Source organism: Macaca nemestrina, chromosome 10 (genome assembly GCF_043159975.1).
Source record: "Macaca nemestrina isolate mMacNem1 chromosome 10, mMacNem.hap1, whole genome shotgun sequence".
NCBI lineage: Eukaryota > Metazoa > Chordata > Mammalia > Primates > Cercopithecidae > Macaca > Macaca nemestrina.
In genome coordinates this window covers 88,582,304-88,654,392 of record NC_092134.1, presented here as the reverse complement: position 1 = coordinate 88,654,392, position 72,089 = coordinate 88,582,304, and the positions used below count along the sequence as shown (strand labels likewise).

At 38.3% G+C, this 72,089-nt stretch overlaps 1 protein-coding gene across 1 annotated transcript; it reads right to left on the bottom strand.

Moving 5' to 3' along the window:
* Positions 1–18,498: 18,498 nt before the first annotated feature.
* On the bottom strand, positions 18,499–66,543 carry LOC105470097 (developing brain homeobox 2). The gene is made up of 4 exons (XM_011721847.3): positions 66,076–66,543; positions 48,338–48,433; positions 34,960–35,147; positions 18,499–27,735 (listed from the first exon to the last, which is right to left on the bottom strand). Exons 1-4 carry the CDS (start codon positions 66,476–66,478, stop codon positions 27,403–27,405), a joined length of 1,020 nt encoding a protein of 339 aa, XP_011720149.3. The 5' UTR covers positions 66,479–66,543; the 3' UTR covers positions 18,499–27,402.
* Positions 66,544–72,089: the final 5,546 nt, after the last annotated feature.

Sequence of the window (72,089 nt, the reverse complement as noted above, 5' to 3'; positions counted from 1 at the left end):
ATTTAGAAGAATTTTCTTAGCATGTCTAAACCTTGGGTGTCTCATTTATAAAACTGTTATAATAACATCAACTTTTCAGTGTTGATGTGTGGATTAGAAAATGTATGTGAGCCTCTAGCACAGTGCCTGGTGCCAACTAGGGCTCAACATGTAGTAGTATCATGAGTATTTTAAGCAGAATAATATGGTATTGGTATATAGCACGGTTTGGGGATGGAATAAATGAGAGATAAACAAATTGAGATGCACATAATTAGTACTAAGAAAATATTGTCAATTGCTTCGCTACTAATAATGAATAGAATAAACTGCTGGTTTTTTCCAGGAAGATGAAAGGCCATTTCACTGGTTACCTGCTATTCCCAGTTATAAAGCCATGGTCTCTGGCTTCATGGAAACATTCTTGAACCTCTCTGTGGAACCATTTAGTTCTACTAAGACCCTAGGATATGTCTTCAATTCCTCTGTGCTATAGCAACAGTTCTTTAAGTACTTTTCTTAGCACACAAGTATAACAGACATGCAGCCAAATAAGGAGATGAAAATTGACAGATAGGTTTTATTAATGCTCACCCTGCTGTGCATGTCAGAAGGCAATAATTTTAGGCAAACATGACTCAACTCCCAGTGCCATCTCCATCTGTTGCTTCATCTCAGACTCTCATCAATTTATCAATCTAGTGTCCCAGCCTTATCCCCTACCAGGCTTCATGCCTGTTACTGTAATATTCTTGACTTTAATTCCATGATTTCTGACGTTTCCACAGGGTTTCTGATTCATTAGATATTATATGCTTCACTGCCTTGAATGAAAATGTGCTCTGTGATTCAGAACTTGAACACTCTAAACTGCTTCTCGTAAACCTAATATTTACTATCTCCATCAGGTTTCTAACATACTTGAATTGCTGGATTTCCCTTGGAAAACTGTATTAAAGTGCCCTCAACAACCCAAATGCCAGTATTCTATTTAAAAGCAAAATTCTACTACCATGTTCTGCATCACTTGGGAATTTTGCAATGTGGCTGAAATATGAAATAGATAATTAATGTACCTATCCAAGCTATACAAGTCTTATGTATTTTGCATTTTTCTATGTATTTATAATTGAATTCAAAAAGTTTGGGACTTGATAGGATGTTGTGATCAAAGTATAGTGAACAATAGAAGAGAAATTAATGTCATGGCCATTCTATTAGAACTCTTTCAATTGCTAGCGATACAACCCCATCTCAAACCAGCTTGAGCAAAATAGACTTTATTATCTTAAATAAATAAAACATTCATAGGTTTCTAGCTCAGGACATAGCAGCATCCAGGTGCTGATATATAGCTCTCACTCTCCCTTTCTTGGACAACTAGCTTTTCTAGGCATAATGAATAGCTGCACCCTACAATATCCCTCTCCATCATGCTATCTTAGCAACTCCACAGAAAGAAAGCAATGAGACGCTTTCTGAACTAAGCACTAAGACCAGGGGACTAGGGTGCTCTAATTAGTTAGACCTAAGGCATGCAACCTCTTCTGCCTCTAGGAAATGGAGTCATCCATGCTCAAATCATATAGAATGGGTTCTTCTCGGGAGTGGATGGGATTTGTCAATAGGTACGATAAGGGATACTAAGCAGACAAAATCACTGATCTTTTCCATAGATTTTCAAGAAGATGACAATGTTCTCACAGATAAATCTACAAGATACTATCAAACAAATTGTGAAATTAAATATACTCGGCCGGGCGCGGTGGCTCAAGCCTGTAATCCCAGCACTTTGGGAGGCCGAGACGGGTGGATCACGAGGTCAGGAGATTGAGACCATCCTGGCTAACACGGTGAAACCCCGTCTCTACTAAAAACTACAAAAAACTAGCCGGGCGAGGTGGCAGGTGCCTGTAGTCCCAGCTACTCGGGAGGCTGAGGCAGGAGAATGGCGTGAACCCGGAAGGCGGAGCTTGCAGTGAGCTGAGATCCATCCGGTCACTGCACTCCAGCCTGGGCAACAGAGCGAGATTCCGTCTCAAAAAAAAAAAAAAAAAATTAAATATACTCAAGTTAACATGTAGAGGACAATCTGTGTTTGTGCCATTGAAAATCAGGTAACTCTTGAAGAGAATTCCCAATAAAAACATATGGAGGAAATCAGGCTGCAATAGCTTTTGCACCCCTCATTGCTGTTCATATTATACAAATATCACCAAATTAAGCTTCCTAAAACTCTGCTCAAAAATTTTTGATAGCTACTCAATACCAACATAATAAACGATGATCTTCTTAGTCTGAAAGTAGACAGAATTTTATTCAAATTTAGTCAATAACACAGATACCTTTTGGCCTTGAAAAACTATCTAGTCTCTTTAAACTTAAGGTTACCCATTAGTAAAATTATAATAACTACTTTAGTAGCTATTAGAGAACGAAATGAGTTTATGTCAGTATCTGGCACATAGTAGATGCTCAACAAGTAGAGGGTAGGTATGTTCTTAGCACTGCTTGTTTATTTCCTCTGCAGGAACAAACTTCTTCCCATTATACCCTCATTAAATTCTCCCAACATTTTCTTCACTTAGTGTGATCTTGGTAAAGGTAGAGATTTTGTCTTTTTTCCCCCACAGATAAATCTCTAGAGCCTATAACTGTGCCCACAGAATAATAAGAACTCAATAACTATTTGTAGAATAAATTAATGGTCTGCCTTGTCTCCTACCCCAAATTATTGACTTATTGAGGAGATGATACTAGCTCAATTCATGTTTATATTACCCCAAATTCCTGGTTCAGCAACTGAAACAAATCAATTTTTATTGAATAAATTACTGAATAGATAAAACCTGAGCCATTGGCTCAGTACTACATTTTCACTTCTCAAACACAAATATAGTCATTGATGAACATTTTAAACTGCAACCGTAATCATGATTTCTAGGATTTTAAGCTCATATTCAGAGGGGAAAAATGGTACAAACAATACACCTTCATGCTCAATCAAAAACATGTGCAAACCAAAGTTAAAAGCATAAGGAGTGGCATTTATGTTGTTCAATGGCATAAAAATATAACGATTGCTCAATGACGTGGAGTGTGTTCTTTTTAAACCAGTTTACTTTCAATGTCAGAACAATAAATAGTAAATAGTATGTATTTAATAAAACATTTCTGAAGTCAGAGCACATTACTGAGTAATCAATAAAATGTGCTTTTTAATGTATAGGCAGGGCTGATATCACCAGCTTTTTAATGAATCCCCAGACCGCAGCAGGAAGTTTAATGGATTCCAAATTAGTGAGATTTTTATGAAAGTTATTAGCACACTTGTTCAACTAAGAACTTTACACCATTTCCTGGTATTTTCAACTGCTTTAATGAGGCAACAGTTACAACTTTGCCTAAATTTTATTGGCAGTATAATAGAAAAAAGTTCCACTTAGCCATCACTTAAGTCATTCTCCAAGTATTTGCATATGGGATAAGCATGACATAAAACAAGGAAGGGGTTGCTTGTTTTCACCAAATCCTGATGGGACTGCATACATGAACATGATTTGAACCCACATTAGTGAATTTCCTAATGGAAAAACATGACCTCTTACCTTTCAAACTTAAATGACCCTTTTGGGACTTTCTAAAAAGAAGGTTCACCCGACATTGCTAACATCAAATGACCTATTCAAAATAACTTCTTAATGTATTAGTATATGAATCAAAAACATCTGTATCATGTTTGACTTAAAATATCCATTTATTTGAAAATAAAAGGGAAAAATTTATAAAAATGTGTGCTTTATTTCAAAGAATCTAAACCATTAAACATATTTTTGATACCCTTCTAACATTTAATTCAGTTGATTGAAATAAGGCTTGGAGACATCTGTCTTTCTTCCTGAAATGAAACTCACTTGAGCCTTTCAGCAGGGGTGTTTTGACCTGGGATCAATGCATTCAGATAGGCCTAGGGAAGTCCCTCAAATCCGTGAAATTATGTTCAGAATTTTGTGTGTCATGCTGACATGCTGGTATCTACAACAGTGTTTCTTAACCTTGACATTACTGAAATTTGGAACCAGATGGTTCTTTGTTGTAGAGGCTGTCCTGTGCACTGTAGGATGTTTAGCAGCATCCCTGGGCTCTACCCACTAGATGCCAGTAGCATTTCCAATCATGACTATCAAAAACGTTTCCAGACATTACAAATGCTTTGGGAGAACCACTGATCTAGAGAGAGGGTCCATAGCTTTTAACAGATTCTCAAAGAGGTTAAGAGTGATTTTGTTAGTGTGTGGACAAAAAGACTTAGTCACCTACCCATTGGAACCCATAGATAAGTGTACTGGTCTGACCTTTGAGGTTTCCCCAGATTTCTTTCTTTCTTTTTTTTTTTTTAATGTTACATAGGTATACGTGTGTCATGGTGGTTTGCCGTACCTATTGACCCATCCTCTAACTTCCCTCCCCTCATCCCTCACCCCCCAACAGGCCCTGGTGTGTGCTCTTCCCCTTGTTGTGTCCATGTGTTCTTATTGCTCAACTCCCACTTATGAGTGAGAACATGCAGTATTTAGTTTTCTGTTCCTATGTTAGTTTGCTGAGGATGATGGCTTCCAGCTTCATCCATGTCCCTGCAAAGGACATGATCTCATTCCTTTTAATGACTGCATAGTATTCCATGGTGTATATGTGCCATATTTTCTTTATCCAGTCTATCATTGATGGGCATTCGAGTTGGTTCCATGTCTTTGCTATTGTAAATAGTACTGCAATAAACATACGTGTGCATGTGTCTTTATAGTAGAATGATTTATATTCTTTTGGGTATATACCCAGTAATGGGATTGCTGGGTCAAATGGTATTTCTGGTTCTAGATCCTTGAGGAATCACCCTACTGTGTTCCACAATGCTTGAACTAATTTACATTCCCCCCTACAGTGTAAAAGTGTTCCTCTTTCTCCATAGCCTTGCCAGCATCTATTGTTTCCTGACTTTTTAATAATCACCATTCTGACTGATGTGATATCGTATCTCATTGTAGTTTTTATTTGCATTTCTCTGATGGTCAGTGATGTTAAACTTTCTTTCAAGTTTGTTGGCTGCATAAATGTCTCCTTTTTTTTTTTGAGAGGGGCAATTTTTATGTTTATTTTTAAAAAGAACATAAACATCAGTTCTATGAGGAAATTGAACCAGTTTCGGTGTTTCTAGTAAATAACTACAAAAACTGTTGTGCGACTTTTGCCTTAATCCCAAGCATTCCTTTGTTTGATGGTGAGTTTTGGGTTCTCAGTCTTTTCGTTATGATATTCCTCAAATTATTTGTGATAGGCATTCACTGAGTCTACCTGCAATATTAGTTCTACCACCCATTGAATATTTTTCTAAGTGAGTGTCCTCATCCCCCAAATTTCTATCATTGGGATTGAGGTATAATTTTCTCTGAATCATGTGACTTTCCAGTTGAGAAAATGACACATACTTGGTCCAAATAAAAAGGAAATGCCTTTTTGTTCTACTTCTTGAACATTCTTCCCTTCTCCAAGCTCCTGTATGACCACTGCAGCCTCCACTTTGAATCACTAACTGCTCATAATTTGGCAATGAGTCTGAAGATCTAGACTTTTACAGATTTGATTAAGGTCTGTTGAAATGATTATTTCACAAAATATATTGCTGGATAATATATTGCTGGATAATCAGATATTACTCTTCATGTGGTTGTGATTTTATACGTTTTGCTGTGAACTTCATTCCTAACAAATAAGGCAGGAACTTCAAGTTCAATGACCATCCAGTGTACAGCAGGAAGAAAAACGGTGGATTATGTTGGCATGCAATTATGGAAATAATGGTAAGTATGAAAGTTAGTAAACTTGAAGAGAAGCTACTAAGTACTCACTTCCCCAAGTCTCAGTTCCAGGCTGGTTGAAGCAGAAAGTTTTTGAAAATCTAGACATTACATCATAATTCCCCATTCTCTCTCTCATTCTTTTTCTTTATTTTTTAAAAATTATTATCATAATTTAAGTTCTAGGGTACATGTGCACAACGTGCAGGTTTGTTACATATATATACATGTGCCATGTTGGTGTGCTGCACCCATTAACTCCTCATTTACATTAGGTATATCTCCTAATGCTATCCCTCCCCAGTACCCCCTCCCCACAATAGGACCCGGTGTGTGATGTTCCCCTTCCTGTGTCCAACTGATCTCATTGTTCAATTCCCGCCTATGAGGGAGAACATGTGGTGTTTGGTTTTCTGTTCTTGTGATAGTTTGCTGAGAATGATGGTTTCCAGCTGCATCCATGTCCCTACAAAGGACACAAACTCATCCTTTTTTATGGCTGCATAGTATTCCATGGTGTATATGTACCACATTTTCTTAATCATTGATCTGTCTAATTGGGATGTTGAAGTCTCCCATTATTATTGTATGGGAATCTAAGTGTCTGTAAGTCTCTAAGGACTTGCACTATGAATCTGTGTGCTCCTGTATTGGGTGCATATATATTTAGGATAGTTAGCTCTTCCTGTTGAATTGATCCCTTTACCATTATGTAATGGCGTTCTTTGTCTCTTTTGATCTTTGATGGTTTAAAGTCTGTTTTATCAGAGACTAGGATTGCAACCCCTGCTTTATATTGTTTTCCATTTGCTTGGTAGATCTTCCTCCATCCCTTTATTTTGAGCCTATGTGTGTCTTTGCATGTGAGATGGGTCTCCTGAATACAGCAAACTGATGGGTCTTGACTCTTTATCCAATTTGCCAGTCTGTATCTTTTAATTGGACCATTTAGTCCACTTACATTTAAGATTAATATTGTTATGTGTGAACTTCATCCTGTCATTTTGATATTAGCGGGTTATTTTGCTCATTAGTTGATGCAGTTTCTTCCTAGCATCGATGGACTTTACATTTTGGCATGTTTTTGCAATGGCTTGTACCTGTTGTTCTTTTCCATGTTTAGTGCTTCCTTCAAGATCTCTTGTAGGGCAGGCCTGGTGGTGACAAAATCTCTCAGCATTTGCTTGTCTGTAAAGGATTTTATTTCTCCTTCACTTATGAAACTTAGTTTGACTGGATATGAAATTCTGGGTTTAAAATTCTTTTCTTTAAGAATGTTGAATATTGGCCCCCACTCTCTTCTGGCTTGGAGAGTTTCTGCCGAGAGATTTGCTGTTAGTCTGATGGGCTTCCCTTTGTGGGTAACCCGACCTTTCTCTCTGGCTGCCCTTAACATTTTTTCCTTCAACTTTGGTGAATATGACAATTGTGTGTCTTAGAGTTGCACTTCTTGAGGAGTATCTTTGTGGCATTCTCTGTATTTCCGGAATTTGAATGTTGACCTGCCTTACTAGGTTGGGGAAGTTCTCCTGGAACATATCCTGCAGAGTGTTTTCCAACTTGGTTCCATTTTCCCCATCACTTTCAGGCACCCCAATCAGATGTAGATTTGGTCTTTTCACATAATCCCATATTTCTTGGAAGCTTTGTTCATTTCTTTTTACTCTTTTTTCTCTACACTTCTCTTCTTGCTTCATTTCATTCATTTGATCTTCAATCGCTGATACTCTTTCTTCCAGATGATTGAGTTGGTTACTGAAGCTTGTGCATTTGTCACGTAGTTCTCGTGTTATGGTTTTCATCTCTATCAGTTCTTTTAAGGGCTCCTGTACATTGGTTATTTTAGTTAGCCATTCGTCACATCTTTTTTCAAGGTTTTTAGTTTGTTTGCGCTGGTTACATCGTTCCTCCTTTAGCTCCGAGAAGTTTGATTGACTGAAGCCGTCTTCTCTTAACTCGTCGATGTCATTCTCCGTCCAGCTTTGTTCCATTGCTGGCGATGAGCTGCTTTCCTTTGGAGGGGGAGATGTGCTCTGGTTTTGTGAATTTCCAGCTTTTCTGCACTGCTTTTTCCCCATCTTTGTGGTTTTATCTGCCTTTGGTCTTTGATGATGGTGAAGTACTGATGGGAGTTTGGTGTGGGTGTCCTTTCTGTTTGTTAGTTTTCCTCCTAACAGTCAGGACCCTCAGCTGTAGGTCTGTTGGAGTTTGCTTGAGGTCCACTCAGACCCTGTTTGCCTGGGTATCAGCAGTGGAGGCTGCAGAAGATAGAATATTGCTGAACAGCGAGTGTTGCTGTCTGAATCTTGCTCTGGAAGCTTCGTCTCAGGGGTGTACCCCACCGTGTGAGGTGTGAGGTGTCGGTCTGCACCTAGTGGGTGATGTCTCCCAGTTAGGCTACTCAGGGGTCAGGGACCCACTTGAGCAGGCAGTCTGTCCATTCTCAGATCTCAACCTCCGTGCTGGGAGATCCACTGCTCTCTTCAAAGCTATCAGACAGGGACATTTACCTCTACCGAGGTTTCTGCTGCTTTTTGTTTAGCTATGCCCTGTCCCCAGAGTCTACAGAGGCAGGCCGGCCTCCTTGAGCTGTGGTGGGCTCTACCCAATTCAAGCTTCCTGGTGGCTTTATTTACCTACTTAAGCCTCAGCAATGGCAGGCACCCCTCCCCCAGCTTCACTGCGGCCTTACAGTTAGATCTCAGACTGCTGTGCTAGCAATGAGGGAGGCTCTGTGGGCGTGGGACCCTCCGGGCCAGGTGTGGGATATAATTTCCTGGTGCGCCATTTGCTAAGACCCTTGGTAAAGCTCAGTATTAGGGTGGGAGTTACCCGATTTTCCAGGTGTTGTGTCTCAATTTCCATTGGCTAGGAAAAGGAATTCCCTTCCCCTTTGTGCTTCCCAGGTGAGGCAATGCTTCGCGCTGCTTCAGCTCTTGCTGTTCGGGCTGCACCCATGGACCAGCACCAACTGTCTGACATGCTACAGTGAGAAGAACCCAGTACATCAGTTGAAAATGCAGAAATCACCTGTGTTCTGTGTTGCTCATGCTGGGAGGTGGAGGCTGGAGCTGTTCCTATTTGGCCATCTAGGGTGCACCCCCATAAATGTCTTCTTTTGAGAAGTGTCTGTTCATATCCTTTGCCCACTTTTTGATGGGGTTTTATTTTCTTACAAATTTAAGTTATTTGTAAATTCTGGATATTAAACCTATGTCAGATAGTTAGATTGCAAAAATTTTCTCCCATTCTGTAGTTTGCCAGTTCACTCTGATGCTGTGACAAAGCTCTTTAGTTTAATTAGATCTCATTTGTCAATTTTGGATTTGTTGCAATTGCATCGGCATTTTTGTCATGAAGTCTTTTCCCATGCCTATGTCCTGAATGGTATTCCCTAGGTTTTCTTCTAGGGTTTTTATGGTTCTGGGTTTTACATTTAAGTCTTTAATCCATCCTGAGTTAATTTTTGAAGATGTTAAGGACTACCTTTTTTTTGGTATAAAGTGTAAGGACCACATTTTTGTGAAAGGTATAAAGTAAAATGGTCCAGTTTCAGTTTTCTGCATATGGCTAGCCAGTTTTCCCAGCACCATTTACTGAGTAGGAGATACTTTGCCTATTGCCTGTTTTTGTCAGGTTTGTCAAAGATCAGATGGTTATAGATGTGTGGTGTTATCTCTCCTCCATTGGTCTATACGTCTGTTTTGGTACCAGTACCATGCTGTTTTGGTTACTTTAGTCTTGTAGTATAGTTTGAAGTCAGTTAGTACAATGCCTCCAACTTTGTTCTTTTTGCTTAGGAATATTTGGCTCTACAGGGTCTTCTTTGATTCCATATGAAATTTAAAATAGTTCTAATTCTGTGAATAATGCCAGTGGTAGTTTGATGGAAAGAGCATTGAATCTATAGATTACTGTGGGCAGTATGGCCATTTTGATGATATTGATTCCTCCTATCCATGAGGGTGAAATGTTTTTCTATTTGTTTGTGTCCTCTCTTATTTCCTTGAGCAGTGGTTTTTGATTCTTCTTGAAGAGGTCCTTCACATCCCTTGCTAGCTGTATTCCTAGGTATTTTATTCTCTTTGTGGCAATTGTGAATGGGAGTTCATTCATGATTTGGCTCTCTGCTTGTCTATTGTTGTTGTAAAAGAATGCCTGTGATTTTTGCACATCGATTTTGTCTCCTGAGACTTTACTGAAGATGCTTAGTTTAAAGAGCTTTTGGGCTGAGATGATGGGGTTTTCTAAATATAAAATCACGTTGTCTGCAAACAGAGACAATTTGACTTCCGCTCTTCCTATTTGAATACCCTTTATTTCTTTCTCTTGCCTGATTGCCCTGGCCAGAACTTCCAATACTATGTTGAATAGGAGTAGTGAGAGAGGGCATCCTTGTCTTGTAGTGGTTTTTAAAGGGAATGCTTGTAGCTTTTGCCCATTCAATATGATATTGGCTGTGAGTTTGTCATAAACAGCTCTTATTATTTTGAGATATGTTCCATAAGTACCTAGTTTATTGAGAGGGTTTTCCTATATTTCATTCAAAAATGAAACCTGCTGCTATTATTCTCATGTCTGGCAGAGTGATGTATCCCCACCACCACCACGACTGTTCTCTCTAAGCAGGGCCATCACCTGAAGATTTGTTGCCTCAAAAACATTTGTTTCAGATTTCCTGATATCTGAATGGCTTCAGAAAGTCTAAGGACTATGTTTAAAGAAGGAGAGTCTTATGAACCTCCTAGGTTTGTTGTGATCAGGAATTCCACTTTGCTCATCTTGTTTGGATTCTCCACTACCCAACCCAATGCCTAACTCACATAATCAACATGTATTTGGTTAATAAATGTGCAATTGAATTGTGAAACCCATGGCAACTGCAGCAGTTTATTTTTAATTAAAACAGCCCATAGGAATGAGGTAGTTCTGGAGTTACTACCTCCCAAAGTTCTGATTTTCTCTTTCTACTTTCTGTAAATCTTTTGTCTGAGAGATCCAACTTAGAGAGAACAGAGTCCAGTGAGTACATTCCACCATTAACTTCAAATACTGGGCAGTGGATTTTCTCTTTGCTCCATATAGGTTTGGCCCCGTATACAGGTCACAGGTATCCATGAAGATCTGTAACATTCATAGTATTCTTATGACCTCCAATGAAACCCTGGTGAAGTATGGGATAGTTCTCACGCTCCCCTTTCATTTTGCCAACAAGTTCATGAATTTTGACCTGCTTTCCTTTTTCCTTTGAAATAGCTACCACACTTATTGTATTCTATGTTATTTTCCAAACCTAATTCTGAAGTGGCATATAATCTCTCCAGCACCCTTTCATATACCCTCCGCCACCACCACCTACACACAACTTTCTTACCTACCCCACAACAACCTAAAGATGTTTTTCAATCTAAGTGTTTTGTGGGAAAACCAAAAAAGAATAATAAAAATGATGAATAAGAGGAGATATAAAGTTGTAATGTTGCTGATGTCTCACAATCTTTCTGCTAGTCTATAATTCCTCACCACTCTTTCAGATGTTAACTGGAAATTTTACTGACAATTCTCTTTAGTGCTATAGGTGGAGCTCACCAAGCTTAAGTCTTTCTTTCCTAACCCTGCTTTTGTCTGGATCTGTGGCTTCCTAATGCTGGGCCATACATGTGAAGCATCACAATCATCTGGGAGCTTGAAAAGTACAGATTCTGAGGCCCAGCCCAGACCAAATGAACAAAGTGAATCAATCTGAACATGTTATACTGCTAAATGGGGAGAGGGAAGAATGACTTTCTCCACATAGTCATTCAGGGACCCAGGCTAATAGAGGTTCTGCAATCTTCAATACAGGCTTCCAAGGTCACCAAGGTCATCTCTCTCCACTCTGTAAAAGAGAGAAGAGCATGAGGAGACAGGTGTGGGAGGTGTATGTAGCTCAGGCTTGGAAGTGACTCATGTTCCATTGGCCATAACTCAATCATATAGCACACCAAACTGCAAGGCTGACCGGGAAATGTTGCCTAGTTGTTGTTCCAGAAAGAAGAGGAGAACATGGATTTTGGTGAGCAGCTAGCATTATTTGTGAAATGATTTGAGATAACTAATATTCTTTTGGCAGGGCTAGAAAACCAGCTTTCAGCCACTAGAATTGGTCTGATGTGAAGAAGTCACTACTGCTCTGCTCGATGTTGCAGCCATCATGTGAGGGAAGTAGCCGTGTACCCACTGCCATCATCAAAAGCCAGATTCTTGCATTTCCACTATCAACAGTAAAATGGATTCTGCCCATTCCTCTGGAGACTGGAGCCACAGAAGCCTTGCAGAGCTGAATCTGATGAAGAAAGTCCAGGTCACATTGCTTTGCCCTAGCTGCAAAAGGGAAGGTTGGGAATCAAGTCTTCTGGTTATATTTTTAGAGAGGCAGGACTCATAAGACTAGACGGTGACCCAAACACATCCAGGGTATTAAAGAGCTGCTAAACATCTAGAAAAAAATGATAAAATCCACACCGCAGATAGAGCTTCAAAAGGAGGGGCCATTGGCAAGCAACCCATAAGAAATAAACCAAAATATATCAAGAATTATGATAAATATAACACAGTGATTGACAGATTGGACTACGAAAAACAAAAATTCAGCTATATGCTGTTTACCGTAAACATCCTAAGACATAAAGACATAAAAATGTTAAAAGACAATTATGGAATGTCACTCTTAAAAAAAGCCGTTGTACCAAAGGAGACTGTAAGCACAGTAGTGTCACCAAAGTGAAATTTGCCACATAGTTACAAAAGATTCAACTCACTGAAAATACATAATAAATCTAAACTTATATGTACCTAATAAAATAGCTTGAAAATACGAACAGCAAAATTTGACTGAACTACACAAGCAACTTGGAAAATCCTCTATTACAGTGAGATGCTTATCACGACATTCTCAGTAACTAAGTCAAACCCCAAATTAATATGTATATAAAGATTTGGCAAAGTCACCAACAAGCTTAATCCAATATAAGTATATATTTAAAACCTTGTTAATACCCTCCACTCTACAAGAAAACACTTCACATCAATTTGTTTACAGAAGCCTCCACTGTCTAGTTCCTGTCCTCTCTTTCAGCTGATGATTTCCTTGCTATTGCATTGAGAAATTTTAAGTATTAAGAACTTACCCAGGCTCCTTCTATCACATTTTCCCACTTGCCAACATGTGCACCCATACTCTGCCTCCCTACATGTACTGTAGATAACTACCTGTGCTCCTATGTAAAGCCAGTCCCTGTCCTTGTGCACTAGGTCCCATCATCCCTTCCAGTTTCTTTTCTCTAAGAGGCCTCCTTTCTCTTCTATATTATTCTGCTGGATCATTCCATCAGAATTACTATCAGCTTTTCCCCATCTCCTCTGCAAATATTGTTCATTTCTCTGTTACCCTTTGTAGTAAAAGTGCATGGCTATCCCCCAATACCTGTCCTCTGATACTCTCAAATCTACTCTAGTTTGGCTTTCACAGCCATTATTCCACTGAAACTGTTCTAGTCAAAGTCTTCTGCACATTGCTAGATCCAATGGTCATTTCTGAGTCCCCATCTTACAATACTATTATAAGCATTGACCCAGTTGATTACTCCCTCCACTTTTATCCACTTTCTAGGATACAAATCCCCCTTGGCTTTCTTCCCATCTCAAATGTTGGTTCTTCTCAGTCTCTTACTGGTTCTTCATCTCTTCCTGGACCTCTTGAAACTGGAGACACTTAGGGCTCAGCCATTAGTCCTTTTCTCTTCTCTTTGCATACTCACTCCCTTGGCAACCTCATACAGTCTTGGGGCTTAAATGCCTCTTATTTGTTCCAAATGTGTATCTCCAGACCAGGAATCTCTGGAAATCCAAGTTTGCATATACAACTACCTACTCAACATCTCCTTTTGAACTGCTCGTTGACATCACAAATTCAACTTGTCTAAAACTTAACTTCTAATCTCACGCCCTCTGCCCCTGAAAACCTAAGTCACCCACAAACTTCCCTGCCTCAATTATTGATGATTCTATACTTCCATGAACCCAGGCAGAAACTGTGGAGTCATCCTTGACCCCTCTGTCTCATACTACCAATATTCTGTCAGGAAATGTTTAGGTCTATCTCTAAAATATATCAAGAATTTGCCCACTTCTCCCTACCTTCACTACTGTTACCATTACCATGCAACCATCATCTCCTCAATAGATTGCCACAGTATCGTCCTAACTGGACCTCCTGCTTCCATCCTTCCCCTTTTAGTCTATTCTAAACACAATAGCCACAGTGACCCTTTGAAAATCTAAACACATCACATCACTTCACTGCTCTCCCTCTCCCTGGGAATAAAAGCCAAAGACCCTATAATGATCTGCACCTCTTATTATCTCACCTTATCTCTTACTACACTCTTTTGTTCAACCCCTGCAGTCACACTGCCTCTTTGTTGTCCTATGAACACAACACATAAACTCCCACCTATCAGTATCTGTATCTTTATGCTCTTAGACGCTCTTCAATTCTTCACACTGTTTATTACCTCTGCCTGAAATGCTCTGGACTACTGAAGTGGGTGGAATGAGGGGGTATGAGGTTAGAGTGTTCTTGGCAGAATGAAAAAACATGAGCAAAGACCTTAAAGCAATAGAGAGGGTATAAAGAGCAAAATGTGCTTTTAAAAAAAAAAAGTTTAGAGGGAAGGGATGATGGTGAATGATGAAGTTGGACTGAGAATTAAGTGGTGACCATTTCGTAAATATCCATGTAGTCTCTGTTAAAGAACTTAGACTTCATCATAAAAGCAATAGGGTATCTTCCAGTTCCTTGACGTCTTTATCTCCAGTGACATTTCTCTTAACCCTATCAGCCACCCATCGCCATGGTCCCATCCTAGACTTTAACAACACTAGACATTGCATTAATTCTGAAATATTAATTTCAAATGTTATACATTCTAACTATTAGATCACTTGCTTCTACATTCCCACAGCTAAAAACCTTCACCTTCACCAAGGCCCTCACTATACTAATCCCATCACTTTCTCACTAACAATAAGCCCCTGCCTCCCTCATCTCTTCCCTTATCCACTATACATCCCATGATCTACCACCACCATCACACTCTTTCCAAAGACCCTCAGCTCCCTTCCTCTTTTACCCCTCCACACTACTGTCCCAGCAAAACCCCAATTGTTAATCTGCCTTTCTCATATGTGTACTGACAGCTGAACATTGATAGAGAAATATCATTCATGTAAACTTACTTGTTTCACTTTAAATTAACATCACAGACCACAAATGGGTACTCAATAAGATCCAGAAATCCTACTGTTTTTCTAAGAGACTCACTCCCACACTGCCTCTTTCATTGTATCTCCTTCTTCTAACATCCCATGCCCCTCCTCAGCTTTCACCTTTACTTTTAGTTAATGACTTTGCTTCATACTTCATTGAGAAGCCATACATGGGAAGACTCATCATCTCACCCTCCACCTACCAACGAACCTGCATTTGCACTGCTCTTCTCTACAAGTCCAGGGGAGAACATGCTCACTCCTTCTAAGGAAGGTCCCTCCTCCAAACATGGCTCTTGATCCAATCCCTCTTGCTGTCACCAAGACTGGGTCATTCTCTCCCTTTCCTTCATTATCATCACTTCTTCTCAACTAAATCATTCCATTGTTATCCTAATATTCCCTACTAGCTCCCAACATAAAAGAAAAGGTCTCACTTCTCTGCATAAACCTCTCCAGGTTCCACTCTATCTCTCCACTTCCTTTCACCAAAAAACTGCTTCCAACTTTTTCTATACTCAGCCCATCCTCTTTCTTACTTTTCATTCTCTCTTCAGTCCACTCCAGTCTGGTTTTCCCTCCTGACCATTCCAATTAAGGCTGTTTCGGTCAGTTGCTATCATCCTCTCTCCTGTCAAGTTCAAATAACTTCTCCCTGTCCTTATCTTACTTCTCAGCAGCATTGCAGAAGAGACTAACTTCTTTCTTTTAAGAATCTTCTGTTTACTTCCCTGACACAGTGCATTCTTACTTTTCCTCCTACCTCGCTTGCTACTCCTGACTCTCTTTTGATATGTCTTCTGCAAACTCTCTTTGTTGGTGCTCCTCAGAATCACTCAGGAGCTCTTTTCTACTCCTTTCTATTTACACTTAAAAAAAAATCCCATCCAATAGTTTAAATTACCACCTATATTTTAATGATTCCGAAGTTGGTATCTCCAGTATGGATGTTTCTTCTCAACCCCAGATACCCACCACCAACCTTAACCAATGTCCAGTTGAAAGTTTTACCATCTGAATGAGTCTGAAATTGAATTTCCAATCCAAATCCCCCATACCTCCACCATCTCAGTAGATGCCCTTATTGCTCATCTGATTTGCCTAGCTCAAATGCCTCAGGATCTTCTTGATCCCTTTATTTCTCTTATCCGTCACATTTATTCCATCAGAAAGACCTACTGAATCTAGCTTCAAAACCTACTTCAATTATGTCCATTTCTTTCCATCTACTATGCTACCAGCTTTGTCCAGGCCACTGTCATTTCCCTCTTTGGTCTCCCTTTTCTATCTTGCCCATCATTTCCCACTCTATTCTCTACATAGCATGAAGTGATTTTTTAAATAAGATTATTCCTTCACCCATCCATGACTGCATAATTTACTTAGAATAAAATCCAATCCCCTTACTATACCTTCTGCAACTGGGCCTGACCTAGCCCTGCTCAAGTCTATATAGACTTCCTTCCCCCTTGCTGACCAACACTCATCCCCATAGGTCTTGCCTCAGTTCCTCAGATACAGCATGCTCTTCTGCTTCAAGGCATTTGCATGTGATTTTTTCTCTGCTCGGAATATTCCTCCCACCACTCTTTGCATATCTAGCTTCTTCTTGTCCTCCAGGATGGACCTGAAATGTTATCATCCAGAGCAAATTTTGCCCCAGTCCAACCTTGTTTTTTCGAGAGCTTATTATAATTTATACTTTTTTGTGGACTGAGATTGTCTGTTTACTGAAATAGAATACAAGCCCCATGGGCAATGATCACATCCAACTTGTTCACCTTCATATTCCTATAGTCTAGCACACAGCTGGGCACAGCACATACTTGGTGAATGAATTAAATAAGGAATTACTGAAATAGAAGGAGGGGAGTGATATGATGAAATCAATATTTCAAGGTAATGATTCCCAACTTGGGGCAATCCTTACTCCCCAAGGGATATTTGGCAATGTCTGAAAATATTTTTTCTTATCATGACTGCGGTAAGGGAGGATTTGCTCATGGGTAGAGGCCAAGGATGTTACTAAGGATCCAGTGAAGCACAGGACAGCCCTCCACAACAGAGAATTATCTGACCCCAAATGCTACTAAAGCCAAGGTTTAAAAACCTTGTTTTTAAAGTGAAACTCTGTCTCTTTAAACAAAAACAAAAGCAACCAACTTGCTATACCTCTCTCAGACTCGCTTTTCTTATCTGCAAATGGAGGTAATTATATCTACTTTATAGCGCTATTGTCAGGAATAAAGGAGATAATGTGTGTAAGCAGTTAGCGGGGGCGGAATGGATTGTTCCCTATGGCCTCCAGAAGAAGCCAGCCCTGCCAATGGGATCCCTGGTTCTCAGGCCTTGGACTCAGACTGAATTACATTTATATATGTTTATAGAATCATAATATGAAAATATACTCTTGACCAAGGAAAAGTGTTGTTTAAGAAGAAGTCTTCATTGTAACAGACTAGCATATTTTAACTGTTTTTCTTATTATAACCACACTGGGATAGAAATTACTATGAAGAAAAATACTAAGAAAATACACGTTTAATTTCAGATTGAAGTTTATGACTACAGGTAAAGCTTAAACAACGTTTTTTAAATTAAACTATACCTTAGATTCAGCGGAACTCTCCCATCTGCATAAGAAGGTATTCATGGCGTTGAGAACAGCAGTTACATATCAGAGTGACACTTGCATTGATAAATCATCCCTTGCTGTTGCACTCTTCAAATTAGCAAATGAAATAGCATCATCTGGCAATGGGGCAATATTTATAAATTAAGTTTATTAACACATGCATAAAAAATCCCTATTTTAGAGAAATCAGCAGAGAATTTAAATAACAGACTATTGCTAGTTGGTCTCTTCTTTAACTGGCAATGGGGAGGCCAGTTAAAATGTTGTTCCCAGGTGAGAGATGATGGCCTGGAATGACGTAGTGCATGCAGTATAGAAAGAAATGAATAAATATTTAGGATGTAGAGTCAACTGTACTTTGTGATAAACTATATGGAGGAGACAGAGAGAGACAAATAGACAGACAAAGATATTCAAGATTATTCCCAGACTTTTGATTTAGATGTCTAGATTAAGGTAGTGCATTTATTGAGTCTAAATGTATAAGTGGAGCTCATTTGGAGAGGAAAATGCAATCAATTTCGAATGAAACATGAAGTTAATAAACGACTGTGGAAGTCACAATACAAGCTCAATAAACTCTAAATTTATTGCTAAAGTTAAAAAACTCGATATAAATTTGTAGAGGTAAATCACGACAAATATTATAAAGGTAAAAACAATGTGGCATGGATAAATACCATACAGAGAGTTACTATAGATATTTCATCAAAGAGAAAAAAAGAGTAACATGAAATAACATAAAGAGGAGTAAAATTTCAGAAATGTAATGATTAAAAATACCTATAGAAAATAATTGAAAGGATTAATGTATAATTCCTTTTAGCACAAGCAAGTCAATGAAATGACCAGTTTCTACTATTTATATGAAAGGAATTTAAAGTTTTACAATATATAGAAAGAAGACAATAATACCTATTAAAACAATGGTATTAGGTCTTCTGGTTTTATTTCTTTATGACTTGAAGTTCTTTATCATGAAGAAGATTTATATATGTTTATAGAATCATAATATAAAAATATACTTTTGACCAAGGAAAAGTGTTGTTTAAAAGGAAGTCTTAACTAGCATATTTTAAAATATTATACTAATTGTGGTAGGCGGAAAACATGGCTCCCGAAAGATACCAGGTTCTAATCCCTGAAACCTGTAAATCTTACCTCATTGGGAAAAAGACTCTCTTTACAGATGTGATTAAGTTAAGGATCTTGCGATGGAAATATTATTTTAGATTATATAACAGGGTCCCAAAGGCAATCTTTTTTTTTTTTTTTTTTTTTTTGAGGCGGAGTCTTTGACACAGAAGGAAGAGAAGGAGGCCATGTCATTGCAGAGACCAATATTGGAGTGATACATCCACAAACCAAGGAATACTGGAGCCAGCAAAATCTGGAAGAGGCAAGGAATGGATTGTTCCCTACAGCCTCCAGAAGAAGCCAGGCCTGTCAATGGGATCCCTGGTTCTCAGGCCTTGGACTCAGACTGAATTACATCACTGGCTTTCCTGGTTCTCCATCTTGCAGATGGCATATTGGTCTTCATAATCATGTGAGCCAATTCCCATAATAAATCTCCTCTCATATATCTATATATCTATAGATATAGATAGATCTAATTAGCTAGCTAGATATAGACATATAGATTATATTGGTTCTGTTTCTCTGGAGAACCCTAATTCAATGAGATTTGCATTTTAGAAGAATCATTCTGACTACAGACTGGGGAAGGAGTTGGAAGGGAGCTAGAAGGAATGCAAGGAGATTTCTAGGAAACAAGAAGCAAGCAAGGGATAATGGTGATCTGGAATGCATTAGTGGCTGTGGTGACAGAAAGAAGAAAACAGATTGAAGAGATGTTAAGGGAAATGCATAGATAAAGCTAAGTAATTCATTGCATATGAGGGGAGAGAGGGAGGAAAGAGTCAAGCTGACTCCCAAGTTTCTGAATTCAGCAACTGGTTATTTTGCTATTTATTGAGAGAAGGAAATACTGGTGATGATTTAAGGTGAGAAAAGGGCTCATTTGAATTTGAGATGTCTGTGAGATATCCATGTCAAGACGTGTTCGCTGATTTTAAAAGCAATATGCATTTATAGTGCATTATTCAGAAAACAGAGTACATGGAAAATAAAGCAAACATCACTTTAACCCCACTACCCAGAAATAGCCACAGTTAATATATGGGCATACAGTCTTTTCTTTAAAGCTGTGTGCTCGTGCCTACACACACACACTCATAAACACACACATATACACATAGGCACACACAAAATATTAGGCTATTAACATTTTGTAGTCTATTTTCCCCTTAACAATGAATCATGGCCATTTATAAAGATATTATTCTTCTACATTATTATTTTCGATGGCCACATAGGATTTCATTATATAATTTGCTAAATTTGATTTAACCAAAGCCCTATTGTTACCAAATTATATTATGAGAAGATTTTTGGACAATGAAACTATGCTGTATATCATTATACATTTGTCAAAACCAATAGAATGAACACTACCAACAGTGAACACTAATTGTAAACTATGGACTTTGGGTGATAATCATGTGTCATATGGGTTTGTTGATTGTGACAAATACACCAATCTGGTTCAAGATGTTGACAGTGAGGGAGGCTGTAAGTATGCAGGGGTAAGGGATATACAAGAACTCTCTATGTCCACTCAGTTTTTCCAGGAACCTAAAATTGCTCTAAAAGAAAGTCTACTCTGTGGGGGTGTGTGTGTGTGTGTGTGTGTGTGCATAGAGAGCGAGCATCCTTGTATATAAAACTGCATATCTATTACTTTAAGATAAATTCCAGTAAATGGCGTTGTCTGTTCAAAGAATATGCTCATTTAACATGTGCTTATTGGCCAAGCACATGTTCAATGAGGCATGGTGTCTCCTGCCTGTAATCCCAGCACTTTGGGAAGACTAGGCAGGAGGGCAGAGGATCACTTGAGCCCAGGAGTTCGAGACCAGCCTGGAAAACATAGTGGTATCCCGTCTCTAAAAAATAAAAAAATTGTCCAGGCATGGTAGTGCATGCCTATAGTCCCAGCTACTCCAGAGGCTGAGGCAGGAGGATCGCTTGAGCCCGGGAGGTCAAAGCATTAGTGAGCCATAATCACACCACACTACACTCAAGCCTGGGTGACAGAGTGAGACCTTGTCTCAAAAAAAGCCACATAGGCAAACTCAGGTTGCTTGTGTTGCCAAATTGCCCTCCAGAAAGTATTTAATAACTTACATTTTTACTAAGAGAGTACAATTGAGTTGATTTTTGATCCCTGACTCAACACAGCTCATTATTGCATTTCACTCTATACTTCCATTTATGCCTTCCTCAAAATGGTAAACATTATTGATGCTTCTGTCAACAATATCCCATTTTCTTCATCACAATGTAGTACCAAGTTCACCTTGTCTTTTGATTACCAGCTAGTTCCATCTCCGAGAAAACGTATGCCATGCTAATTTGTCTTTATTTAAAATTTCAAAGAAATTCTCACATGGATCCCAGATGTTGACTACTTAATGCAAGAAAGTGTTTCCTCATTATACAAATATGGTATGTGCTCAAAATATTGGCATTGTTTAATGAATCACTTAAAATAACTACATCACAAAAAACAATGGTTCATGTGTGAGTCATAATTTAAACAATGCCAATTTTTTTATGTGTACCACATTTATATAATAGGGAAACACCTTCTTGGATTAAATGATCAACATCTGGAATACATGTGAGGGCTTTGAAAAATTAGCATTGTATTTTCTTAAATTTTCCCAGTATAGAAAGAAATCCACACTGGAGGAAACTTTCACAACAATTTATGTATCCCAGATATTCTTGCAAGTAGTGTGTTGTATGGATGGTACACAACAAGCTGAAGTCAAAGCAATATTAGTCAAATTCCATGGGAAGGACTGCCAAGGAAGTCTAAGTCTTTTGCTTTTGTTCATTCTAAGCCTTCTCCTCTGATATTGTAGACTATGATTGTAGGAGGTTGAATAGTGGTCCCCCCTGAAAAAAAAAAAAAAAAAAAAAAAAAAAAAAAAAAAAAAAAAACCTCATGTCCTGAACCCTGGAAGATGTGAATGTAAGCTTATTTGAGAAAAGGGTCTTTGCAGGTGCTATTAAGTAAGCAATCCTGAGACATGATCATCTGGATTTAGGGATGGTTCTAAATCCAATGCCAGGTATCCTTTTAAGAGAAAGGCATAGGGACATTTGGGACACAGACACATAGGGAGAACACATAGGAGAGAAAACCATATGGAGACAGAGGTAGACAATGCAGTCACGCAACCCCAGGTCAAAGAATGCCTGGAGCTGGAGCTGGACCTATCAACAACTGGAAAAAGCAGCCTTCTGGATGCATCGGAGGGAGCATGGCCCTCCTGACACCTTGATTTTAGGTGTCTTTCCTCTACCACTATGAGAGAATAAATTACTGTTGTTTGTGGTAGTTATTGCAACAGACCTAGGAAACTACAATGCCTATTCAGTAGTTGATGGGCATGGCATTCATAGTGAAAGAATTAGATATATATTATGTATTAATTATATCACTGTATTTTATTCAGATTTGGCATGCCTGGTGTTTGGCTTTTGACTAACATCAAGGAATGATGTTTCTGCTTTAGGTGTAAATAACATTAAAAGTTTCCCAGCTCCCTTTTAACGTTGGAATGTTCTGATCTTGAAAGACTCTCCCCTTCTGTTATTTAAGCAACTTGGAGAAAAAAATCCATAAATTTATAACAAGTGGGAGATTCTAGACTAAATAGGCAAACCAGATTTATCACCTCAGGCTTTGGAGTGGTGACAGATGCCAGATCCCCATTAGTTTGCTTGACTCCTGCCCACTTGGTAGACAATAATACATACTCAAAAAGCTGAATAATGTATCAGTTTGACTACAAAGCACAATAAAGCAGAGGAATATTATCCCATATTATTATGTTTGCTGCTGGCTATGGACTCAAATCCAAGTGTGTACACTCTCTTGAATTTTGAACGCATGGGATATGTTTTGATAAGCTTTATGGTGGCTTTTTGGAAGAGGCTCTCCCTTTGGTGTATTTGATACACTATATTTAACACCACTAAAAGTATATTTATTCAGTTTTCATTCTAAGTCTTATGTTTGTTGAAGTTTCATTTAGCTCAAATAAATGATAAACATCAGATTACTTTTCTTAAGGGTATTCTATGGTACAAAAGCCCATGATCATTCTTTCTATCACCTGTCATCTCCTAGCCTCACACCCTGGTCCACCTCAAGAAGTGAAAGAGCTACAAGGAGATATTACACAGCTGTCATAAACAGTTTCAAGTAATTTTTAATGACATGGGGCAATGTTCTGTGTACAAAATTGAGTAAAAAAATAGTAGAATCAACTGGATATACGCTATGGTCCAAATTTGTTTAGACACACATAGTTACATAAAAATACATTCAAAAAATGACTGAAAATGTTTCATGAAAGAGCTAAGTTGGCTATCACCAGGTGGAATTATATATGAACTTTACTTTGTTAGCTATATTTTCAAGTGTGCTTCTTTATAACCAGAAATAATAATGTAACAGAACTGAAGTAGTAGCTGGAAGCTAAAGGCCATCTTTGTTAGGCTATTGCTATGTCTTTAGGGTAGTTGCTTATTTCAGAAATTGTTTGTAATTAATTCTGCAAAATTTTCCATATGTATTCAAGAACATTCATCCTGACTTCCCCAACTTGCACTATTTGCTTTTTCTTCTCTCGTCCTACTTACCATAGGTATAGGCTGACCTGAGGCTGAGAAGGTAGAAAGAAAAATAGAAATAGGGTACGCCTTGAACAAAAGGAAGCTACTGAATTCCCTGGACTCTTTCTGGCTCCTCTTGGGTCCACTGTGGCCTGAATGGAGGAGGGACAGCACAGAAAAGCAGCAGGGTCAAGCAGCTTGCATTTTTCTGTATGGTGGATCATGGAAGAACCTTGCATTGCAAATGGAAGATGACGTGTTGGAGGATGTCAGAAGCTTATTTTTTGCCCCAAATTCACTGGATCCCATCACCAGCGGAATGGAAAATGTCACAGAATTTCTTCTTGGCAAGAAGACTAGATTAGAAGCTCCTTGAGGTCAAGAACCATGCTCTTCATCATACTTGTTTACATAGAGCTAGGATAAGGCTTCATACATAGTACCCGGTAAGTGCTTAAATTTAGAGAGAAAAAATATTTTGAGGAATTTCAGATAGCCAAAATGCAGTGTCTAACAAGCTTATGTACACAGTAGAATAGGCTTCATGGAACCATTAGTCATCAAGGGAGGGGTCATGGAGCACACTGGGGGGTATGTAGTTTTTAAGGGAATGCATCAGAAAGTGGAGTGAAGGGGGCCAGAAAGAACATCTGTGGCTTGGACAAGCATATTTAATTGTGACTTGTATTTGAAAAGTGAACAAGAGTGTGTATTAATGATTCTTGAGAGGTGGGGTGGGTGGCAGGGATTTTTGAAGCAGTATGTATGAAGTGTATGCCCAAATCCGAGCACATATCCAAAACTGGTTGGAAGGTATAGCATGTTCATGGACGTGTACTTTTAATGTTTGAGAACCAATGGACTGAATAATTGGGTTCCCCATTCAAACCACCATATTACTAAGAAAATAGAACTGCCCTTTAAACATTAATGATCATGGTTTTCATTGTCTCAAAAGCCAGTGATCATCCCTAACCTGTTTATATATTTCCAACACTAAGTATTTATCTTTCTGAAAGCTTAGGGGATAATGCTCACCATTTTTTCTCATCTGCTTAAGATCTTTTTGATAATGTTTTTTTAAATTAAAATGCTTCAGCCTCCAGGCTTCTATGGCCCTGGCTCTCACTAGAGCACTATTTGTCTGGAAAGCAGACAACAAATCTACTAATATGTCATCAACTGAAGAAACGGAGTCTGCATCTAGATGGCAGAGAAAATTATATATTTACATGAGGGGAGGAAGGATGGTAGCAAAGCACAAGAGAGAAGGGAGACCCTTCAACACGATAGGGGGCTCAGCCACTCTCTCCAGCCATTCAGGCAAGTAAAGGCAAAGTGAAAGCACACCGGGCATATGTATGTGTACTGTGTATGTGTTTCCTAAGTACCAGTAATATATCCATCTAAAGCATACTTTTCCTAAGTGTTAACACATTCCAAAGTGGAAAACAATTAAAAGCTTGATTTATCTATTTGAATATCAAGCTAATTTTACACTGAGATGCCTCTGCTGGGTCTTAGATGCCTCTGCTGGGTTAGGCCCTGAGGGAAGATTATTTAAGAACCAATTAGCCCTACCTGTGTTATCAGATAGCCATGACAGAGGTTTCTCTTATTTGACTTTCAAGTTATTCTCAAGAAACACTGACCACAGATAAGCATTTTATGATTTTAGCAGTGAGTGATATATAGATTATATATATATCTCATATATATATATGATAACAGTGATTATGCTTAAACACTCCTATGGGACTATTTTCTATAGAGGCTTCATAGTTGAAGGATTTTGCAATTCCTTAATTTCCTTAAAGTTCAAAATCTAATAGAAAACACAATACTGAAGATAAAATCATTACCCAAGTAAGATGGTAAAGCTTCTGAATTTCTTTAATAAATCTCACTGCAATCCCCAAAATGTATCTCTTACAATGCATCCCATAGCTGTGTGAATACATAACACTGGTATGCAATCCCCACATGGTTGGTAAGATGCCAAGATTCAAAACTTGAGTGTCAGGGTTCAAATCCCATTTATTAACTTAATGACACTGGATAATTACCCCAACCATACTCTGCCTTAGTGTCCTTGTCTGGGTAACAGGAATCCTGATAGTAATTACCGTCTACATCACAGCGTTATTGCCATGAGGATTAGATGAGCTAATCCACCCTAAATGCTTAGCACAGTCTCTAGCACATAGGAAGTACCCTATAAATGTAAATGAGGTTAACATTATAAGAATAGAAACCATACTATAAATCATTTTAAGACTGGTTTTACATTTCAAATTTTTGTCAGCAGATCCGTGCTCCCATTCCCCACAATGAGGCACTGAGACACGCTTCTAAAATGACTTTTAAGTAAAAGATCATGTGGTAAAGACACGGGTTGACATACCAAGTCCAATTCTATTCATATAAAATAATTTCCTGCTGTTGATTAAAACCATTATCTTCTGAAATATCTTTTCTAAACACTAAACCCTCAAAAGACGTTAACTTCTCAGACTAGCGGAGTTCAGCAAATTAGAAGCCACCATCATTATGCAGCTTACTCACTAACGAAATGCCACTTAATGAACTTCTCAGAGTGTTTCTTGTCCACAGATTGACAAGAGTTCAAGGCAAAACCACATCATTTCCTATTTTTGTTTCATTTCCTTCAAAGTGAAACATAACTTCTTCTTGGTCCTGGAGTAAAAACTTCTGGATTAACTAAGTAGATCATTACCAGAAATGCAATTTTAGAAAGATACGATTTCAGGGTAGTCAAAAAACACAAAACATCTGTGTAGTGTTTGTTAATACATAAAAATAACCTAATATGTAAAGTGTATGTCACCTAAGTGGAAGATTGAGTCTCTAACTAGAAGCGCAAACAGAAATCATCGTTGATTCTGTTAGTTATTGTGGTTTTAAGTCCAGTTAGAAAAATTTTAAGAACTGTGACACCACGGCTTTCTTTAGTCTTGGCCAGAGATCACATACTTCTTGGCATAGATATTCTGTTTGGCCAATACAGTATTTGAAAAATTACTTGACTCAAATATCTTTGGGTGAGCCATAGCTTTTATTTACCTGACAGGGTCTTAAAGGCATTTTATTTTGCAAACCCTGGTCTAGGCCCATATTTACAGAGAAAAGATTAAAAAATACTTATTAGTTAAATGGGCCTCCCGATGGCCCGATGGTCCAGAGACTTGGAGATTAAGGATACTAATAGTTATATATAGAAATTCTTCTAATTTGCTTGTCGGGTTCATTTTAAATATATATTTTCAGTGTATGTATCTAGCAGCGGCTCATTTGATGAGGACTGCTGAGTCAAGGTGTTAAAATTCACTTAGCTGGATACCAAAAGAAGTTGGAAAATAGAGGATTTTTTAAAACATGTTTTTGGGGTATGAAAGTTTGCACCAAAGTCCAAATTTTACATTATTTTCAAAAAATTAATAACATTCTGTCAATGGTATTTTTCTTCACATAAAAGGAAATGAATTTACTCAATGCAATAGTTAAAGAGAAACTAGTTTCTACTAACACATTTTAATGGATATTTATGTATCTACACACATAGAGACACACACACATATACACATACTAAGAGCAGGGACCGAGCCAGCTGTTGCTGTCCTTCTTTTCAGTTCCATCATACTTCCTGGGAGATTCTACTCCACTTACAAATTAAGCCTGAGTCTAGGGCCAAACAAGAGAACACTGGAGTGAGTTTCCTAAAGCATTAGTTCATATATCGCTCCAAAGTTGTTAGGCTGTAAGCACTGATGAGGTACAGGTGAGCTGGCATTAAAGCCCAAATGTTACTACTAAGCGTTCTTTTAAATTGATGTGGAGGAATGCTTCCATTCAGATGGCCCCAGTAAGTACACCCTTGCTTCCAGCTTCTTCTTCAGAACATAAATACAAGGCACCTTGCAGTGAATTTGCTTCTGGGGGTGGTGCCCCTGAACTCTCCTGGATTAGTCTTTCTGAAGGTTCTGGAGAATTCTTCCTCCATCTTGGACTTGAGTGCTGTTGGGGGACATCCCATATTGAAGGACATGGAGAAGGGAAACCCAGAGCAGACCGTGAGAGGGGATCCTCTTGAAGACCTACTTCTTGGATACACCTGTTGGAAAGCACTTCCTTTTCTTTGGAATTCCGCCATTTCATCCTTCTGTTCTGAAACCAAATTTTCACCTATTGACAAAATAATTGCACAAAATGATCACTTATTCCAGGTTATTTTACTTCAGCATTTTAAACTGTAATTGCTTCTACTATCCCTTCTACAGAATACCTTATGAGAGCCGACCTCAAAAAGTCCTTGTGGCTTTTCACATGAACTCCTTCAAAATATCTTTTTTTTTTTTTTTTTTGAGATGGGGTCTCTCTTTGTTACCCTGGTGCAATCTCAGCTCACTGCAACCTCCACCACCCAGGCTCAAGCAATTCTCCCACCTCAGCTTCCTGAGTAGCTAGGATGACAGGCACGCACCACCACAACAGGCTAATTTTTATATTTTTTTTGTAGAGACAGTGTTTCACCATGTTGCCCAGGCTGGTCTTGAACTCCTGAGCTCAAAGAATCTGTCCGCCTTGGCCTTCAAAAGTGGTGGGATTACAGGCATGAGCCACCACACCCTGCCAAAAATATCTTAATCTAATATCCCCATACACACATTTGAAACAAAACAACTGTGATAAATTGGTTACACCCTGTAAGTCTGATAGCTTTCAAAATTCATTTAACTCCTAGATATTTTAAAATATCATCTAGTCTGTGCTGAATTATTTATTCAAAGAAAATGGATGGGCTAGTATTAGCATCTGAGTGTTTATTTAGTGCCAGGCATCAGGCTATGCACTCGGGATGGATTTTATAATTTGATCCTCAGAATGGCTGTAAGAAGTCCTCATTTCACATGTTAAAAAAACTGAAGTTTGGAGATATTAACTAGCTCATGGTCACACAGCTAGTGAAATGGAAGCACTGAGACTACAATTCATGACTGTCTGACTCCAGGGCCCAGGCTCTTATAAACATTCAGACCTCATCAGGAGCTTTCTGAGACTAAATTAAGAATGCATTCTGTAATGCTTTGATAAATTGCAGGCTTTATACAGTTTCCAAGTCTTGATTACTCCCAGGATTTATCAAACTGTAAGAATTAGGCTCAATAAATAACAACTAATTGTAATTAAGCCAAAAGTGCTTATGATGGTGGTTCCTAATTTGAACCATACCTACCCCCAACCCATGCCACTTGAGTCTTTATTACTAACCTCCCTCTTTATACACTGTGTAGTCAACTGTGCCTGAGCTGACAATTTCACAACTGGTTTCCTGGAAGCTTAAAAGCCAATCACATTCTTTCCTGTGTATTGCATCACATCCTTACACTAACAATTTAGTTGATTTCTATTTTTAAAACAAAAACTAGAAAATTTTTACCTGAAGAAATAATTATTATATCAACCAAGTATTTCTCTCAGTGAAGAAAAAAATTCTATCTGAGGCTCTCATTCCAGATTGGAAAAACAATTTCTTCTTTCTTTCAACTTGATTGGCAGTGTTCAAAATGGAAGAAATCTACCCCAGGCAATTCAGTGCAAAAGACTGTCATCTCAGTTACAACACCATGATTAAGGCTTTTCATATGAAAACAGAACTAATGTGTACATACCACAGCACTTGGTTCTACTCATAAGCTCATTTATTGTTTGCAGTGGGCATTTATTCCTAGAAAGCATGCCAAGTATTTCTAATGGGTTTTCACTGAGACAGTTTTTTGTTTTCAATGGTGATTCTTTCCTTTATCATCACATTCGTTATTTCCTCTTCTCTTAGCTTTTCTGTATATCTATAAATATTTGTTGTTAAGTGATATCTCAAAGAAAAAAAAGCATAAAAGGAGTTTCCTCACAATCAACCGTGTTGAGACAAATGCATATATGGGGAGTAACATTGAAAGTTCTACCTCTCAAGAAATGCAAAAACAAATTCCAGATAGATTAAATAGCTAAATATAAAAATAAAACTGCAAAAGTTTTAAAAGAAAATAGAGATTATCATGATAGTCTTGGGGAGATGAATGTTTTCATAAGCATGACATAAAACAGAGGATACATGGAAAAGAAAAGATATAAAGGAGTCGAATACATAAAAATGAGAAATTTCTGTACAAACATATGAACAAGCCAGAAACTACCCAACAAAACTAAAAGCAAGAAATCTAAATGATATTTGTACATCCATGTTCACAGCAGCATTATTCACAATAGCCAAAAATGGGAAGCAACCAAGCATGTAGGAACAGATAAATGGGTAAATAAAATGTGGTATATACATACAAAGGAATACTATTCAGCCTTGAACAGGAAGGAAATTCTGGCACATGCTACAACAGAAATGAACCTCGAAGATATTATGCTAAATAAAATAGGCCAGGCATAAAAGTACAAATGCCATATTATTCCACTCATATGAGAGCCTTAGAATAGTCATTAATAGAAACATAAAGTACAATAGTGGGTGCCAGGAGGTGGGAGAGGGGGAAATGGTGAATTATTGTTTAATAGATACAGAGTTTCAGTTTTACAAGATGAAAAAGTTTCTGGAGATGAATGGTGGTGATGGTTTCACAACAATGTCAATGTACTTAATGTCACTGAACTGAACACTTAAAAAAGGTTAAAATAATAAATTCTGCTATGCATATTTTACCTCAATAAAAAAAGTCACAAACTTAGAAAGGACTTTTGCAACATCTGAAACAGGAAAAATTTCCTAACCATAATATTCCATAATTCTTGACTAACAGCCAAAGTATTGCTACATATCAATAAAAAGACAATATGATAAAAAAAAAAAGATGCAGCCATGAAAAGGCCAATTCACACACTACAAGTGGCCAATAAAACAATTAAAAGCCCCTCACGTTCTGATAGTTAGGAAAATTCAAATTGAAAAATAACAAATAGCATTGCCCATGAGAGTGGCAACATTTTTCAAATCATAAATGGTAGAGGTTTTGCAAAATGGTACTATTTGTTAGTAAGAATGAAATTTTCATATGTCAGTATCTAATTTGATACAATGTTATATTTGGAAAGGAATTTTTAATCTGCCACATTTTAAATGTACGTACACTTTTACACATAAATCTCACTCACACTCTCTTCTTACAAAATATTTTTAAAGTGCATAAAAATTTGTGATAGTGAAAATTGGAAGTAACTTAAAATTGAGGATGGTGAAATGATGGTCTGTTGCGAAACACAAAAAAAGAATGAAGTAGATCCGTATGTACTGACATGGAAGGAAGCAATCCATAATATTCAAAAAGGAAAAAAGCACCAAACAATACACATTATCAGTAGCATTATTCATAATAGCCCAAAACTGGGAACAATACAGATGCCCACCATCAGTAAATGGATGAACTGTGGTATACTACATAATGGTAGTACTACACAGCAATGAATACACATGAGCTGTTACTACACACAACATGAAGATTCTCACAAACATACTGTTAAGTAAAAGAAGCATATATAATTCTATTTATATAAATAATACTGAATGATACTATTTTTTAAAATTTGTTAATAGCTCTATGAGCCTATAATTCACATACAATACAATTCGCCCATTTAAAATGTACAGTTCAAAGGTTTTCATGTATTCACAGATAACGCAACCATCACCAACTTTAGAACATTTTCATCACCTCAAAAGGAAATCCCACACCCTTTGGCTATCTCTGTTCTATTCCCTATTTCCCCCAGCCCTAAGTAGATTCATTTACTTCCTGTCTGTATAGATTTCCCCATTCTGGACCTTCAAATTAATGGAATCATATAATATGTGGTCCTTGTAAGTGAGTTATTTCACTCAGTATAATATTTTCAAGGTTCATCCATGTTGTAGTATTATCAGTAAGTAATTCATTCTTTTTTATGGGTAAATAATATTCCACTATATGGATATAACACATTCTGTCTACACACTGAATAATACTACTTATATAAAAGTACAAAAAGAGGCAAAACTAAGAAGTTACAAGTTAGGATAGAGGATATCCTTGGAAGGAGCAGATAGTGAGTGGGAGGGGATACTTGGAGGATCTTCTGGCCTCTACTGCTAGATCTGTGAGCTGGATATACAGGTGATTTGTACTGTTCTTTAGAAAATGTCAAAATACATGCACAATATGATTAAATTTTTATGTAAGTATGTATATGTATATATATGTATATATATACACAAACACAATTATCAGCCTCTTCACTTGTAAAATAGAGGTAGTAAAAGTAGTTACTTCATAAAATTTTTGTATGAATTAATTGACACAAAATGTAAGGGCACATGGTAAGCATGCAAGTGTTTGTGTTACTATATGTTCATGCATATACAATACACATATAAATTTATTTTTAAAATAATACATGATGTGTCAAAAATTCAAACAAGGGCCATTTGTGAATGACAGAAGTAACCAAGGAATTGGATTCGAGGAGAGTAAGATGAGTTTTCACTTTTATCTTTACAGGTTTCCTTTTTAATTGAATTTACCACAATAAATATCATGTAATTGATATATTGTAATTGATGTATTTACAAATAAGAAAATGTTAAATTACTTCTGAGATGCTGTAATTGATATACTGATATATTTACAAATAAGACTGGTATATTTACAAATTGTAATTGTAATGTTATCATTGATATAATTGTGTAATTCATACATTTGTGTAATGGATATATTTACAAACAAGAAAATGTTAAATTCTGAGATGCTGTAACTGATATACTGATGCATTTACAAATAAGACTGATATATTTACAAATTGTAATGTTATAATCGATATACTACAATTGTGTAATTGATACATTTGTGTAATGGATAGATTTACAAATAAGAAAATGTTAAATTACTTCTGTGATTCAATAAGACAGAAAGTACTCACTCCTGAGGCACCAAATTTTAAACACAATATAATTAACTATGTAAAACCATATGCCTATGGATAAGAACAAGATAGCATACAAATAGGAAAATAGTTGTTTTTGAGGCAGGAGGAGAGATTGTGGTCATACCCCATAATTTTTATATATGTCTGTTGCATTCTCTTTTCAGAAGTCTCTTTTTGGGACCACAATATGTACTATCAGAGATTTTCACAATTTCTCAGAGCACTGTCAGATGGAACTTAGCTACTTTCCACTGCTTTCCATCTTTTAACACCTACTTCAAGTTTCAACTCAACCAGAGGCTCTCCAAGCTCCCAAACCTGCCTGTTGTCTCCCCTCTGATAATAGGAGCTTCTTACACCAGTGAGATGCAGGCCAGGCCCACTGAGCTCCCCTGATATCCTCTCTCAGGCCCAACAGCTCCTCTGAGATCAGAGAGTTCCATCACTAGACTTTCCAGAAGTCGTATATGGACCCATCACACGGCTGTCCTTTGCAGAGATGGTGATCAACAAAAGGCTTCAGAGAGATAAGTAACTTTGAGAACTGATCCCCTTATTGGGCAGTATATCTAACCTACCACGTGATACTGTCTCTATTATTATATAGTTTTATCAAACTTTTTATGAGTTTCCATGGGGTGTGGAAGCTTCTGAGGTGCACAGACTGTGTCTTATTCAGTATTTATCAATATTCCCTGTTATTGCCTACCTAGCACAGTGTCTTGCACACAACAGACCATCAAGATCTGGCTGCTGATTTATCTGTTATATACACAAAAGTGCTTTGTGACATAGACAGAATTCTTATATTTGTTTCTGTTTTTTTAAGTGAGAAACTGAGGCACAGAACAACCAATTAAGGTTATGGACTCATTAGTACCACACAGCTAGGAGAGCACAGACTGACTAATATAGGCCAATTACCCTCTACTACACCTCGTGCAGCTTCCTACTACTTGACAAAGTTGGGGCAAGCAGCTTATGAAGACACTTCCCTAGGGTCAAGGAGAGTTTAGTCCAATAATAACTGTGTTTATTTTTTTGTTTTTTGTTTTTTTGAGATGGAGTCTCACACTGTCACCCAGGCTGGAGCGCAGTGGCGCGAACTCGATTCACTGCAAACTCTGTGACCCGAGTTCACATCATTCTCCTGCTCAGCCTCCCAAGTAGCTGGGACTACAGGAGTCCACCACCTCACCCGGCTAATTTTCTTTGTATTTTTAGTAGAGTCAGGGTTTCACCGTGTTAGCCAGGATGGTCTCGATCTCCTGACCTCATGATCCACCTGCCTCAGCCTCCCAAAGTGCTAGGATTACAGGCGTGAGCCACCGCATCCAGCCAATAACTGGTTTTAATAAGATCCAAAATTAACCACCAAGTCATCGGTAGTGAGGAACAACAGTAGAGTATGGTGGTTAGCCCAGAGCCTCCTCTAACTCTTTAGTCCCTTTATGTTAATTCAAATATTCCAGGCAGATGTAGGCCTGCACCAGAAAACTCAACCTGGCAGTGTTCGTGCTGCATTTCAGCTGCCACCATTCCTTTTGGCCAGACGCCTTTGTACAGTGAACTCTATGCACAACTGTACGTGGTATTTTTAGGTTAAAGAGAACACAAACCCCAGAGTCAGGTTGTCTAAGGTGGGAGCCTACCTCCGAAACCTCTTTACTACATGATATAGAACCTACATTCAGTTTCTTATTTTTTCATTTAGAAAACAGGGATTATTATAATGTGTATTTCACACGACAATTATAAGGAGGGTTAAATAGGAAACTTCTAGTGCCTTATGATATTGATTATTTGCAACAAGTAGGTCAAACGTTAAATGGAGTATTATACAACTCCAAAAGCCAGAAAGTCCCATTCACAATTATACAAAACCTCAATGAACAAGAAAGCTATGTAAGTGTTGCAAATGTGAAACTGCTTAATTGAACTTGACATAAACCTAAAGAACAAAATCATGAAACCCATTAAGAAGTATTCATGAGTCACTCATTCATGCTTTGATTTTGGATTGGAAATGAAAAGAAAGATAGGAAAAGTGGTTCCTGCTTTTTGAAGAATTATTTAACCTGTTTCTCTGAACACAGAGCAAACGATTTATAACGTAATTACCACATCCTTAGCATTTCTCTTCATTTGAAAAGAACTAAGCAGCCCAATGGCAAAAACCTAGACCTCTCAGCAAATGGATCTGTTTCCAAATAGGAAATGGGACATATATCTCCACCCACTAAAAAAATATGAAAAGCATTTCAAGAACACCTCAGGCTCTAGCACCATGCCTGGTATAAGAAACATTTGCCAAATAAATGGATTCCATTGTGTGCCTTAAGAAATCAGAAGCAGTTTCCTATGGCCCACCACTCTGAACACAACTGATTTCATCTGATCTCACAAGAAATCAGAGGCAGTAGACATCTTCCTGCTCATTAGTACCTGTGATTCCTTCAGTCCCAAGTTGATGGCAAGTTTCTTTCTGTCTGTTTTGCTGATATATTTCTGTTTCTGGAACATTTTCTCCAGAGCCTTTCTCTGGTCCTCAGAAAAGACAGCTCTTCTTAAAATGCCCCTCCGAGCCTTGGAATTAGAGTCCTGTGTCAGGAAAGGCAGCACGCTCTCTTCTCCTAGAGTCGAGGGAAAAAGATACAAAAGCCCAGTTAGCTTCAGAAAGAAGTCAGTCTTTCGTGGGACAATATGGTATCCTCCTACTCTGTACTATGGCCAAATGACCTCATTTCAACTCTGCTCACTTAAAGCAGTACTTCCTAATCTCTTTTTGGCTATGGACTCTGATATGGTCTGGCTCTGTGTCCCCACCCAAATATCATCTTGAATTGTAATCCCCACGTGCTGAGGGAGGGACCTCGTGGGAGGTAACTGAATCATGGGGGTGGTTCCCCCGTGCTGTTCTCATGAAAGTGAATGAGGTCTCATGAAATCTGACGGTTTTGTGAGGAGCTTTTCCCCACTTTGCTCTGCACTTCTCTCATTCTTTGCCTCCCTGCTGCCATGTGAAGAAGGACACGCTTGCTTCGCCCTCTGTCATGACTGTAAGCTTCCTGAGGCCTTCCAGTCATGCTGAACTGTGAGTCAATTAAATCTCTTTCTTTTATAAATTACCCAGTCTCTGGTATGTCTTAATTAGCAGCATGAGAACAGACTAATATAGACTTCTTCGAGAATCTGATAAATACTCTTTGCTCCACAGTGCAGGGGAAATGTACATTTGCTCATCCTTCCAATTTTGCATGCCACATCAGACAGCCCAAGGTCCCGGTTACAAAGCCCCAATATGGATTAAGTAGTAGGTGATTTAAAAACTTCATTTTTCTCTAATTCTTCATTTGTTTATTTACTCATTTTTTCAACAAAATTTTGAACACTTACCATATGCCAGACACTCTGCTCAATACTACACAATGAGAAATAAGACAGATATGTTTAATTGCCCTCCTTACCTGTAAAATATTGTAGAAGGGCATTTATTGAACTAGCATCACAAATGTGTTGCATTCCTAAAGAGGGAGATTTGGGAACACAAAACAAGGGGTCTGACATAAACCTGGGACAGGGAAAACTTGCAAAAGTCAGAGATGTTTAATCTGAGAAGAGAAGAGAGAACTGAAGGGCTCTCAGTCACTCCCCTGCAATTCCACTGATCATCAACTCCTTGAGGTCAAAAAGGCAGAAACTCCTCTTTCTGCCTTTTTCTGCCTAGCACAATACTGGTTCCCATGCTCTGAGAGTTTATAGGCTTTCATGGTTCATTCACTCATTCTGCTTCCCAGGTGTGGCAGGCAGAGAAATGGCTCTCAGAGATGTCCATGTCCTAATCCCCAGAACCTGTGAATATGTTATGTTACATGGCAAGGGGAATTAAGGTTGCAAATTGATTAAAGTTGCTAATCAACTGACCTTGAGATGAAGTATCCTGTATTATCCAGGTGGGCCCAATGTAATCATAAGATTCCTTACAATTGGAAGAGGGAGGCAAATTAGGAGGTCCTAGTCAGAGAGAGATTTCAAGATGCTACATTCTTGCTTTGAGGTTGGAGGAAGGGGCCAGAAGCCAAGGAATGCAGGCAGCCTCAAGAAGCTGGAAAAGACAAGGAAACAGATTCTCCCCAGAGCCTACACAACGAACACAGCCCTGCTTGATTTTAGCCCTGTGAGACCCATTTCAGGGTCTGACCTCTATAACTATAAAATAATAAGTACTTGTTGCTTTAAGATACTCAGTTCATGGTAATTTGTTACAGCAAAAATAGAAAACTAATACACTGGGTGTCAGGCTCACAGAGCCAATTGCTGAAGAAACCAGACAAAGAGCACATGGTTCCCACCCTAAAGGAGCTCACTTTCTTATGGGAGGGGTGACTCATGAACATTAACTCTGTAACATAGCACCAGGAAGGCAGGCTTACGGTTATGGCTACTATGCATTCTGCCGCTTAATAATTATTTACTGAATAAACAAGTAAATGAATGTCTTAAGTACTAGAATAGAAAGATCTGCAAAGTGCACTGGCACCACAGAGGAGGAAATGATGAATTCAGAGAAAATAGTCAGGTCAAGTCAAGTCTAAAAGAACAATACCGTTAAAGAGAGAAAGAACCAAAGCCAATTCAAACAGTTACTAGTATGTCTGAAAGCACAAGGAATAAAGTCTATGCAAGGAAAAGTAAGCAGTCATCAAGGCTGCAGAAAGGCATAAAGCAGAGGCTGCAAGCGGGCAACCATATCCAGTCTGCAAATGGGCTTTTTTTGGTCTTAGCATGTTGGTTAAGAATTCTTATTTAGTTATACACATTTAAACAGCGGGAAGTTCCACATAAAGTCCAGGTTTCTGACACCTCTTCAAAGGTAACCACACTGGGCTTAAAGTGAGTAGCAGGTGCCTCTTTTTTATATGGAACATGTGGCCCCAGTTTGCCACAGTCTTGCTTAGCTTGTTTTTTACCTGCCAGGCCTTTGAAGACATTTGGACCTCTAAAGTGGAATGGAGTCAGATAATAGAGAACTGCAAGGGTTTGGGCAGGTAATGAAGATCAATAGAAGTAGGACAGGACATAATAATAAACATACACTAAACACCACTATTAATGATTACTTTGTGTTAAGCCACTGACATGCATTATTTCATTTAATTCTCACATTGAATCTATGGAATGAATGCTACTATTACTCTCTCCATTTTACAGAAATAAAATGAAACTTAGGAAGGTTAAGTAACTTTGTTCAAGGTCACAAAGCTAGGGTTTCAAACCCAGGAGACAGATACCACAATAAATGTACTAACCCTACACAATACTGGCGTTATCTGACATGTAGACGGAAAATGACAACAAATCTTGTCAATTTGGCTTCTACAATGTGGCAGCTTCCTTTTCTATTTGACTAAAAGATTACAAACATCTCCTGGCTAAGCCCCGGGTTACATCTCATTACAATTCATCCTCACTCTGCAAAATGAACCACTAACTTCTCCCTCTTTCCTTCCAGCTCTGTAACTCTGTATCTTCTTTGAATTGCCATAACCTTGAGATGTCATCAAGTCCAATTCTCTATAAAGGTCTACTTTCATTGATGCCCCTCCATTCATCTTCACATAGGATGTTGGTTATTTCCCCTGTTACATCACTAATTCTTTTTGCCTGTCTCATACCAAGATCATATCTTGAAGTCAGACTTTGACAACTAGATTCACTAATCTTTATCAGAGATTTAAGCAGTTTTATGAAATATTGATCAATAATAAAAATATTCTGAATATCTCAATATGTGCATCTTTTCCTAAGTGTGTTTCTTCTCTGAGCATTCCTTGGTTTGGATCTCAGCCCTTACATGCATGTCTTAAAGCAAGTTATTCAGTCTCTTCCAGCTGATTTTATAAGGCTGCTCCCAAGATTCAATGAAATAAGAGAGCAAAATTTCAGTGGTTAGCTCACATTAAGGATCCTACAAATCTACTTCACTTCCCATTGTTGGATTTTATTTGATCTTTACAAGAATCATATGCCACAGATATCCCTCACTATAGATGAAGACGTGTTCAGAGCAGTCAAGGTCCAAAGACACACAAAGGACATGGAGCAAAGCTGGCTCCAAGATCTTCTGAATTCAAATCAGTGGCTCTTTCCTCTGCACTCTGGCATTCTTAATTTCTAAATGTATCCAATATATAATTATTACAGCAATAAGTATTAAAAATTAGGAGGAAAAATAAATATCCACTGGTAAAGAAATGCATATGTAAATTATCCACTTGGTAAAATTTAAATGAATCATTAAAGATGAGAACTATGAAGATTAGGCAGAAGCAAAGAAAGTACTTACACTATGATTTTTAAAAGTATGATATTTAAGATACATATTATGTTCACAACTAAGCAAAAACGCAGAGAAAAAATGGAAAAGACAAAAGTAAACACAAAACTGTGTCATTGCATTATAGAATTCTGGACAAATAATTCATCTCCACTGTCCATGTTTTAAGTTTGGTTCTATTTTCTAATGAAAACAGGCAAGCATTGTAGCAACCTTTTTGGGAATAACCTGTCAGTTACCAAGTCATTGTTGAGCAATAATCAAAGATGAATCCAAATCCATCCTTAAGGTGTTCACAGTTGATAAGGAAAAGTCCAAGAAGAATACAGCCACAATACAGTGGGATGAGACCACAGCACAGAAGGCATTAGTGCACCAGATAAGAAGCCACTGAATTAGGATGGTCAACAAAGTAGGTCCTAAGAGAGAGCAGCACCCAGAAGAACAGCAATTCCTCTTGCTGGCTCACAAGGGAAAGGCAGGTAGAGGAATTAGCATTTGCAGAGGCATGAAGCCAGGTGAAGACAAGTGTGAAACATGGCAGACCTAAGAATCTCACACAACCTAGTATTTCTGGATTGCAGGGTATGACTGGAAAGAACACAGGAGAAAAGCTGGAAAGACAGATTACTGTCAAGGGTGCCTGAAACAAGTTTAGGTTATAACTTGTCAAGGGAAGCCTTTCAAGAAGGACATAACCAACCTAGCATTTTAGAAAGGCAAATGTCCTCTTGAGTTAAAAAAACCTTTTATGTCTATATACAGAGTCTAAAACAAATTTATGGTAATGGAAAAAATATGTACCCTTTTTTTTCTAAGTAGAATTTGTATAAGTAAGGCTCAAGATTCTATTCATTGTGGCTCTTCCTAACCAAGATCTACAAGTTAAAATAAAATAGTAAGGAAATAAAACTCATTTAAATGCCCCTAAAACTTTTAGTAGCAACCCATAGGTTTCCCTAACAAGTTGTTTTTAAGTAAAGAAAAAGATTTGTTGCGGGAAGTCAGGGACCCCAAACGGAGGGACCGGCTGGAGCCACGGCAGAGGAACATAAAATGTGAAGATTTCATGGACATTTATTGGTTCCCAAAATTAATACTTTTATAATTTCTTAAGCCTGTCTTTACTTTAACCTATGAACATAAATTGTGAAGATTTCATAGACATTTTTCAGTTCCCAAATAATACTCTTATAATTTCTTATGCCTGTCTTTACTTCAGTCTCTTAATTCTGTTATCTTTGTAAGCTAAGAATGTACGTCCCCTCAGGACCACTATTGTACAAATTGATTGTAAAACCTGTGTTTGAACAATATGAAATCAGTGCACATTGAAAAAGAACAGAATAACAGCGATTTTCAGGGAACAATGGAAGACAACAATAAGGTCTGACTGCTTGCAGGGTCGGGCAGAATACAGCCATATTTTTCTTCTTGCAGAGAGCCTATAAATGGATTGCAAGTAGGGAAGATATTGCTAAATTCTTTTTCTAGCAAGGAATATTAATAATTAAGACCCTGGGAAAGGAATGCATTCCTGGGGGCAGGTCTATAAACGGCCGCTCTGGGAGTGTCTGTCTTCTGCAGTTGAGACAAGGACTGAAATACGCCCTGGTCTCCTGCACTATCCTCAGGTTTATTAGAGTGGGGGGAAAACCCCACCCTGGTGAATTTGAGGTCAGACCAGTCCTGTGCTCTCGAACCCTGTTTTCTGTTGTTTAAGATGTTTATCAAGACAATGCATGCACAGCTGAATATAGACCCTCTTCAGGAGTTTTTGATTTCACCCTTTGCTTGTGATCTTTGCTTTGCCCTTTGCCTTGTGATCTTTATTGGCCTCAGAAGCATGTGATCTTTGTTCTCTCTTTTGCCCTTTGAAGCATGTGATCTTTGTGACCTACTCCCTGTTTGTACATCCCCTCCCCTTTTAAAGTCCTTAATAAAAACCTGCTGGTTTTGCAGCTCAGGGAGGCATCATGGTCCTACCGATATGTGATGTCACCCCCAGAGGCCCAGCTGTAAAATTCCTCTCTTTGTACTCTTTCTCTTTATTTCTCAGCCAGATGACACTTTGGGAAAATAGAAAGAATCTACATTGAAATATTGGGGGTGGGTTCCCCCAATAAAGATTCCCATCAAGAAAGCCTACAAATAAATTATTCTTACCATTGTGGTATATATTAACATTTGGGGCATCATCAACCCAAACTAGCCCTTGATCTTGAAAGGTGAGACCTGGAGTGGCTGTAAGGATCAAAGGGTTAACTACTGGGTCTGGTCCTCAAGTTTCAGTGCCCTATAACAAACAAGAACTCAACCAATAGACAAGCAAAAACAAAACACCAAAAATAAAGAATATTGTATTTTTTCCTTCTTTACTAGTTGTCTGGTTTCTTTTAGTACTGACTTCAATACACAAATCAAGCTTGTTCTCATAAAGTGATGTAACGTGGTTCCTACAAGAAGCATATGACAATGCTGCTATTCCTAAACCACCACTGATGCTCCTTCCCATGGCTCACCCATGTCTTTTATGGGCAATCTCTGGATCTAACCACAAACCACATTGATGAACCCATACCACTTTCATACCTTCTAAATATACATATAAGCCCCTAAATTTTATGTCTCCATAACACATGTCCAACTCTTCATAAATTTATGACAAATGTCTGACTTTTATGGATACTTCCAGATAAACAAAAATAAACAAACAATATAAAAAGAAACAGGCATGGAGAATAAGGCATGTAGCAGAAATGAGGCTTTAAAAGCTGGAGTCACCAATTCAAAGAGCTACAGTCTCTATCAGTTTGAGGATATTATTATTATTATGCAGCTTCCACATATATTTGGGCTTACATGTGCTGACATATGTGCCAACTACATGCATTATGTCATGTAATCTTTACAACAATCCCTGGAAGAAGAAATTACTTCCCCCATTGTTTACAGGAAAAACCTAGGTTCTAGAAAGTTAAGTTGTGCAATTAAAGTCACACATCAAAGCAGAGGGAGGCAAATCAATGCCTTTGTCAAATTACATCAAAGATCATCAAAGGTACGAGTGGGCAAGGAAAGAAGTGGGGAAGTGGGAAGAGTCACATTAAAATAGCAGAATGACACAGGATAGGCTGGGTGCAGTGGCTTATGCGTTTAATCCCAGTACTTCGGGAGGCCGAGGTGGACGGATTGCCTGAGGTCAGGAGTTTGAGAACAGCCTGGCCAACATGGTGAAACTCTGTCTCTACTAAAAATACTAAAATTAGCTGGGTGTGGTGGTGTGTGCCCATAATCCCAGCTACTCAGGAGGCTGAGGCAGGCAGAAGTGCTTGAACCTGGGAGGCAGAGGTTGCAGTGAGCCAAGATCATGCCACTACTGCACTCCAGGCTAGATGACAAAGCAAGACTCCATCTTTAAAAAATAAAAAAAAAGTGACCCGGGATAGATAACTTTTCAAAGGTATGATTCCCTGGACCCTGACATGCTCCCTAATCACCGTCTTCCCCAGCAGCCCTGTATGAGGGCCCAGTGAAGGGTGTTACAAATGGAGGTATGCTGTGGAGGGGAGGTGGGGGGAGACAGAGAGACAGAGAAACAGAAACACAGCATTGGACAATCTAGTGGTCATCATTGCCTCTCTCTATTGCCTCAACTTCCAGAAAACATGACTTAACTCTGAAGACAGGGCAATGGTGTCTGTAGCAGCCAGCAAACACTACCAAACAGAGAGACCTTATCCAGTCACTTTCTAAACATGAGACCACGAGCAAATAGCTGCAGCTCTGGCCTATCTACCATTGCAATTCAAAAGCATCTTGTACTGTGAACAGCTTGCGGGTAATGTGTGTAATGTTTAGACTCACAAGGAACTCATGTTAATCTCTGGATCATTGATCCCATTTGGGGACACTTCCTTTCTCCTGTATCTTTTCACCTATTGCTTCGAGAAGCTCTAGAAAGGCTTCTGGATCATGCATGTCCAGTGCTGCTCTTTGCCCCAGTATAGTTTCCAGCACCTGCCATGGCACTGGCCTTCTCTCTGTTTCCTGTTCTGTTCCAGCCTTTGCTTGCAACCTGGGCTACCCTGAGGTAGGCCAAGGAGTGCTATATAAAGTCCACTTCTAACAAGTCATGTTGTTTAATGTTTGCTTTCTAAGTTTACAGTTTTTCCATATTAAAAACTAATTCATAACCTGGTATCCCCCGACTTTGTAAGGAAAACAATAGCATAAGTCTTTGAAGCACCATTGAATCTAAACCTCTCAAAGCTTTTAGTAAAAAATAGGATTATTTCAGGATAACTCAAGCCGGGGGCTACCAATAACACTTTCAGAAACAGAATTCTTTCATCCTTTTATATAGATTCAATAGCTTTTCAGAACTGAAAGGGATAAGAGGTCATTTGTTTAATCCAGGCCTCTCCAACAGGCTAGCTACAACACCATCAGCCTCTATTAACTATTTCCTCAAAAGTAGCTCATTTCAAACCTTGAGTCTGTGTCTCTCCCTCCTGGAGTCAGTTTTCCTCAAATGGGAGATGTTTCTTGTCTGTGTGCTCACCTTTTCCTGCTGCAATATTCCTCACAGTTGAGACTTCCTACCTCCTACCTTTCAGGGGCTTCTCTTCCATGAAAAGCTTCCTTACCCTTCTTATTTTCAAGTGTGTGTGTGTGTGTGTGTGTGTGTGTGTGTGAGAGAGAGAGAGAGAGAGAGAGAGAGATGTAATTTTTGCAGATTTGAAGTTCAGAGAGAAAAGACACAGCATTTGCCAAACCCGTGTGATTTAAATTAAAAGTCTATCCTTCTGTCTCTATATAATCTTGTATTTGGGGGTGCCACATGATAACACTTATCAAACAGCTTGATTTGCTAGAAATCATTCCCTTAAAACAAGCCAAAAATTAACTTTCCCTAAACTCCACTCATTGGTCCCAGTTCTACACTTCATATCTATATGAATACAGCAGACCTGAGTTAAAGAAAACTCTCATGTTCTCCCTAGCATTTCTCTTCTCCAGGACAAAAATACTCAATTTTTTCCCCAAAATTCCTAACAGTCATACAGAGTCTTTGCTATTTTAAGTTGCTGTATACCTCTTAACCTGGTTTTCATATGAGAGTTTGTTCAATGTACCTTTTAAAGTGGGTCTCCAGAACTGAACAGGTGCAGGCAGTCTGACCATTCAGAGTCCAATAGCACTCTGATGTCTCTTGTTCTGGATGGCCTATTTCCAAAAGCACAATCCAAAAACCCTGTATCATTTTGTAGACACATACTGAGCTGACAGTACAATGCTTTCCTGCTTTGTTCTATTCAGCCATTCTCCCCCTCCCCTATTCTTCACTTGTTTTTGGAAACCAAAAATCAGGACTTTATAAGTAGCCCTGTTAGGTTTCATGTTATGCTCAGACTAGGGCTATAGACAAGATCAGAGACAACCACCCCATATTGCTAAGCAGTTCCCCTCCCCCACCCATCACCCACCCTTTAACTGCTTAAGAACATTTGGGGAGAAAAGGAACTCCATTCCAGGAATGTTACTCCAATACTTTCACTGCCTCTCTAGAACTGCTGAATAGAGCCATCAACTTGGAAAATCCATTGTCTTTGAGTCTCTGACCCCTTTAAACATTGTTCTTGGTTGACTGAATGCCATTTATCTATGGAACAGCCCTCCCTGTACTTTTGAGAAGTCAACACCTATTCAACTTATTGTATAAACTCGATTATGTTTTAGGCAATATAATTAGCCTTCTTTTTATATTAGAAAAAAATTATGCATCCCTCTGAAGATCTTATAGTGCTAAGATTAATCCCTATTTAAAAATTGTATGCAACCTTTTGTAGATTTCCACAGATCCTGTTCAGTGTCCTCAGTCCACTGGCCACTCCAGCTGAGAGCAGTAAAAGAGAACACAGTCAGGACAGGTGGTAAGAATACTAATCAGTGCATTCCCCGTCTTTGACCATGAAACTCATAGAACCAACCTACATTCACAATTAGAAAAATAATGTCCCTTCCTTTCTGCCTTCAACACAATCCTAAAAATTGAAACTTGGAAAGTGTATTACTTTTTTTAAGTTTTAACAAGAAGAAGAAGACAGTACAATTATCTTAAAATGTAGAATATAAGTTCATCTCCCAAAAGGCAGAGCAGTTTGTCCCAGAAGAATACTTTCCTGGCTCAAATTTTTATAATGCTGCTCCAAATTTAAGCTTTGTCTTTTAAGGCGTAAAATTCAAAGGTCAAATTCAAGTTGGGTACTCAAAGACGAAACAAAACAATTATCTGATTAATTCAATTAGCTAGTCTACATCATTAGGATTCCTATACTTTAAGTAATTTTTAAAAAGTCATTATTTACATAATTTCCACAACTTTCCATTTCATGTTATTTGAGAAATACGTTATTTTGAAAAGAACCTTGTGGTTGTAATATCAAAGATTTTCCATACACTGCTTTGGGTGAGGGGAGAACTGTTAGCACTGCCTTTTATTTTTTCCCCACTGTAAGTGTTGTACTTAAATAGCCTATTAAACTATTTACTATATGTGAGAAGGCCATTGAATGATTGTTTCCACATTGCAACAAGAAGTTAGTCGTAAATCTAAGAAGTTCACAAGAAAAACTAAATCAATATTAAATAAATGAATCATGTAAAGAGTCAAAATAATACTTCACTCGCATAGTTAAAAATGTGCTGGTCTGATCCTACTCTTTTGGAAAGAGTGAAGCAATATAGTGAAACAATGATGAGGGCCATTGATTTAATCAGTTATTACACTTTTCAATATAAACCTAATTTTGGCTGTCTGAGCTGAAACTTAATGCAAGTTTATTTGGACAGTCCACTTTCCTTTGTTTGTACAATGGAAAATAATATAAAGACCTGGGCATAAAAATCATTCTTATTATTTAAAAAAGAAGAAAAAAAGAAAAACTAGTAAATGTCTTATTAAAAATTGTTGTACAGATGTAAACCTTATTAACTGTACCTTATTTATGTAAAATTATTTATTGACAGCTTAATTCTACCATGTTATTATTTGCTGCCAATACAAATGAACATTATAAATAAGAAAATATGAAATTCATTTTAGACTTATAACTAATAATATGAGAAACTATCATTTATTAAAATCACTTGTGGGATCTCTAAACTGTTTTAAAATGCCAACTTTAGAAAAGAAGCCAAATCAAGTGAATCATTTTCTATCCTTGATTAGAGCTGCACTGACTTTCAGATTGTATATTTATTTTTAAGAAAAAGATAAACACAGGACTTCATAAACCTCTAGGGTTAAACACTATAATTTACAAGAGTTATGCAAAAGGCACAAAGTAGGAAAAACTGAGAAGCAGATGGAGAAAAATAAGACCTGCTTAAAGTAATTTTTCAAGCAGTAGAGAAGATAAAGTCATCTAGAAAATGTCTTTAGCATTACTCTTACATGCTCTATTTATTGAACTGGCCCAGCCTTTCTTTTCTATCTAGTAAACTGCCCCAAACATTGATAGCTTGAGACTCTTCAAACATCCCTATAAAATAAGTACATACACACACACACACACACACACACACACATACACACATGCACATGAATGTCTGTCCACCTGTTAAATGGAATTTTTTGTCCATTTCCACTTACCTGAACTGCCAGAGATTTTCTGAAGTAAAAACCCAGTACCATATCATGATGAAATAACTGAAGCTAAGTGTGGGACCTCTTTTGATCTCCACTCCCGAAATCTAACACTGAAGACTTAATTCCACAGAGATGCCACCATGATACGGTACCAGATATTTGGGTTTTAGGTCTCTACTCCAGAAGTCTTTTCCTGATACCCTCATATATGGTGATAAATGTCTCCTTAATTTGCACAAGAGTTTTCAATTGTCCTCATAGGAGACCACCTTGAAGGAGCGAGTAAAAGGTTTAGTCATGGTTTCTATTTTTCTGTTTGAATTCAATACATTCTAGTTAAATGGACAATTAATAGGTCACTTCCAAAATAGTAGTGTATCAGTCTCGGTTAATAAACAATCCCCACAGTTGATAATGGGCCCTATGTATTCAACAAGTCCCTGTATACACTCAGCTCATCGACTAAATCCCTTTTCAGGTAGACAGGGTTATATGGGAAGATGAGCTAGAATGAGTCTATAAAAGTCAGTTTCATTCACTGCTTTATTTTTCAGTCAAGTGTTTTAAATGGTGTCCAGAAATTCACTTGGAATGTGAGACAGGAGAAAAGACTGACACACAGAGCCTTGCTTTATGACCATACAAAAGGGCAACTGACCCTTGCCCAAGCCTTTTCCATGTGAAATGGTTCCTAAAGTTCATCTGCAGAGTGAAAAATCGTGGTGAGGTCGCGTGTGGATGAGTCGAGTGAAAGTGACGATTGGTCACGGGTCTGTCACCCATTGTGGCCGGGTCTCAGCCATGTAAAGTGCTCTGTGGGAAAGTATCAGCCCCCTAAAGAGATGCTCAGAGCCTGCAGCTCATTAAACCGCCAGCATTTGCTGCCTCACTTGTCAGGAATTATTCTGTCGAGCAACTGTTTTCCTGAACCATTCCCAAGACACATGCACAGAGGCAGCAGGGATCTGAATTGAACCGTGATGGGGTTCGGCACAGGAGCCGGACTCAACTCTTATTTCACTTTTCACCTGACAGAGCTGTTAAGCTGAATAAGCGTTTTCTCTTGGGCAGCTGAAAGAAATGCACCCCTCCACTGGATCTCTTTACCATAAACTCAAATTCCCTGCCTAGAGATTCTCATCTGACCCAGAAATCTCAAGACCAAGGGGAACTTTACTTTTATGCCTGTGTTTTTCCTTTGCCTGTGAGAGTGTGTGTGTGCACGCTGCGAGATTTCGAAAGTCTGTCATTCTCACTCCACCCCCAGACTCTACTAAAATTTTGCTTTTATAATGTTGGGAGAAAAGAGTTCTCTTGAAAATATTTCCAACAGTTCTGGTTGGTTACCTTCAAGATGCCAAAAATGAGAGATTTATCTCCTCTCATGATCTTGACAATTTTAAAGGGGGAATTATTCTCCATAGATACTTAGTGACTTTCTGTGTTACATTTTAAGCGGAATGGAAATTTTACACAGCACAACTTTTTCACCTTCCTTCCTTTCCTTTTTCCTCTTCTTTAAAGGAGTGTTGCTACACATTTCAGAAAAGCCAAACTGGTCCCTCCGAGATCTTTTATATCAAATGGAAAACAAGTTGCTTTTGGTGATGTGTCGGCCCTGGGTTTCAATGCCATTAGAACTGCTCACAATTGCTCAGTGTGCTGAGGTTTGATAAATCTCTGGAAAGCTCCTGAATAGGATTGCTGTGATTTTTAGTGAGGAATTAGCTCCTTGCCGTTGCATTACCAATTAGTTTTCCAGAGCACATTAAATCCTGCAGCTTTCGTTTACAGAGTAACTGAGGCATTGCTGATGAAGCATAAAAACTTACTTGGAAAAGCAGCGGAGGATGCAGTGCGCCGACAGGACCCACCACAGCACGCCGAGTAGAATGGCGGCGCGCTCAGAAGAAAATGTTTGGAAGGTGCTGCGGAGAAAGCATTGATCTCATTGATTAGCCATTTCTTTAAGACAATATTCAAAACTCCAGTTTCCTAAAAGTCATTGAGTAAATACTTTGCTTAGTTTTGTTTTGAAATTAAAGTTGCTGTAAAGTAGCCTTTGTCTGTCAAAGAGCATGCCAAATAATCTCATCAAGATTTGAGAGGTGTGGTGGAAAGACGCAAAGAGACTATGAAACACCAAGCCTCTTAGATCATTTTCTGCGCAGTCATCATTGTAAACAGTAAACATCAAATATTCCTTTATTTAAAATACCCTAGAGCAACACTCTCCAAGAAAACTATCTGTGATTATTGGAAATGTCTACATCTGCATTATTCAAAATGGTATCTGCTACCCACATACAGCTACTGTACACTTAAAATGTAGCTAATATAATGAATAACTGAATGTTTAATCTAAATTCACTTATATTTAAATAGACTCATACGACTAGGGGTTACATTAAATAGCACAGCTCTAGATATGCTACTTACCAAGAAACGATTTAAATTTTATGTGCTTACATTTAATTGTTAAAGTTTGTATCACTTTGCTTATTTTCAGATGGTTCTTTGAAACATATAGTTAGTTGGATTCCAAAGTTGGTAAGAGTAAATTTACTGAGCGATTCCATAACAAAAAGTAGTGTTTCTGATCACATTTACATGACTTAAAGCATTTGAGAATAATCCCATCTTAGCTCAAGAGAAATCTAGTCACCCTGAAGATATGTGTTTCTAGTATAGTGAGTTGCCGTGTAATTCTGCTCTGCATAGTTTTATTAAAATAATCTATTCATAAAATTTTCAGGAGAGACGCATGAACTATTTATGATTACTCCTGTGCAAAAGTATGAAAAAGAGACCCATTTTGGTGACTAAAAACTTCTATAAAAATTTTTTGAAGTCTCATTAGTATAAGTTGTTCTATTATTTTAACTATAAAACCATCATAGAAATGATGAATCATCCTCTTTGAATTTAACATTTTAAGCTAAACTCTGTTCCTCAGTAGATGACAACAGTTATAAAGGATAAAACATGAATAATAACTCTCCATTACTGAGCACTTACTGTATGCCATGCTTTGGTTATGTGCCTTAGACACACCATGTCCCTTCATAGAATGTGTTTAATACAATATAACTGTAGGTGGAGATTGCCTAAAGTGGGCACTTGCCCATACCATGACACACTCTGAACAGAGTGCCTAGCACATTCTAAATAGTCAAAACTTTTTTAGTAATTGAGCAAATGGTCTTCCAAACTAACAAACAGAAAACTTCCCGGGTCTTAGGGAAAGAATGAGGGTCAAGAATTAATCCTTCCCCTGCTTCCTGACCCATCCTAAAACATGGCGTCTTTCATAACTGATGACCTTGAAATCTAAAACATGACTTGAAAATAAATATTTTTATGATTCTCCTTTCATATTCAAGTGACAAATTCTTTCCTTTTCTTAATCACATTCAGTGAATATTGTTTCCATATGACTACATACCTTTTTGAAGAACACAGTAATTTCAGACTTGTATTTTAACGAACTGATGAGTTATGTTCATGTTTATTTTCACAATTTCTGTGAAGGATGTATCAAAATAAGTATAGTTCCCAATAAGAATTATTATAGTATTTCAGGGTCCTGGGTGCTTTAAAATTGCAGATTAATCATAAATGCAGTTTTCTTCCTAGCACACAATGGGAAGTTGTTAACACTAATGCTTTTAGGTTTTTTAAATACTTGGGCTTTTAAAGAATCAAGTGTTTGTTTTAATGATCAATTAAATCAAGTGTTTGTTTCAAATGATCAATTAAATTCTTAGTGATAAATGTGGTTTACAGATGTCTGATCTTAATGCTGAATTAACCAGCAAAACCATTTTAATTGAATAGTCTATATCGCTCTACATTACCCTATCTTAATATATAAAAGCTGTAATCAAAATGACAGTATCAAAATCTGTAATCGCAAAAAAATTAATCATAATCTACAGTAACAATTCTAGTTTTGACTAAAGAACTGGACTTCTTCACATTTTGTGACATGACCAGGCTTGAAATTCTATTGTGTACAATTTTTCACCATTTTAAATCATCTTTTTGACACACATATTTACACATGAGTTTAAGTCAATTCCTGATTGCTATACACAAATACATCTTGTTTAAGCTGGTTTATGTGAAAATCACTGTAAAATTCCAATTAAGTGGTTTTTTTTTAATGTGTTCCTATTTTGACCTAAGTCAAATGCTAATCCAGTGAGCATGTGATTGCAGGAGCACTGAATGGTCTTAAGAAATCACCATTTAAAACAATGCACTGCATTGAAGGTATACATATATACATACCATATATATATATATATATATATATATATATATATATATATATGTAGCACTTTTAACTTTAGTGAACCATATACATTTTTTAAGTAATGACCAAAACAGGAAACTCAGTTTTGAAGAAAACAAAGTGACAAATTGATAGACGTGCCATAAACCCTCAAGAACTACTTGGAAGGTGCTCTGAAAAAGGTAGAAAAGGTAATTTGATCCTATATAAAATGCATTTCAAACCTGATCCGTGCCATCTAGATGCAGTTGCTTAATCATTTATCATGTTAGAAATGATTAACTGTAGGCTCACTGAACAATATTTATAATGATAATATTTAAGGAGTGCTTACTATGTATCAGGCACTGGACTAGCTACAAATTTAACACAAGCTATCTCATTGATTCATTAACATTCAACACATCTGAAATGTGATTATGACCGCTCACAGCAAATTAAAAGAAAAAAGGATGAGAAAAACAATAAAGATTTAATATAACAATTAATTACTAGCCATGAGGGAGAGAGATTTCATGCACCATGACTCTGCCAGTTATTCAATAAGAGCTTGACCCTGGATAACTGACACATCTCCCAAGATTTCCATGAGAAAGAAAAAAAATGGCCTTTCCTCTGGAAAAAAAATATAAACAGGTCAGGTTCTACAGCATGACGTCAGTTTATATTAATACAACATCTTGAGACACTCCAAATTTCATATCCTACTGTGATGGCTAATACTGAGTGTCAACTTGATTAGATTGAAGGATGCAAAGTATTGATGCTGCGTGTGTCTGCGAGGGTGTTGCAAGGGAGATTAACATTTGAGTTAGTGGGCTGGGAAAGGCTGGGTGGGCACCATCTAATCAGCTACCAGCACAGCTAGAATATAAAGCAGGCAGAAAAAAGTGAAAAGACTAGACTGGCCTAGCCTAACAGCCTACATCTTTCTCCCATGCTTCCTTCCCTCAAACGCTGGACTCCAAGTTCTTCAGTTATGGGACTCAAACTGACTCTCCTTGCTCCTCAGCTTGCATACGTCCTATTGTGGGACCTTGTGATCTTGTGTTAATACTTAATAAACTCCCCTTTACATATATGCCTACATATCCTATGAGTTCTGTTCCTCTAGGGAACCCTGACTGATACACCTACCAATCAAGCTTTCAATTTCTGTGTGAAACTGTTATGAGTGACAAACAAAATGACTTAAAATCTTTGGAACTAAACTGGGGCCTATCTGAATCCAAATGACTAAAATTATGTATTCAGAGAAAACTTCATGAACTTTCCATATGACTTATTTGAAGATATAGATTCAAGATACTTTTTATTTTGCATGTTTATTTAAGATGGGAACTTCTAGCCAACCTAATGGTGAACTGGACTGATTTTTTTAACTTAGCTGACTAGATGGTTCTGTGATACAAGTATCCCATAGCCAAGCAAGGTTACAAGTTTAGCTACTGAGAAATTATTCTGTTTTCTAGAAAACAATAATTTTTTAAATTGTTTTTTGTTCTTTTCATTCTCCTTGAGTAAAGCAGAAGAACATCAGGAATCTAAATGGTGTGAAACCACATTCTTATTGGCAATACAAACTATGGTACTAACTGAATTGAACTGTTTTTGGAAGGAAGAATACTAAAGACCACTAATAAAACTTTCAAATAAATTTCAGGAGCCCACTGCATTTAAGAAGGATGAGGAGAAATAACAGAAAGTTCCAAAGTATCTTACTAAGGCAACCACTGGGGGAAAAAACCCTCTAGGAAAGAATGACAGGGAAGTAAATAATTAAGAATATTATTATAATAAATAATATTTATAGTTAATTAATTAAATTAATTAAAGGGATCAATTCAACAGGAAGAGCTAACTATCCTAAATATATATGCACCCAATACAGGAGCACCCAGATTCATAAAGCAAGTCCTTAGAGACTTACAAAGAGACTTAGACTCCCATACAATAATAATGAGAGACTTCAACTCCCCACTGTCAACATTAGACAGATCAACGAGACAGAAAGTTAACAAGGATATCCAGGAATTGAACTCATCTCTGCAGCAAGCAGACCTAATAGACATCTACAGAACTCTCACCCCAAATCAACAGAATATACATTCTTCTCAGCACCACATCGCACTTATTCCAAAATTGACCACATAATTGGAAGTAAAGCAGTCCTCAGCAAATGTACAAGAACAGAAATTATAACAAACTGTCCCTCAGACCACAGTGCAATCAAACTAGAACTCAGGACTAAGAAACTCAATCAAAACCGCTCAACGACATGGAAACTGAATAACCGGCTCCTGAATGACTACTGGTACACAACGAAATGAAGGCAGAAATAAAGATGTTCTTTGAAACCAATGAGAACAAAGATACAACATACCAGAATCTCTGAGACACATTTAAAGCAGTGTGTAGAGGGAAATTTATAGCACTAAATGCCCACAAGAGAAACCTGGAAAGATCTAAAATTGACACTCTAACATCACAATTAAAAGAACTAGAGAAGCAAGAGCAAACACATTCAAAAGCTAGCAGAAGGCAAGAAATAACTAAGATCAGAGCAGAACTGAAGGAGATAGAGACACAAAAAACCCTCCAAAAAATCAATGAATCCAGGCGCTGGTTTTTTGAAAAGATCAACAAAATTGATAGACCGCTAGCAAGACTAATAAAGAAGAAAAGAGAGAAGAATCAAATAGACGCAATAAAAAATGATAAAGGGGATATCACCACCGACCCCACAGAAATACAAACTACCATCAGAGAATACTATAAACACCTCTACGCAAATAAACTGGAAAATCTAGAAGAAATGGATAATTTCCTGGACACTTACACTCTTCCAAGACTAAACCAGGAAGAAGCTGAATCCCTGAATAGACCAATAGCAGGCTCTGAAATTGAGGCAATAATTAATAGCCTACCAACCAAAAAAAGTCCAGGACCAGATGGATTCACAGCTGAATTCTACCAGAGGTACAAGGAGGAGTTGGTACCATTCCTTCTGAAACTATTCCAATCAATAGAAAAAGAGGGAATCCTCCCTAACTCATTTTATGAGGCCAACATCATACTGATACCAAAGCCTGGCAGAGACACAACAAAAAAAGAGAATTTTAGACCAATATCCCTGATGAACATCGATGCAAAAATCCTCAATAAAATACTGGCAAACCGGATGCAGCAGCACATCAAAAAGCTTATCCACCATGATCAAGTGGGCTTCATCCCCAGGATGCAAGGCTGGTTCAACATTCGCAAATCAATAAACGTAATCCAGCATATAAACAGAACCAAAGAAAAAAACCATATGATTATCTCAATAGATGCAGAAAAGGCCTTTGACAAAATTCAACAGCCCTTCATGCTAAAAACTCTCAATAAATTCGGTATTGATGGAACGTATCTCAAAATAATAAGAGCTATTTATGACAAACCCACAGCCAATATCATACTGAATGGGCAAAAACTGGAAAAATTCCCTTTGAAAACTGGCACAAGACAGGGATGCCCTCTCTCACCACTCCTATTTAACATAGTGTTGGAAGTTCTGGCTAGGGCAATCAGGCAAGAGAAAGAAATCAAGGGTATTCAGTTAGGAAAAGAAGTCATCAAATTGTCCCTGTTTGCAGATGACATGATTGTATATTTAGCAAACCCCATTGTCTCAGCCCAAAATCTCCTTAAGCTGATAAGAAACTTCAGCAAAGTCTCAGGATACAAAATTAATGTGTAAAAATCACAAGCATTCTTATACACCAGTAACAGACAGAGAGCCAAATCATGAATGAACTTCCATTCACCATTGCTTCAAAGAGAATCAAATACCTAGGAATCCAACTTACAAGGGATGTAAAGGACCTCTTCAAGGAGAACTACAAACCACTGCTCAGTGAAATAAAAGAGGACACAAACAAATGGAAGAACATACCATGCTCATGGATAGGAAGAATCAAGATCATGAAAATGGCCATAGTGCCCAAGGTAATTTATAGATTCAATGCCATCCCCATCAAGCTACCAATGAGTTTCTTCACAGAATTGGAAAAAACTGCTTTAAAGTTCATATGGAACCAAAAAAGAGCCCGCATTGCCAAGACAATCCTAAGTCAAAAGAACAAAGCTGGAGGCATCACACTACCTGACTTCAAACTATACTACAAGGCTTAGTAACCAAAACAGCATGGTACTGGTACCAAAACAGAGATATAGACCAATGGAACAGAACACAGTCCTCAGAAATAATACCACACATCTACAGCCATCTGATCTTTGATAAACCTGATAAAAACAAGAAATGGGGAAAGGATTCCCTATTTAATAAATGGTGCTGGGATAATTGGCTAGCCATAAGTAGAAAGCTGAAACTGGATCCTTTCCTTACTCCTTATATGAAAATTAATTCAAGATGGATTAGAGACTTAAATGTTAGACCTAATGCCATAAAAACCCTGGAAGAAAACCTAGGTAATACCATTCAGGACATAGGCATGGGCAAGGACTTCATGTCTAAAACACCAAAAGCAATGGCAACAAAAGCCAAAATTAACAAATGGGATCTAATTAAACTAAAGAGCTTTTGCACAGCAAAAGAAACTACCACCAGAGTGAACAGGCAACCTACAGAATGGGAGAAAATTTTTGCAATCTACTCATCAGACAAAGGGCTAATATCCAGAACCTGCAAAGAACTCAAACAAATTTACAAGAAAAAAACAAACAACCCCATCAAAAAGTGGGCAAAGGATATGAATAGACATTTCTCAAAAGAGGACATTCATACAGCCAACAGACACATGAAAAAAATGCTCATCATCACTGGCCATCAGAGAAATGCAAATCAAAACCACAGTGAGATACCATCTCACACCAGTTAGAATGGCAATCATTAAAAAGTCAGGAAACAACAGGTGCTGGAGAGGATGTGGAGAAATAGGAACACTTTTACACTGTTGGTGGGATTGTAAACTAGTTCAACCATTATGGAAAACAGTATGGCGATTCCTCAAGGATCTAGAACTAGATGTACCATATGACCCAGACATCCCATTACTGGGTATATACCCAAAGGATTATAAATCATGCTGCTATAAAGACACATGCACACGTATGTTTATTGCGGCACTATTTACAATAGCAAAGACTTGGAATCAACCCAAATGTCCATCAGTGACAGACTGGATTAAGAAAATGTGGCACATATACACCATGGAATACTATGCAGCCATAAAAAAGGATGAGTTTGTGTCCTTTGTAGGGACATGGATGCAGCTGGAAACCATCATTCTCAGCAAACTATCGCAAGAACAGAAAACCAAACACCGCATGTTCTCACTCATAGGTGGGAACTGAACAATGAGATCACTTGGACTCGGGAAGGGGAACATCACACAACGGGGCCTATCATGGGGAGGGGGTGGGGGGAGGGGGGAGGGATTGCATCGGGAGTTATACCTGATGTAAATGACGAGTGGATGGGTGCTGACGAGTTGATGGGTGCAGCACACCAACATGGCACAAGTATACATATGTAACAAACCTGCACGTTATCCACATGTACCCTAGAACTTAAAGTATAATAAAAAAATAATATTAATAGTTAATTAATTAAAATAAATAATTAAAATAAATAATTTAATAATAAATAATAAATAGATTACAAATAATAATAATGACAGAGAAGTAAATAATTCCAAAAGGATGGTTTTAATGACCTCCTTCACATGCCAGGTACATGGCCATTGAGAAGTTAAAAATCTAAACTTCCGACTTGCAAGTAATACACAATTGAACAGACAGTCTATGGTGGGATAGACCCAAAACAAGACTCCAAAGAACAGCAAACATCTGTCTTGAGTAGTTGGAACAAAGAAATATCAATTAGCTAATGAGGTTTGATTTATTTTAATACTTAGTACATCTGAAAGTAATTCATTCATGTGATCTAATTGCAAACCTTGCCTTCAATCACCAGGCATAACAAGTTAGGTAAATTCATCCTTTACCTTTCTGTTTATCAGAAAACAAGAGAAGCCTGCATTTTTTGCCTCAAAGGTGTTTTAAAGACAGAGAAACAAAAGATGTTAATGTTTCGGTACAGCTCATGAGAAGATAAATCGAATGAAGTGTCTACTTGTTTGCTTCTGTCCTTTCAACTTAGGGCAAATAATATGTATTGCCTATCTGTCAACTGCTGAGCACTGCACTGTGTGCCGGGACTACAAAGACTGAAAAAGGAGTTTTCCTTGCTGGAATAATTTATATTTTTTAATATTCTTTAACTTACAGATTTGAGTCTGCTGGTTAATGAAATGAAATGTAAATTTCTCAGTTACTCCAAATTCAATTTTGTTCAGTGAAACCTGACACACTCCCCAAGGAAATGCAATCTAACAAAATTCATACTGTGCACATCCATAGCCAGTGGTTCTCAACCCTGAATACACATTAGAATTGTCTGGGCTGCTTCTCAAAGATACAGATGCCTAGCCCTTACACCAATTGTTTTAAATCAGGCTGGCTAGGATTGGACACCCGCACAGCATTTTTTCACTTTGTGGGTAATTATAAAATAGAGCAAGGATGAGACCATGAAAAGAACATAAAACAACACCTGACACATCGTAGACAATCAATAAATGTTAGCCTCTCCTCTTGCCATTAGTATATAATCTGAGATCAAGACTGAAACAGCATATAAAAAAGCAGTATTGTCCAGACTTCTACTGAAATACAGAATAAAAAGAAAAGGATATTTTAAGAAAGGCTTGTTCAAAGAAGGCTTTAAGCAGGAGAAACATCTTAATCAGGGTCTTGATTTGGAAAGTACTTGGAAGGGCAAAAGAAGAGAATGAAACCATTCCAAAAAGAAAAGGTTGCAGGGACAAAGGAAAAGAGGCAAGGATGGTGTTAACACATGGGGCAGGTGAAGGAGACCAGCCTGGCTACTGGGACAAGGTTCAAGGGGTGAACATTAAGCAATGTGGCTAGAAGAGTTAAATGCAGTTGATGGAATTAAGGTCTTAAAGGCCAAACTAGGTAATTTCATTTAATCTGTAGTCAAATTGGATAATTTGGATTCTCCTGAGTAGCTTGGTGACATGATGAAAAGTACATTTGAGAAAAGTTCACCTGGCAGTGGTGGATGGGATGCAGTGGAATAAAGAAGGGCCAGGCTGGGCGCGGTGGCTCAAGCCTGTAATCCCAGTACTTTGGGAGGCCGAGATGGGTGGATCACGAGGTCAGGAGATCGAGACCAGCCTGGCTAACACGGTGAAACCCTGTCTCTACTAAAAAAATACAAAAAACTAGCGGGGCGAGGTGGCGGGCGCCTGTAGTCCCAGCTACTCGGGAGGCTGAGGCAGGAGAATGGCATAAACCCGGGAGGCAGAGCTTGCAGTGAGCTGAGATCCGGCCACTGCACTCCAGCCTGGGCGACAGAGTGAGACTCCGTCTCAAAAAAAAAAAAAAAAGAAGGGCCAAAGGGAAAGCTGCTATGCAGTAACAACGTGCTGTAGCAACAGGTGATGACAAGCATTTGTGTGAACACTTCCAGCAACATCTTATCTATCCTCACAACACCAACAAGTTGACAGGGTCTGGCTTCCCTCCAGCTATGGGACGCTAGTTCACTGTGATCATCACAGGTGCCCAGGGTCATCACCTCTGCTGCCTTACCCTCAGGGAGTCTCAATTAGACCACTCTGAAAAAAATGATCTAAACTTGAGGAGATTCCTTGCTCTTTGTATTATAAAGTCTATGTCACAGAAGAGAATACTACAAGCCTTTGTGAAGGCTCCCTGAGCTCCCGGCTATAGTACTCTGTGTGATTAATTCCTGCACTGGTCTACTCCAGCAGAAGATAGACCTAGCAGGAAATGCATCTGATATTGGTTATCTTGATTTCATCCTGGGACAGATTTTAAATGATCACAAATTATTTGGTACTCCTCCCACTGACAGTGGGGTCTATTTCTTCTTCTCTTGAATTCAGAATGGCCTTGGTGACTTGCTTAACCAAGAGATATGGCAGATAACATTCTGAAACTTCTACAACTAAGTCTTATGAAGTTCCAGAATGTCACTTCCAAGACTAAGTCATAAGAAACTGCAAGACTTCATATGACCTAGTGTTGGAAGTACCAGAATGTCCAAAGTTCCAAAGCCACATGGGTTTTTGGAATGTGTGCTCTTGGTGTTCTCCCTTTCAGAACCCAGCCACTCTGCTATAAAAAGGCCAAGAAACTTGGAGAGCCCAAGTATGAATGCTGCAATAAACAGCTCCAGTTGAGCACCCAGTAAACAGATGGTATCAGCGCCAGCCATGTGAGTAGCCATCTTGGACATCCAGCCCAGTCAAATCTTCCCATGACTTTAGTCCCAGTTGACATCTAACATCACTCAAGATTCTAAGTGAGAACCACCCAGCTGAGCCCAGTCAACCCACAAAACTGTAAGAGAAAACAACAAATTGTTCTTTAAGCCACTGAGTTTTGGGATGGCTTCTTATACAACAATATCCCTTTTACCAATATTTTGCTTATGGTGAAATGGTGGGAAGGAGTCCTGCGCATCTTTTCCTGTATCTTACCAGTGGGTTTTTGAGGTATGTGCTTTAAAGTCAAATACTGAGTCTACCACTGTTCACATTTTGAAATGAAGAAAGAGAGGCTCTGTGAGGTTATATGAATTCCTTATGGTTACAGAATCAGTAATCTGAAGACCTTGAATCTAGACTTAAATACAGGAATGTTCAGAGAGCTATAGGTAGTTTTAAATTTAACCAATTTGCCATTTACATGTCGCAACAAGCACTGGCGTACCTGTATTATAAAAAGCAAGATAGTAAATACTTTACGGTTTGTGAGCTACACAGTCTCCATTATGACTATTCAATAGAGAAGCAGCTATACGAAATATGTAAACAAATAGGTGTTATTCTGTTCTAGCTTTAAACAATCAGATGGTCTTTTTTGTTTCAGACCCGATATAACCACAAAACTTGTTCAATACACCTAAACTCAATCCAGCCCTAGGTTATCTATTAAAAACTTGCCAGAAGTCACAGTTTTTATTTCTTTTTTAATGTACATAAATTTTCTCGAAGAATGACTTATTAACTCCTTCCCATATTTTAATTTTAACAGTGATAGAGACAAAGTTTTAAAGAACAAGAAATTTTGAGTCTTTTCAAGAGGTCTTGTGGAAATCTATATATTGTATATTCTATTTCTGATGGTGCTTAGAGTTAACAAAAAATTAAGGTTGTTATGGCATGGTCCCTGAACATGTGAAAGAAAAGTGAAAAACCTGGTTCATCTGGGGAGTATTTATAAACAAGAAGGCATTAAAATAGTCAGCAATTTTTACAAAAAGACCCAAGTTTTTTTCTGTTTTCCTTTCCTTTTCCTGAATGCTTCAGTTCTAAAAGTCTAAAAACTCCTATAGGCTTTTTGATCTTTGACTTCAGAGAGAATTTTAGTACCTTAAGTTGACTGTTCACATACCTCACAAAACTGTGCCCCTGAAATATTCTCAACTAATAGCTGGTTGACAAAATGAATAATGCTATTAAAAATGAAATCAGCTATGGTAACTTTATATAGAGTGATGAATCACTCAGCATTGCCAAGTTAAGTATTGACTGGAGGCTAAAAAGAATGAAAGAGAGAGATTTCATTAAAAGTGGAAACATTACTGAAAGTAAAATAAAATATTTTGGAATAAAATACAAGGGCCTGGTAAGTATGTTATATGTTAAGGCAAAAATCCAATTTCTTACTAAGAGAGTATAAAATAGAAACATGATCTAATGAAGTCTAAAATGAGGATTCTAACAAGCATTCCTAGATAAAAATCATAGTTTCATTTTACAACTTGCCTTTTTATTCCTGACAGACTCCAGGTGTATTTGAATGAAAACTTAGGTTACTTAAACTGACTTAAAAGTTGTGTCCTTTCATTGTACATATAAAGAAAAACTACTGTAATTAAGAAAAACTTTACTTAGAGCTTCTTCTAACCGAAAATTAAATAGACAAACACTGTATTAAGGGTTGCAAAGCAAGATCCTCAAAAGATCTTCGCATTTAACGCCCATCTTAATATAAGCACACATTTCTTCAAATAGTTTAAATAGCAATTTCATTTCTGTATAAACTTTCATAGCAAAGAATCTCAAAGGATGTTATGAACACAACGATTAAACAGAAATTATGCATGGATGTTAGGTCCTTCACTTTTAAGTTGCTACCGTTTCACTGTTCAGCAGCAAATCTAACCATAAAATATCTTCTTACAGCAAAAAGACACCTACTGGTCAACAAGAACAGGAATGAGGTGGCACACCCAAAGAGGACTATCATGGAGTCTAAGCACAGCTTAGGTTCCAATATAAACCTTGGAAACACATCCATGGCAAACAAATATAAATAAAATCACCCTTGGCAATCCCTCCCCCCTTTTTTTTTTTTTTTTTTTTTTTGAGACAGAGTCTCGCTCTGTCACCCAGGCTGGAGTGCAGTGGTGCGATCTCGGCAATCCCTTTAAATTGCCCCAAACATACGGCATCCTTTTGACTTTATGTAGCATAACCCTGAACACTCTAAATTCTACGTTCAATTCTACGTAAGTCCATACGTAGATTTACGGGCATTCAAACCATCATATCTCTTAAAATAACCCTCAAATCCCTAAAGGAAGGGAGCTAAGTGGAAAGTTCTAAAACATTCTTATTTGCCTGCTCCATGTACTCCTGTTTTACTATTAAACTTCGAGAGTTTCAGTACATATTACCAGATTGAAATTTGCTTGTTGTTACAGCAAAGAAGAGAAGAGAAGCATGTGTTGGGGCAGAAGAGAGGTAGAGATATTGGTTTTAATAGTCTCTTATTTCATCCACTGCAAGAACTTCTCCTTGAACCTGAAGGTGTTTATTAACTTAGGGACCATAGAGTTGATTACTCACGAACTAGGTAAAAGTTATTAATATGTTAATTTTAAATAAAAAGGTATGTTGAGCAGATTACAGAAAAATATACAGACATAGAAAGAATATGGTTCTGGAATTCTCAAAAAATTCCACCAAAGGATGACTGGAGTGATGGCCTCAGCAAAGAACCACTAGCATGGGTCCCATCACTATCCCATTCGGAATCCCCTTTTGTCATCCTGGTTCTGAATCAGCATCAACACTCAAAATTCTATGATTTTAATTTGTCAAAACAAATCTAAATCATAGTGTCAACAACAGAAAGCTCAAACTCAGGCTTAAAAAATAAGGTCACAAAGTCTTTACTTAGACTGGAATCCCCACCTTGAGCACAAATCCCTTTTCTCCCTCCCCTAGGTGCCTAAAATGTAAGAGAGGCCATTTTATTTCACACTTTCAGTGTATCTCAGTGGAGGAAAAAACTACCATTTGCAGCACCAGACACAAGTGTGAATAGTTTCAGACAGTCAACAATCAGTGGGTAAACAGTACCTGGGATTGGGAGACAAACAAGAAAACTAGAGTGCACATTAAGTATTGATGGTCAGAAAAAATCCTAACCGGATGCCAGGAAAAAAAAGTACTAATGCTCTTTTATTTCTTTACTACACAGAATGACTTACTTGGCAAAACTACTTTTTGCAGTTCAACTCACCTATCCAGAATGAACATTTGCTTTCCAGTCCTTTCATACGCAGCACAAGAATAGATTTAATAAACAATAAAGGAAATTATATTCAGGAAATTATTTTTATGTCAAACATTTTCTAAAATGCTTAAAATAACAAATGTTATTAATAAGCAAGACTATTTGTTCCACTTATTTTGAAGAGAACTGATGGCATAACCACCAATTGGAAAACTGATGTCATTCTGTAGCCAGGAGAATTTAAATCTTTCGGCATTTTACATTTTCAGGCCCTCTTTTATATACAAAGACATGAATATTTTTATCAGGCATAATATTTTCCAAATATCGTCACAAATAATGGCATCGGCAAACTTCTGAGGAAGGATATCTGATAATCAGAGTTTACTCCAAAAACCTCCTGGTTTCCACTAATAAACTATAATACATTCATGACATTTTTTCTTTTTTCAGATATAAGCCCTGCAGGAGAACCTATTTACTATCCAATATTGCCCTAAATGTGCCCCTCCCTAGCTCTGAGTCCTTTGATTTTTAAAGTTTTAAAACTATTCTATATAAACAACTTGACAACATATAGCTATGGAGTGTGGCTTTTCTTGCTGTAAATACTCAAACTTAACAACTTTCAGGGATGAAGCACTGACAACTCTACTTTCGCCCATGAGCTGTAAATTTGTGTTACCGTGTTTAACTGTCACCACCTTTCAAATATATTTCATAACAAGAGGAAAGGGAAAGCTAATTTCTTCCATTATGGGCAGAGGTACAAAATCACAATTTGATTTATTATTGTGATATTATGTAATTGGTGATCCAATTGGCCCTCATTATTTTCTTCTAGTCAATGAAAGACTAACCTAAGGTAGGAGTCTGAAGATTTGGAGTAATTTTTTTCTCTTTCACAAGTTCATAGATGATTAAAGTGATACTTTGGACAAAAACAAAATGAGCAAATGAAATAATCATTAAGAAAAACAACTGGAATCCCCATAGCCATCTCATTAGCTTATTAGGAGGATTAAGGGAGCTGTTTTGAAAATGGCTGCTAACCTATAAAGCGGTACAGAACATGGAATGTAAGCTCTACAAGGGCCCAGTCAGTCAGCTGTTTTGTTAACTGATTATGCCAATGGCCTAGAACAGAGCCTGATACATGGGAGACACTCAGTAAGCATGTGCTGAATGAATGAAATATATGGTATATTTAAAGTAGGTAACAAAAATAACGAAAAATAATGAAACAAAAATGCATACAGAAGCAGAAATCCCGCAGTTAAATGGTGGTATATTTCACCAATGAACTTAGAAATAACTCTGGGGCTTTCTTATTCAAATTTAGATGTAGTGCACTGAACAAATTAAGGCTGGGAAAAAAGCGGGCAGTCAACATGCAGAAATTACTAAAATCAGATTTTGTGGTCCACTCCCAAGTTAACGTCTAAAGGATCAGAACTGGTTGTTCGACAACATTTCAGAAAAATATAGTATTATCTTCCCGAAAACTCCAACTCTTAGGCTCTCCCCCAGAACACCAAATCACTATTTCATCCTCACCTAATTTCCACCTGATAGGAAAAAAAAAATTGTTGGCACTCCATTATAATTTCATAATTGTACACTCCATAAAATAATTCCCACATTTGGTAAGGCAAGAATCTGTAATTTAAATAAAACCGGGGCAATGTTCAGAAAACTACATTCTTTATCCAATTATCAAAATATATCAATATAAATTCTGGTTTTAAGCAGCATATTTGTGGGGTCAAATTCATGAGATTTTAGTTTTCTTCTTTAGATGTTTTTCTAGTTTCAGAACCTAATGTTTTCTTTACAAGAATAATTTTTTAAAAAACAAAGGTTGTTTGTTCAAATGAAAATTAATCTAGAACATCATCTCTTCAATGAGTATTGAATAAAATATTTGGAAAAACACATGCTTAAACTGTATTAGAATACCTCAAAAGGGAGTAAAAATTCTTACAACCCTCGTAATTATTCCAAAAACAATGTTTGCAATTGGACACTTTAATACGTGTACAAGAATGAATATGTTCTTGAAAATAAAAAATGTAGTTATGAAAACTTTTAACCTTTAGTTGCAATATTTTGAAATAAATAAATAGATATGGGAAATTACTTTTGAGGGTTATTGAAATAACTGCACTTGACTTGCATTTATTTTATTTAAATGTAATCTGTAAAATCTGCAAAGGTTAAAATTAAATACCTTTTCATGGCTGAGACAATTATGATTAGAAACAGCGTAGGAATCCTTGAAAGATAACTTCTATCAATACAAACAAGCCACCAAAAGTTATGCAAATCAACAAATTTTCTGGAAAATGTTATTTTTATGAAATATAATTTATTAACTCTTGTCCAAGTGAACCTGCTTTATGCCTAATTTTTCTAATACTTCAAAAAGAACAGAGAGGCCCAAATTTCCATAAACTTTGCCTTAACTGTTTGTTCCTCTTTCAGGGTGCAAAAAAGGCTCCCTAGCATTTAGGTTTTACACTAAGTGAATGAGACCGGTGTTCATATAGTTACATTTGTTCCATTCTGTTAGTAACCATTTCAAACTGAAAGACTAGGACAGGTTCTAAACATGTTAAATTCTATAAAGCCATTAGCAATAAATTTGATCCGGCAGTTTGCTGGGACAATGGAAACTGCTGAAAAAGCGTCTATTAGTCATTCTGGACAAACCCATCGGGATTAAAAGAATGAGTTAAGATCGTTTAAGGACGCAGCCAAAAAAAAAAAAAAAAAAATCCAATTGGATCTCAGTTTCCGAGTCTCTAAGAGGCTTTTTCCCTTTTATCACTGACAATTTCAGGGAGCCCCACATAAGCTTTAGCTAATATTTGACTAAATTGTCAGCATCCTTCTTCCCAGTCCCACTAGTTAGGTTTAATACGGTGATTAAAATAAACCCAAACTGCCCTTCTTTCGGTAAATTCTTATTTATCGGTGAACTTCCTATTTCAGTTGCCAATTCAGCTGTTTTTCAGCTCAGCACGAAGAGCGAGCCGGCCTTCATTTCTTTGCTCCTAACGTGATCCAAAATTTAAGAGTGGAGAAAGCCAGAACTTTGCGCAACTCTCCTTCCAAAGATCGTTGCGCGCGTTCCTGACCTATCCCGACAATCCTAACAGTTTGAGTGGCAAAATCTCCCCTAGTTGGGCCGCGCGAAGCTCTCCTTGTCAGTAACTTTTCTGAGAGCTGGTGTCGTGCGGCCCGGGGCACAAGAGCGGGCGGGTTAGAAACGTTGAACTTCGTGAAACCCCTTGAGACTGATCCAGGCAGGCCGAAGAACCTTCAGAGTTTCCCAGTTAAGGCCAAAAACTTAAGGAGCCCTACCACCTGTTGAAAGAAGGGAACAGCAAGGAAGCTGGTGGAATGGAATGGGTGGGATGAGGCAAAAAAGAATCACAGAAAGTGGTGCGCCTCCGCCTGGGCCCCCGACTCCCAAAGTGGCATCTCCACTAAAGCTTGAAATGCTCCAGGAAGGTCCCAAACCGGCGCTCCCCGGGCACAGTGCGCAGCGTCGGCGCTGCCAGATCCCGTGACCGCCCGGCCTGGGGACACGGTCGCGGCTGGGGAGGGAGGGGAGAGCTGGCTCACCTGGCGCTGAAGGCTGGAAGGTACAGTCTCGGTCCCCCGGAGCCCGGCCCGGCAGCCTGGCACTGTCCATAGAGGGACTGAGCACTTGAAAAGCCCACCGCGTACCGTAGGGCGCCCCGGCGGGGCTAACTTGTTCGGCTGCGGCGCACAGCTTTAGGGGAACCGGGCTGGCGGGCAGGGGCCGGAGTTGCGCGCCCGCGGTGGCCAAGGCGGTCGCCGGGCCGTGGGGCGCGGGCGGCTGCAGCCCGGGCGTCGGGGCACCCCCGACCCGCAGCAAGTTCTCGATCAGGAAACTCTTGCCCAGGTTGCCAAAGCCGGGCGAAGCGGGCAGGTTGAAGAACGCGGAGGAAGCCACCACGTCCCAGTACGCACCGGCGTGGGCTGCCACCGCTCTGGGGAGCATAGTGCGGCGCCGGCTGGCCTGCTGCGCGCCCGCCGCACCGCACAAGGAGCCGCAGCTTCTCGTCGCCGCCTGCCGCAGGGCTGGAGCGCGCCGAGCCGGGCGGGGAGAAGAGGCCGCCCGGGACGGCGGCGGGCTTGGAACGATATTATTTATTTGCGTTGGGCGTTTTTTTAAGGGATGGGAGGAGTGAGTGTGGGAGGGGGAAGCTGTGAATTTCTCTGGCCGACGGCTTAGGCTCTGGGAGCGTCGGGGGGAGTCTTTCCCCCTCTCTATGCAGATCTGGACGGTTTTTTCTGGTTTGTGTTTTTTCTGAAAGGACTGAAGGTGTGTCCAGCCCATCCATTCATGTCACCAGTCCTACAAAGTGACAGACGCGGCCAACAATAAGGGCAGTGCTGTGGCAAGGGGAGGGGACTCGTAGTGGGAGGAGGTGGGCATGGAAGCGACGTGAATCGGGCGCGCTCACCTCCTCCCCGCGGCCGTGCAGAGCCTTGGCACTCTCGCTGGAGCCCGCGCAATCCCCCAGGCGCGGGGTCAGGTGGACGCCGGCGTGGAGCGCCCAGAGGGCGGGGTGTGGTGGGGGGAACGCCCTGTCGTCTGGGGCGCCTCCCCGTACTACCTGTTGGGCGAACCCTGGCATTCCAGTGTTGGTTGTCACTTCAGCAACTGATGGGTTTCCGGGGGAAGTACACGGAGTCGCTAGTGGCTGGAAGGGCTGTTATCAGGGTCAGTGGAAGGATATCACCGAGACTGTTGTAGCTGTGCCGCAGTTGAAAAGTTACTTCTCAAAGAGTGGGTTGTTTGCATATTAAATGAGGCCCTTATGTTGTAAGGGGGAAGGAGATGTGTTTTTCTCAGAGATCTTTTAAGAAATTTCTGTTTCCAGTGACTCATTTCCGGTCACCTTTTAATAAGATTTGTTTTAAGGGTTGTGGGGAGAGGTGCCTACAGCTTCTTCACTCCAGAAGAGAGGAGCTAATACTTGTTGATCTAGAGAAGGAGCTCGAAGTCGGGGTTGGTTAAATGCCAAATGACAGATGGTTGTGTCCAAAACCTAGAGGGAAAAAACCACCACCAGGTCCTCCTAGACATTGGGAGTTGGGTACGTCTCTGCAGGGAGACGGGGATGAAAACACTGCGTTACTTAGGATTACAGCTGCTCTTTTTTTTTAACTCTGAAAATTTAAGTATTTTAAGATGTATTAACAGTTTGCTAAGTGGGAACTGGACAGATGTAAAGCATGGGTGGGTGGGTGGGTAGGGATGTGTGTGTGTGTGTGTGTGTGTGTAAGTAATTAAAGCTTGCTTTTTAACCACAAGACAACTTTGGGAAGGCTGCTCTTTTAGGAAACTCTGTGTAACAGTGGAGTGTTAAAATTGTGAACTCTCTGCCAATTAACACTTACCATTGCTACTCTCCTGTCCAAATTTAGATGAATTTATTTAGAGTGAGATTTTTTAAGGATGTCTGTGAAGTTTGGAGTCACATTATATTTTTCCTCTTTATCCTAAGAATAATTTGGTCTGTGGCCTCAATTTAGTTAAAATCTGGCCAGAGTTGCCAGGCTAGTGAGATAAATATTCTTCATAAGTTCACCTTATGGTGAATTTAAATGCCCAGCTTCATCAAAGATGAGCATAGGTAACTAAATTAATAAAGTTTGGATTTTTTTCCTAAGAGGGTGGACAATTTTATGACCTGCTACTAAATGGGAGGAAAGTTATTTGGAAGACTGATGTATACTGCCAATGTTCGTTCACTTGTTGATTTAGTCAGCAGACCTTTACTGAGCATTTCATATTTATTGAACACTTGTGGTGGTCTTGGGAATACATAGAAGAAAGATCTGGTCCTTGCCTCGTGGGAATTCACAGCCTACTGCGGGAAGAAAAACAAGTAACATCTGAGGAAGGGCTTCCAATTTGAAAGGAAAAATGTGAGAGAAAACTTTCTAAAGACAGCCTGTATTGTCATTCAGTTTGAAGAATTTTTTAATTTCCATCTTGATTTCATTTTTGACCCAATCATCATTCAGGAGCAGGTTATTTAATTTCCATGTATTTGCATTGTTTTGAAGATTCCCTTTGGAGTTGATTTTCAGTTTTATTCCACTGTGGTCTGAGAGAGTGCTTGATATAATTTCAATTTTCTTAAATTTATTGAAGCTATCTTGGAGAAAGTTCTGTGCACTGATAAATAGAATATATATTCTGCAGCTGTTGGATAGAATGTTCTGTAAATATCTCTTAAGTCCATTTGTTCCAGGATATAGTTTAAATCCATTGTTTCTTTGCTGACTTTCTGTCTTGATGACCTGTCCAGTGCTGTCAGTGGAGTATGAAGCTCCCCCACTACTATTGTGTTGCTATCTATCTCATTTCTTAGGTGTATTAGTAATTGTTTTATAAAATTAGGAGCTCCAGTGTTAGGTGTCTATCAAAACCTCTGGGATACAACAACGGCGTGCTAAGAGGAAAGTTCATAGCCCTAAACACCTACATCAGAAAGTATGAGAGAGCACAAACAGACAATCTAAGGTCGCACCTCAAGGAACTAGAGAAAAAAGAACAAACAAAACCCAAACCCAGCAGAAGAAAGGAAATAACCAAGATCATAGCAAAACTAAATGAAATTAAAACAAACAAAATACAAAAGATGAATGAAATAAAAAGCTGGTTCTTTGGAAAGATAAATAAAATTGATAGACTATTAGCAAGATTAACCAAGAAAAGAAGAGAGAAAATCCAAACAGCTCAATTAGAAATGTAATGGAAGATATTACAACTGACACTGCAGAAATGCAAAAGATCATTCAAGGCTACTGTGAACATCCTTATGCACACAAACTAGAAAACCTAGAGGAGATGGATAAATTCCTGGAAAGATACAACCCTCCTAGTATAAATCAGGAAGAATTAGATATCCTAAACAGACCAATAATAAGCAGTGAGATTAAAATGGCAATTTAAAATTTACTGACAAAAACAGTCCAGAACCAGACGGATTCACAGCAGAATTCGACCAGACATCCAAAGAATTGGTACCAATCCTGTTGACACTATTCCACAAGATAGAGAAAGAGGGAATCTGCCCTAAATCATTCTGTGAAGCCAGGATTACCCTAATACCAAAACCATGGAAGGACATAACCAAAAAAGAAAACTACAGACCAATATCTCTGATTAACATAAATGCAAAAATCCTTAACAAAATGCTATCTAACCAAATCCAACAAGATAGCAAAAAAAAAAAAAAAAAAAAAAAAAAAAAAAAAAAAAAAAAAAAAATCCACCATGATCAAGTGAGTTTCATACCAGGGATGCAGGAATGGCTTAACATATGCAAGTCAGTAAATGTGATACACCACATAAACAGAATTAAAAGCAAAAATTGCATGATCACCTTGGTAGACACAGAAAAAGCATCCAAAAACATCCAACATTCCTTTATGATTAAAATTCTCAGCAAAATCGGCATACAGGGAACATACCTCAACGTAACAAAAGCCATCCATCTCTGACAAACCCACAGCCAACATAATACTGAATGGGGAAAAGTTGAAAGCATTCCTTCTGAGAACTGGAACAACTTAAGGATGCCCATTCTCCCCATTTCTCTTCAACGTAGTACTGGGAGTCCTAGCCAGAGCAATCAGACAACAGAAATAAATAAATGGCATCCAACTCAGCAAAGAGGAAGTCAACCTGTCGCTGTGTGCTGATGATATGATTGTTTCCCTAAAAATCCCTAAAGACTCCTCCAGAAAGCTCTCAGAACTGATAATAAAAAAAATTCAGCAGGGGCCGGGCGCGGTGGCTCAAGCCTGTAATCCTAGCACTTTGGGAGGCCGAGATGGGCGGATCACAAGGTCAGCAGATCGAGACCATCCTGGTTAACACAGTGAAACCCCGTCTCTACTAAAAAATACAAAAAACTAGCCGGGCGAGGTGGCAGGCGCCTGTAGTCCCAGCTACTCGGGAGGCTGAGCCAGGAGAATGGCGTAAACCCGGGAGGCGGAGCTTGCAGTTAGCTGAGATCTGGCCACTGCACTCCAGCCTGGGCGACAGAGCTAGACTCCGACTCAAAAAAAAAAAAAAAAAAAAAAAAAAAAAATTCAGCAAAGATTCCAGATACAAAATTAATATACACAAATCAGTAGCTCTTCTATACATCAACAGCGACCAAGCTGAGAATCAAATCAAGAATTCAACCCCTTCTACAATAGCTGCAAAAAAATAAAATAAAATACTTAGGAATGTATCTAACCAGTGAGGTGAAAGACCTCTACAAGGAAAAGTACAAAACGCTGCTGGAAAAAAATCATAGACAACACAAATAAATGGAAACACATCTCATGCTCATGGATGGGTAGAATCAATATTGTGAAAATGATTATACTGCCAAAAGCAATCTACAAATTCAATACAATTCCCACCAAAATACCACCATCATTCTTCACAAAATTGGAAAAAACAATCCTAAAATTCATATGGAACTAAAAAAGAGCCCACATAGCCAAAGCAAGACTACGCAAAATGAACAAATCTGGAGGCATCACATTACCTGACTTCGAACTCTATAAGGCCACAGTCACCAAAACAGCATGGTACTGGTATAAAAATAGGCAGGTAGACCAATGGAACAGAATAGAGAACCCAAATACTTACAGCCAACTGATCTTTGACAAAGCAAACAAAAACATAAAGTGGGGATAGGACACCCTATTCAACAAATGGTGCTGAGATAATTGGCTAGCCACATGTAGGAGAATGAAATTCAATTCTCATCTCTCACCTTATATAAAAATCACCTCAAGATTGATCAAGGACTTAAATCTAAAACCTGAAACTATAAAAATTCTAAAAGATAACATTGGAAAACCCCTTCGAGACATTGCCTTAGGCAAGGATTTTATGACTAAGAAGCCAAAAGCAAATGCAACAAAAACAAAGATAAATAGCTGGGACTTAATTAAACTAAAGAGCTTTTGCACAGCGAAGGCACAGTCAGCAGAGTAAACAGACAATCCACAGAGTGGGAGAAAAATCTTCACAAACTACATCTGACAAAGGTCTAATATCCAGAGTGTACAATGAGCTCAAACAAATTAGCAAGAAAAAAAAATCTCATCAAAAAGTGGGCTAACGACATAAATAGAAAATTCTCAAAAGAAGATATACAAATGGCCAACAAACATATCAAAAAGTGTACAACATCACTAATGATCAGGGAAATGCAAATCAAAACCACGATGTGATCCCACCTTACTCCTGCAAAAACGGCCATAATCGAAAAATAAAAAATAAAAATAATAGATGTTGGCACAGATGTGGTGAACAGGGAACACTTCTACACTGCTAGTGGGAATGTAAACTAGTACAGCCACTATGGAAAACAGTGTGGACATTCCTTACAGAACTAAAAGTAGAACTACCATTTGATCCAGCAGTCTCACTACTGGGTATCTACCCAGAGGAAAACCAGTCATTATACGAACATTCATGTTCATAGCAGCACAATTTGCAATTGCAAAAATGTGGAACCAACCTAAATACCTATCAATCAATGAGTGGATAAAGAAACTGTGTGTTTTATATATATATATACACA

Bases quoted from the DNA above. Each gene is read 5' to 3' on its own strand.
- LOC105470097 (XM_011721847.3), bottom strand. From the start codon at position 66,478: ATGCTCCCCAGAGCGGTGGCAGCCCACGCCGGTGCGTACTGGGACGTG. The intron at 48,434-66,075 runs GTGAGCCAGCTC...CTTTCTCCGCAG, and splicing joins CTTCCAGCCTTCAGCGCCAG to CACCTTCCAAACATTTTCTT. The intron at 35,148-48,337 runs GTAAGTTTTTAT...CCTCGACTCTAG, and splicing joins ATCCTCCGCTGCTTTTCCAA to GAGAAGAGAGCGTGCTGCCT.